The sequence below is a fragment of the Mytilus californianus genome, unplaced genomic scaffold, assembly GCF_021869535.1.
Source record: "Mytilus californianus isolate M0D057914Y unplaced genomic scaffold, xbMytCali1.0.p SCAF_3, whole genome shotgun sequence".
In the NCBI taxonomy this organism is placed as follows: Eukaryota; Metazoa; Mollusca; class Bivalvia; order Mytilida; family Mytilidae; genus Mytilus; species Mytilus californianus.
In genome coordinates, this window is record NW_026262679.1 from 118,842,128 (window position 1) to 118,914,216 (window position 72,089).

General features: G+C 31.9%; 2 protein-coding genes and 1 long non-coding RNA gene across 3 annotated transcripts; all 3 read left to right on the plus strand.

Annotated features, from left to right (window-relative positions):
* Positions 1-13,951: 13,951 nt before the first annotated feature.
* Positions 13,952-14,586, plus strand: LOC127733615 (uncharacterized). The gene is made up of 2 exons (XR_007997147.1): positions 13,952-14,010; positions 14,307-14,586. It is a non-coding gene; the product is annotated as an uncharacterized LOC127733615 (long non-coding RNA).
* A 17,218-nt stretch (positions 14,587-31,804) lies between these two features.
* LOC127733616 (heterogeneous nuclear ribonucleoprotein A3 homolog 2-like) lies at positions 31,805-33,144 on the plus strand. The gene is made up of 2 exons (XM_052242936.1): positions 31,805-32,544; positions 33,118-33,144. Exons 1-2 carry the CDS (start codon positions 31,806-31,808, stop codon positions 33,135-33,137), a joined length of 759 nt encoding a protein of 252 aa, XP_052098896.1. The 5' UTR covers position 31,805; the 3' UTR covers positions 33,138-33,144.
* A 6,872-nt stretch (positions 33,145-40,016) lies between these two features.
* On the plus strand, positions 40,017-45,883 carry LOC127733735 (shematrin-like protein 2). Its single transcript, XM_052243051.1, has 3 exons — positions 40,017-40,714; positions 44,559-44,876; positions 45,779-45,883. The coding sequence occupies exons 1-3, from the start codon at positions 40,018-40,020 to the stop codon at positions 45,796-45,798; spliced, it is 1,035 nt and encodes a 344-aa protein (XP_052099011.1). The 5' UTR covers position 40,017; the 3' UTR covers positions 45,799-45,883.
* The last annotated feature ends 26,206 nt before the right edge of the window (positions 45,884-72,089 follow it).

Sequence of the window (72,089 nt, forward strand, 5' to 3'; positions counted from 1 at the left end):
CAGTGAAAGAAAATATCATAATAAATTATATATTTGTACTGAAACAACAAAAAAGTTTTATCCACTATTACATTAGCGGTTTATGAAACATCAATTTCGCCTGATGTGTGATCTTCAAATATATGACATTTCTCTAGTATGATCCGAGATGTCAAATTATGCGATTTACCATTTATGTTATAAACGTAATTCTATACAGTTTTAGTTCAGAGATGGATTGTGAATATATATAAATTTGATAATAATATACTCAGCATGAAGAATATGAATGTCATTAAAACATTTTAACAAATAAGTAGCCAACAATTGGTTGAAATAAGACTTTATCTTGAATTGCCCGGTGCATATAACCAAACATGTAGCTTACTTGTTAGTGTAAGATAAGCAGAATGAAATTCAAAAACTAAATTAAAAAAAAATTATCATTTCAATCAGAGAGTTAGTTTCTCTGGTATAACCAAACAAGTAGCTTACTTGTTAGTGCAAGATTAGCAGAAAGAAATTCAAAAACTGAATTAATCAAAATTTATTTCAGATTTTGAATTTTCCATTTGCATTTAGTAATATTCTATCAGCGCCATTATATGGAGTTTATATCTTTCAACTTATACTATATAATAAAGTATAACAAAAATACCGAACTCCAAGGTAAATTGAAATAGGGTGGAAGTCCATAAAAACTTTTCAACCAACGGAACGAGTGAAAAACGAATGTCATGTTACTGGCTTAGTATAGACATTTTCCGAAGAAAGTGGTGGATTAAACCTGGTTTTATAGCTAGTTAAACCTCCGACTTGTATAACAGGTTTTTATTGTTAAGTTAAACTAGCAAAATGTGGCGAGCAGCCCAAACATACATAAGTTAATGTGACAATAGTTGGAATCCAGCATCCAAAACTGTGTAAACATGCATCACAGACATACAACACATCTGACTATAAAATTAAAAAGAAAACCATACAAATAAATCTAACAAAGTCGCCAACAAAAGGGTTGTTGTAGTTGAAAGTAAATTTGACAAAGACGCCAACAAAAAAAGTTTTGTAGTTGATAGTAAATTGAAAAGGACGGCGATAAAAAAGTTTTTGTAGTTTATAGTACATACCGTATATGGAATACACCTTCTCGATAAAGTACAAATTAATCAAAATACAAAATTAAGGGTAAACAAAATAGAAACAACACTGTGAAAAATCTCTTGCATCCGAATCGCACCTCAGTACACATTTGCACCAGGAACGCCGAAAGCCAAAACACATGATAGCGGGATACAAAAGTCATATGTCCAAAAAGAAGACTAATAAAGGGAAAAAACTGTACAGTGAATAATACGATACACAACTTCATCACCCATAATCTATAACTGAAGACCATCTTGTTTTATTTGTGAAGAGCTTACAGGGCTTGCGTTTCTTGTCACGATTTTCATTGATTGAAATTGCTGCTTACACGGAAGCTAAGTGTTTTATCAACAGCTTTTCGATATGACGTCATATTTTGTGGAATCATACATAAGTGCCCCCTTAGTGATGGTATTGTTTATAAAGATATGTGTATAAAACTAGATATCACTGAAATCAGAATTTTCTAAAGTTTAAAATGGAGTAAAAATAAAGTGTAATTTTAAGGTTTAAACTTCCTCAGGCAAAGCTGATCTTAGATGGATTTTTTGGTCATAAAGCTCCTCAACTGTTTCGGTTCTTATGCATCCTTGGCTTTCAAATATTCGGCTTTGAGCGTTTCTGATGATGGTTTAGTCAGAAATCGCTTCGGACGCATGAAATTTATCAATTGTTGTTTACATTTTTTAACATAATAAAATTTTCTTTTGTTGACCGTTAAGAAATATCTGTGTCATTAATACAATTGTAACCATAATCCTTTCCTCTTTTCCTCAATTGTTACATTACCTTATGCGACTTATCACCGAATTTGTTATAACCATGATCAACACAGCAGGTGACATACGTGGAGCAGAATATGCAAACTCCCCAAGAGCACATGAGATCACCCCTAAGTTGTTTGGGTTTGCGTTGCTCAGTCCTTTGTTTTTCTACACAGTGTTTTTTTTAGACTATTGTAGATCGTTGTTTTTTTCTCTCGTTTTTTTGACATAGTATTGTTAGTTTCTCTACGACTTACAAGTTTTGTTTATCCCTTTGGTATATTCCGCCTTCAATATATTTCTTGAAGAGTTTGATTTTGATTAGGAATAGATAAAAAATAAAGTATTGGAAGACATAAACGAAATGAACAAAACACTGCTACAACAGTATTTAATATTAAATAATTAGAGGTGTCATCAAAATTGAATACCAGTGAAGGTTTACACATACTTAAACAATAAACGGACATTCCATAATACTGAATAACATATGCAATATGAATATCACATTTTACTAAAAAGTTACAATCTTCCATAAAACACGATAACCGTTGGCAATACAATAGCCTAACTATTAAATTGCAAAAAAAATATTGATTGCAATATTTCCTTTCATTGTGGTTAACCTTTTTTAAAACAAATCCTCTATTACAAAGGTAAATTAATGTAAAATGTCTTTTTCATATAAACTATGACACAATGTTTGGTCAGTGAATATGGTATATAAAGACCAACAATCAAAAATTATCACAAGGAACACGCCACCGTCGACCGTAAGAGAGGTAAGCTGCTATCGATGTGCTTCAAATATTATATTTCATTCTCACCTGTCAATGGAACTTTTATATTTAATATAATTCGTATTTCAATCTTGGCTTATTTAACGTTCGGGTTTTCTTACTATAATTCATAAACATTCATACCATATTTGTTTTTCGTATTTTGTTATGAATTAGGCCGTTATTTGTCTCGTTTGTATAGTTTTAAATTTTGTCTCGAAGGAGCCTTTCATAGCTGAATACACTGTATGAATTTTACTTTATTGTTGGAAGGCCGTATGTTGACCTATTATTACTTACATCCACGTTATTTTGACTCTAGTGGATAGTTGTCTCATCGGAAATCATACCACATCTTTAAAAAAAAAAATTTCCGTACAAATAAAGGCAACAGTAGTATACCGCTGTTCAATAGTCATAATTCGATTAAGCAAAAACAAATCCGGGTAACTTTTAATTTCTACTCATTTGATATACCAAGATAAAAGTAAAATGGGGTTTCAACCTTTGTATGACCGTTTGCATCAATAGCTTTTCTCTTTCTTATTCACTTTTAATAACGAGCATCATTTTGTTACTTTATAGTGTGTTGATTTTTTAAGATATATTTTTAATACGCGTTTTTGCATCCTTCCACTTGAATGGTAATGCTTCAAAATTTTTCAAAGACATTGCAGTAAGAACATTGATAAATTTTTCTTACTTTAACGAATGGTTAAATATTGTTTCAGAAACCAGCAAATATGATACAAATAGTATTGATTTGTTTAGCCATTGTTGGACTGTGTCATCGGAGGCCTGTGAGAAAGGAACAGTCCCAAGTATAACCTGAAAACATATGGAAATCCATTCGGACCTGGTATTATTGGTAGTTATGGATATCAAGGAAATAGTGGCTTTGCATATCCGTCTTACGGTAGATCAGGATATGGATTAGAGGGATATGCAAACAACGCGTATGGTTACAGTTCACCATTGAACATTGACAATTATGCTGGTTACGACAGATTTAGTACACATAGTGGATACCCTGGATACGGGTATTTTCATGGCAGAGGATTGAACGGTTTAAGTGCTTATGGAAATTACGGTGTTCACGGAAACGGAATCGGACATTTGAAGGGTTATGGATTTGGTCGAGGACTTGGAGAATATAATAATTTAAATGGTTATGGAGCATATGGTATGAACGGTTTAAACGGTTATGGGGCAAACGGTGTAAATAGTATACACAATTATGGATCGTATGGTATTGGTGGTATTGGTGGTATAAATGGTTATGGATCATATGGTATTGGTGGTATAAATGGTTTTGGATCATATGGTATTGGCGGTGGAAATGGTTATAGAGCATTTGGTATGGGTGCGATTGGTGGGTTCACAAATGGAAGAAACGACTACAGTGGTTTTGGTAGCTTCGGTAAATTTGGAGGTAAATAATCTTACATCATCATATACCAATAATCAAGTTATTTAAATGCGACAATTTTATAGTTTGAAAACAATTACGATTGACACAATACTTAACTGTGGTGGAGTATTATTAAACAAGACATTCAGTCTATTGAGGTAAAAATGTTTCGATACGCTTATCATCATTGATATTGAGATAAGAGCAAAAGTCATTCGTGAACAATATCTTGCCACAAGAAGAAATAATCGAAAATTTAACTCCCTCAGACAAAGCTGACCTAAGATGGATTTGGCTATTTTTTAGGTCCTTTTTGGTCATATAGCTTTTCAACTGTTTCTATTTTTATACATGCATAGCTTTCAAATGTGCGGCATTGAGCGTTCCTGATTAAGGTAATTCCATAAAAGCGCTTCGGATGCATGTCATTTATAACGTCTTGTTTTCATTCTTTGATAAGATTAAGGAATTCTAAATTATCTTAGAACCGGCCGAATGAGGTTATTATGTATACCTCTTGCATTGTTTTCATTTTCGAGAGATTGAAAATAATTCATTAAGTAACAAAAGGAAAATTGAAAAATTTAAGCTTATTCTGGGAATCAAATATAAAAAAGCCAGACACAACATAATTAAATACTTAGAGGAATATTTTCGGAAGAATACGATGAAATATAAAACTATGAGATCACCTTATAATATCAACGTTGTATTTATTATTGTAGGTAAAAAAGGAACATATTAGATTGCAAGGAGTCCCTTGAAGAATTCCTACCTATTTTATACAAATTTGATATTTTATTTATAATGGTTTATGAATATTAAAATAAATATAAAATATTTCATTCAACTGGTGTTTTTTTCTTCATGCAATTACATTTAAAGCAAAAATAGAAATACCACGCAGCCATTCGTTAATGATTCGTTGAAGAAAAAAAGTCACAAAAAGAGTTGACAAACAAAAAAAAATTCACAGAAAAATGAAGATTGAACATAACAAATCTTTCCGGAACCTGGAGATGAAGCTTCGTGAAAACGAAAAAAGGAATGATTAAAGTTGAGAGGTCCTTGTATACTTTTATTTTGTGAACCACACTATTCTATCAGAAAATACATTGAAGATGATATTATCAAAATGCTGGACTTTTTAATCGACAATATATTTGTTGAGTTTAGAGGATTGATATTTCAACAAACAGTCGGTTTTCCAATGGGTACTAATTGTGCAACCCTTCTGGCCGACTTGTTTTTGTACTCGTATGAAGCAGAGTTCATTCAGAACCTTCTAAAAGACAAAAAGAAAAACCTCCTTGCAAAATTCTTAAATTTTACTTTCAGATATATTGATGATGTCCTATCACTGAATAACCCATATTTCAGTCAGTACTTGCATCTCATTTATCCCAGTGAACTTGAAATTAAGGATACTACTGATACAAGAAGGACTGCTTCATACCTTGATCTTTTCCTCAATATTGACACAGATGGACGACTTTACACTAAAATCTATGACAAACGGGATGATTTCAACTTCCCAATAATCAATTTCCCATTTCTCAGCAGTAACATACCCTCTGCTCCGTCGTATGCTGTTTACATATCTCAATTGATACGTTAGGCTCCTGCATGTTCACACTATACGGACTTCATATACAGTAGTGTGCTCCTTACGCAGAAACTGCTCCCACAAAGTTATGAGGAGGAAAGATTAAAAATGACACTCCGTAAATTTTATGGACACCATTACGAATTGGTTAATCTATACGATGTGTCTGTGTCTATACTAACTAATGATATTTTTACCACGTCTTAGATTGTGGTTTAACATCTATGTCGTCTGTCTGCTAAGTACCGAACGTGACCTATTCCCGAATATGACTGTTTAACCGAGTGTGAATTTGCATTGGTATACGACGTCACGTGTCTCGGTATTTTATACATCCAACATTCATGTATTTATTTATGGTGATTCTGTTGTGGTTTCGGTTGGATAATGTCTTTTCTCTAATTCTTCGTCAATTTATCCCTTTCTGCACCCATTGTATAAAAAAAATTTAACCAACGTGTGGTTTGTTTGATCTCAGTTCTTCATTGGTTAAAATCCGATTATGACGTCGAATTTTCTTGCTTTCCTCTGAATCTCCTATTGTGACGGCATGAAAAAAGGCGACCATGCCTGATGACGTCACATAGAAAGAACACATCTTTTTGCAGATCATTCGAAAAGAAGGAATAAATTTGCCTGCGTATTGTTTGAAAATCATTAGAGAAACAGATTCCACCACCAAATCTCGTGTAATACGATATTTATCCACTCTCGACAGTTAAATTTAAAATATTTAAAACGTTCGGCGAGCCTCGCGTTTTAAATTTGAAAATTTAACTGTCTCGAGTGGATAAATATCGTATCACACTCGATGCAGTGGTAGAATCTATATATGTCTTATCTATCGTTTGTAGTCCAAATAATTATAAAATATCCGTTCAATACCGTCATTATCATGATAATTGTTTGGACTAGTATTGTGAAAATAAATGTATGTATTTCAAGATTATATATTCGTTACAAAAATACGTCACTGTTTGTGATGTCATGTGCTGTCTGTCCTTATTGAAGAGGGACGAAAAATACCAGAGGGACAGTCAAACTCATAGATCGAAAACAAACTGACAACGCCATGGCCAAAAATAAAAAGACAAACAGACAAATAATAGTACAGATGACACAACATAGAAAACCAAAGACTAAGCAACACGAAGATGAAGATGTTCGTTGTTATTCTGCGATTTACATGTTGTATCGACTTTTATATCATATATTTGTGCGTTTCTCTGTGATGAGTGTTCTTGCGTGTGTTTGTGCTGTATTTCTGTCACGTAGTGTTGTCATTTTAGCGATATTTTTTTTAACTTTGCCATATAAACCGGAGGTTTTGCTAGCCATAAATCCAGGTTCAACCCACCATTTTTTCTTAAAATATCCTGTACCAAGTCAGGAATATGGCAGTTGTTATCAAATTGTTCATTTCTATGTATGTTGGCGTTTGTTTTTGTTGCACTTCAGTGTTTCTGTTGTTCCTTTGTTTTCCTCTTGTAGTTGATGTGTTTCCCTCGGTTTTAGTTTGTGACCCGAATTTGCTTTCTGTCAATCGATTTATGACTTTTGAACAGCGGTATACTACTGTTGCCTTTTCGTTTTATCTTCATTGTTTATATAATAGAAAAGAATCACAAAGGTGTTGTTAATATCAAATAAAACACAGTCATCTATTTCCTTTATGTCAGTATTAAAAATGCTGAAACAAAATCACATATATAAAATACTAAATACTAAATGATATCATATACACAAGGTGTTTAGAATTCTTTGATTAAATGCATACCTTCGAATCTCAGTTTATCATCTATGACCATTATGACTCAATTTGTCTTTATCTCTTTACCAAACTATCTAACAAAGCAAAAGTTGAATGATTTCCCAATAAATCTAGATGTGAATATATCCGTTGTATGTTGTTACAATTCTTCTCAAACACAAATTGAATATGCGAATAGACAGCAGTAAGGTGCCATAACGACCAATTCGAAATCCACACATCAATTTCAATTTTCACACCTCCTTAAATATTTTACCTTAAATTTAACTTCATGAAAACCATGAAAACCATATATATCCTGAAGAATATATGTATAAACTATCTACATGCCAATTTTCAACCAATTTTTAATGTTTTAAAGTGAAACATGGTTTCTGGTAGTCACATACTACTAAGACTAGAGGTTTTCTTAAACTGGTAAAACTAGATTTCTTATTCAGAAAATGTTTCATATAAGTAAATAATTTTTTAGTAAGCAATAATATTAAAAGCACTATTTTTTGTTTGAGTAGGGCTTCTGTTGAATCGATAATGTAAGTGGTTAATTAGAATACGAAACTCGAAAAGATTGATCAACACCAAAACTAAGAGATACAAACAAAACCAAAAACTACTCAGATTCTTTAAAAGATGTTCATGCTCACAAGTGGCAACCGTAGGATTATAACGACAATTAAAAACGTTTAAAAACGTCTCATTTGTTGATCAGATACAGTGAAGAGGATTGTGTCTCCGAAAAATGGAATATTTTCAGGTTCATCTTTAAAAGAGACTTTTCGATACGGTCAATCAAGTTCTAATGGCGATCGTAAAACATTTGAAAAGATTATATCAAATTATAAATAAAAACACCAATCGAAATCAACAATACAATTAAAACCCCTCCTTTGGTTTCTTCTTTGTAAGTAGTAATTTCATCAAAGAAATCTTATTAGTAAACGAAAGCTCTGGAATAATACAGAACTGAGAATGGAAAAGGTGTACATTACTAAAGTATTACAAATGTAGTGAGTTCATAGATGAAAATCGAGTAATCATCGATTTCCAATAGTCAGTCTATGTAAAGCAGACCTAACTGAATTTGATATGTTTTTCAACGGAGAAAATGAGACTAATATAACGGTCAAGCATTCAACTATTCAGTGAAAGGATATTACAAAATTGAGATTTTAGCAATAATACTAGATCCTTTCATTCTGATATAATCCTTGAGAAGGTCCTGATTGAACATTTTTCTATTAATAAAGGACCATGGCGGCCAAGAGTAAACTAAGGTGCTTCAGAAGGTTCAACAGTTCCTGCTTCACAAGTAGAACCCGCTGCTATTTAACTTCTAGTTTAATAAAACATTGGCCATGTAGATTCTCTAACATTAAAACGTAACCGATTGACAAAAGGGAGAAGATAAAGGGGACATTCAAAGCTTTCAGTCTTTAACTATCCTAGAAATAGATATAACGAGGAGTTAATAGCTTTATTTGTTTGGTACAGTTCCATAAAAACTGACAAAACTAAGGCCAAAAAGTACTATTTGATATAGCAGAACGGCAAACTAAAGGATAATGCTTACTTTTGTTATTCATTCTAAGTTGCTCCTATTTCAGGTCTACTTCATTCAAATGAAGGAAATGAAAGGAACTAAAAGAAATACAGTTGTTTCCATACGAATGACACCTGTTAATAAAAGCAAGTCTCTTAAACGTTACAAATATGCTCCCAATAAAACAGATCGAGCATCTTGATAATGTCGGTTTCAGAGAAGTTTTTGTTTGAATCAGAGAGTTTGTCAACAAAGTATTTGTCCTCTTTGTTATTTAAACACATACACGATAATAGATATCTGAAAGGACAACAACATATTTGTTATGGAGTATGGTAATAACACCTTATAAATTTGATGTGTCTAGCAAAATCTTGGTCTTTGATAATACCAATGTTATACGTGTATAAAGACCAATTAGTTTTTTTTATTTTAATTGGCTTTAACGATATCACTGCTTTCATCTAGTTGTAAAAGTTCTCTTCTTAAATGTGACCGTTAAAGAGACTGATCTTTAAAAAACAGAAATATTTTTTCTGTAGATTAATCAATGATGAAGAACATTGCCTTAGATAAAGATGACGTTTTATTGTTTAATAAAAAAGTGTATGAATAGAATGTGCGAATAAAAATCATCTGCTTTTATGCACAGATGTGATTCATCAGCCGTGTGTGTCATTTTTTTGGTTTCATTTGTTTAAGTGTTTCAACGTTTGTTTCACTTTTTTGATTTTCCAAATATATTGACCTAAATAGTTTTGTAAAATTGCTTATCTTTGTCATCAACATTGGTATCTCCTAATAAAAAGCTACGAAGAAATCTACCAATAAATCCTCCTTCAGAAGAGGCAAGATAAATTATGATCATGTTGGGTGCACGATATATAACATTTTACAATAACCTTACTTAAAAGTCTACCAAATATTATTCGTATTCGTATCATGGGTGTGATGGATATGTAAGCCAGCATTATCTTTTTGAATCAGGGATAATACATCTGTAAAGGCACTCACGACTGGATATATACACTTTATGTTTAACTTTTAAATCATTTGCAGTAGTAGCTTGTTATAGATTATATCCCATAAATTGAACGCGTGTTTTTCATGAAAGATGTTTGAAATAATTGTTTGGGAAATTGTTTGTCAATTCTAAATCTTTGATAATGCTATAAATTGCTGTCTTCATCAAAACTGAGACAATTTTGTCGGAATGCTTATCTTGTTATGAGTAAAATATAACTACAGTATTTACCACATTTCACGTTAATTTGGTCAATTTGCTTGACTTAATATACAATATTCATTATGGAAAATTGTTTGTGTTGTTCCATATAACTTTTTATAGGATTATCCGATAGAGTATATACGGCTGTAAACTCCTACATTTTTTTGAAAAAAAGTCTATCATTGATATAAATTGAAATTGGATTATGGTAAAATATGGTAAAAGCCTTGATATCATCACTGAAACAGAGGCGGAAGATGCCAAAGAGATATTTAAACTCATGAGTCGAAGACAATCTGATAACGGCATGGCAAAAAAACGAAAATTGACCAAAAGGCAACAGTATAGAAAACACAACATAGGAAAATAGCAACAAAAACAATGTGTTTGGAAGGGCAAGGAGATCCTACTCTTCATGTGGCGACCGTCGTGATGATCATGTTAGTACTATCTTGGTGATAAGTCTGATCCCGTGATGTTACATTCAAGGAAAATAGGACTTACATATAAAGGACGCTATTAATACGGAAAGGATACGTCCCAGTTGAGGTTACCACAGGCGCTGGATAAATGTTGCTACATAGAAATGAAAAGATCACAATTGGGAAACTGGTATCATCTATTTTGTCGTAAACTTTTGTTCTCAAACCGACTCTCATTGTCAATCTCTAGATGTGAGTCAAGATATGAGACTGACTGAACGTATCTGTTGTATCATTAATTTTAAGTTAAATGGAATGGATTATATCTACATAGTCTTCAAACGTTGAATTATTTAGAAATAGTACATCGTCTTTATAGCGTTTCGATGTTAAGGAATGATGATTAAATGCAAGAAAAGAACGTTCAATCTTTTCAAAATTGTTTGTTGAATTGATAAATAAATGGGATAATATCCCCTGAACATGCGGTAATAAATTTCAGTTATTATTACTAGAATGTCATTAACATGTAGGAATTTATATATTTAAAACAAATTGTCACGATATCTTTGACATAATTATATTCGAGCATTGACTTTCCCGATGTACAACACTAACGGTTTTGTTTAAGACATTGATTTATAAAAAGAATACGATTTTTTTGGTTAGTGATTAGGCTTAATTCTAAACTTTCTTAAAAATCCTAAAATGAGGATATTTTCGCAGCTTTAAAAAGCAAGAAATTAAATGCAAGAAATTCTAGAACAAATATGAGGGACAAAATTAAAAAAGATAAAAAAAATGTTTGTACATCTACATGATGTTATTTGGTAGATGTATAATAGCAATAAAAAGTGAAATAACAAAAATACCGAACTCCAAAAAAAATTCAAAACAGAAAGTCATTTATCAACTGGCAAAATTAAAATCTCAAACACATCAAACGAATAGAAATAAACTCATCATAGATACCAGGATTGACATTTTGTACGTTTCGTCTAAATAAGACTCATCAGGACACTCGAATCAAAAATGATATTTCAAAAAGGCCAAACAAAGTACGAAGTTGACGAGCATTGATGACCTAAAATTCCTAAACGTTTTGCCAAATACAGCTAAGGTAATCTATTCCTTAGGTAGAAACAACTGTCATATTCTTTACTTGGTACAGGCATTTCCTTATGTAGAAAATGGTGGATTAAACCTGGTTTTATAGCCAGCTAAACCTCTCACTTGTGTGACAGTCGCATAGAATTTCATTATATTGACAACAATGTGTGAGCAAAACAAAAAAAACATAATAAGCGAAAATGTCAAAAATTGGGGTACAGCAGTCAACATTGTGTTATAATCTTAATCACTATAAAAACAAACAACTATGAAAACACAAAAAAAAGGCATATAGACACACTATAGACAGAGCACATAAGCAAAAATGAAAGACAAGAATACAAAAAATGACCATAGCACAATTTTACAATGGCGAGAGGTATAAATACCAAGCAACGCAAAAGGATATTACAAAAAAAAAAAGAACTTTACAGAAAAGGTTAAAAATATACAAAGACAAATAAAAAGAATAATATATCACGTAATTAAGATGATAAACAACGTCAGTACCGTTCTACAATCTATACTTCAAGACCGTTATGTATTATTTGTGAAGTTGATACAGAATATTTATCAACAAGTTCTTGGGTATCTTCCGACGAACTTCTTTAGAAAAAGGACGAGACGTTCTTTTATCGGTACTTTGTACATTTTTCCTTTGATGTGTACTCGCTGATAATGTCAGTATCAGTGGACTAGTCGTGATAAAAAAATTATTAGGTCAGTTCGCAATTGATATGCGCGAGTGCACCGCGCAAGGATCTACTTTCCCTTTTATTTTCAAAATCGCGCGTGATTTTTTTCGCAGAAACGCACGAGTTTTTTTTGTGAATGAACCATTTAATTGTCATTGTTTAAGTAAAATTAGTTTAGCTTTTTTGAACGATTTAGTCTAAATTGTTTGAAAATATGAACAGAAAATGTGTACGAAAAAACCGATAAACTTTGCGTTTTCCGCAGTATCATTGATAGCCTTACTAACTATTCCGATCTGAATGTTAAATAATCTGCATGTGTTGTTTTTTTTCTGTTTCTTTAGAAAAATTTGTTCAACCTGTTCAGTCTCTATTAAGGGTTACAATTTATATTTGGACGCAACACATAAACAGTGACAAAAAAAGGTACCGCTATCGCATGAGAGAATCTGAAAAAAAAAAAACAAATAAAATATACACACTTTCGACTTTTTTTGTTGGCCCATCATATACAATTAAGGAGATGTGGTTTCATTGCCAATGTACAGACAGCTATTCATAGACCAAAGAATAAATATGCGAACACATTACAGGTTACCGCAGGGCCTTGAACGTTTCATATTTCTGGTCCGGGTTGAAAAATAAATGACATTTTGTGACGACGCGATAAAGTAGTTCGTTTGCTATTTTCTCTATTATTACAGTGATTTTTATTTTTTCATAATTACCGATAAAAAGAATAAAGGAATTTTTGTTTTTGATACCGACTTTATCACTGTAAAATATCAGGCTCGCCCTTCGGGCTTCGGGCTCACCTGATATTTTACCGTGATAAATTCAGTATCAAAAACAAAAAGTCCTTTATTCTATATTGACATAACCCTGGTTCATCATCTTTCTGTTCAGACACTGGTGACATTTTATAAAGTCTGAGTAGCAGCTACTAATTAATGGATTGATAAATGAAAGTCACCTGAAAGCTTTTCATCTTTAAGCTATTTCATTGCCCATACATTTTCTGGAAGAATAGAATCAACATTCAATTTTTTAACAAACAATAAAAAGGTGAACATTTAGCATATTGCGAAATACTAGAGTATATCAGTTAACGATGATTACAAGTGTTTTAAGTTTGAATCAATAAATAACAAATACAGTATTAAAAGACATTAATGAAATGTACAATAAACTAAACGACACAAATAATTAGAAACATACAACTTGGATACCTGTGAAAGTGCACGAATACTTAAATAAAATGAGGAATTTCCCTAATTCTGAATTAAACATGCGGTATGAATATCAAATATTACTTATAGATGAAATTCCACAAACCACGATGATAACAGTGCGTAAAACAATAGCAACAAATAATTGATGACAATATTTGTTATCATTGTGGTAAACCTTGTTTAAATAGACACACTATACAAAGGTTAATCATTGTAAAATGTCTATTCCATAACTGATTATAACAAAATGTTTGGTCAGTGATTATGTTATATAAAGGACAACTACTAAAAAGTTTCACAAGGAACACGCCATCATAGAAAGACACAGAGGTAAGCAGTTAATTTGCTAATATATGTCATGTTTGTCTCCCAATAGATCATGTTTATGATATTTGGTATATTTCGCATTATTTTCGTTTATTAAAGAGATTCCATGAACTTTCACCCAAAGATAAGTTTGACCTTCCTGAATTTTTTCAACTTCATTGACCCATTGCATTTCCTACTTACATCTTACATCTTTACTCTTTATTTACTTTAATATTTTCTGTCGTTCTGATTTGCTAATGTTTTGAAGTTCTCTTAAGATATTATCATTAGTCGATAATTATTGAATATCGTTTCAGAACCAACAAACATGGCGCCAATAGTATTGATTTGTTTAGCCCTTGTCGGACTCGTGGCATCGGAGGCCGGTAAAAAAGGATACAGTCCTAAATATAACATGAAAACATATGGAAATCCGTTCGGACCAGCTAATATTGGTAGTTATGAATATCAAGGAAATGGTTACTTTGGATATCCGTCTTATGGTAGATCAGAATATGGATACGGGGGATACAGCAACAACGCTTATGGTTACGGTTCACCATTAAGCATTGGCGGTTATGCTGGATACAATGGATATACGGGTTTTTTCATGGCAGAGGATTGAACGGATTTAGTGGTTATGGAAATTACGGTGTTTACGATAAAGGAATCGGACCTTTCAAGGGTTCTGGATTTGGTCGAGGACTTGGAGGAAACAACGATTTAAATGGTTATGGGGCATATGGTGTTCATAATTATGGATCATATGGTATAGGTGGTATTGGTGGTATAAATGGTTATGGATCATATGGTATTGTTGGTTTGATTGCTTATGGATCATATGGTATTGGTGGTTTGAATGCTTATGGATCATATGGTATTGGTGGTTTGAATGCTTATGGATCATATGGTATTGGTGGTTTGAATGCTTATGGATCATATGGTATTGGTGGTATAAATGGTAATGGTATGGGTGCCATTGGTGTGTTGATTAATAGAAGAAACCACCACAGTGGGTTTGGCAGATTCGGTAAATTTGGGGGTAAGTAATCTTACATCACCGAATACAAAAAAAATCATTTTATTCAAATGCGACAATTTTATAATTTTAATACAAATACAATTGCGATATTGTTACTTAAGGGGGAGTTTTATACAAAATGACATTCATCTGACATGTCGATTGATTTAGGTTAATGTTACGATACACGAGATATGAGCAAAAGTTAATCGTAAACAATATCTTGCCCATGATGAATGAATTGAATAATTATCTAAGGAAGAGTGTAAAATGGTAAATTTTTTGTTCAAACATAATAATAACTGCTTGTCCTTTACACCACGGTGACATTATCAATATTTCTACACTAAAACAATATCATCATAGTAATATATAAAAAAAATAACATTGTTTTGAAAGGATTAAAGAATTTAAGGATGTTCGCTACTCTTGCTTTTGACTTTTTGTCAGATATTCGGAATCCTCCAGTTTTATTCATGTAATGCCAATAAAAATTTTGCCCACTTACCCTACTTTTCTTTTCATAAATTTATTACATTTAGTTTAAACAGCCATTTTTCAAAATCTTATAACATCCTTGTTATTTTTTCACTCTTTTTGAAAGAAAAAAGGAGACGGTGTTAAATGTATGAAAAGTCTTGAGAGAATCATTTCCCGCAAATTTTTAATGACTTTTATCTCGAAAACAAGCTCGCGGACCCTTCTGCTTTTTTAGTTTCTTTATTTATAAACTATCAATTTATAAAAGTCTTTAATTACCTTATAATATCAATTTTGTGTTTATCTATGCAGGTAAAAAAGGAACATATTAGAATCCATGGAGTCAATGAAGAATTTGTGGCGATTTTATACAAATTTTTATTTTGTTTATAAAAATTTATGAATATTAAAATGAATATAAACTATCTCATTCTACTGGATTTTTTCATGCAAGTCCTGTTTTCTGTAACTACATTTAAAGGAAATAACAACATACAAAAAAAAGCAATCGTTAATGATTCGTGGAAGAAATACCGCCACCAAAAGTGGTGAAATGACAAAACAAAAGCCCACAAAACATTCCACACATAACCAACCTTACTTAAAACTTGGAGATGAAGTTACGTGGAATTAGACAAGAGATGTTTTAAAATTGAGCGACCTTGTATGAACTTTAACTCAATCTTGCTCTGAATGATATACGTTTTATCTTCATTGGTTATATGATAGTAAAGAACTACAAAGATGCTATTGAATTTAGATTAAAACAAAACTAACTTTTTGCTTTATGTATGTATTACAAATACTGAAAATGAATCAAATATACAAAATACTAGATGATTTATATTTGTGGACGGTAATGTTTTTAGACCATATAGATTGTATATTTGCCTGCTTGTTCGCTTTGCGTTGTAACTGATATATTTAAAGTCAGGGATTTCGTTACCACAAATTACTAAGCACCTTTACTAAATTCTTTCACATATACAACGATTTAATAAGGCAGCCTGGCTGGTCAGGAAGAACCTATATAACAAATAGGATTTCATATCTTAATTTTGCAGGGCATGTTATTCTTTTAAGTATGTAAATTTAGCTACGACCCATCAAAACTTAACTGTAAAAGGTCATGCATTTTTGCAAACTGATTGTGACGTCTTACGCTAAACCAGTTGGAATAAGGCTACTGATTGATATATAAGTCAAGGAAACATGGCTTATTTATAAGTTGAAATGAGATTTGAACTAGCTTTCAGTACCTGCGAAAACCTTTTGTTTCACATGGCAGGTATACATTTTGTGTTTTATTTTCTATCATTCGGTAATGTCATAATCGGTGAAAAGAGGATAGGAGAATGGCTACATTGAATAATTTTCAGACGAGAATAAAAAATGACAGATAACCACCCCCTCTCATAAAATAATTAAAAAAGTACAGACCATTTAATACGTAACAAGAAGAGATTGGTCAACACGAAAACCTAGAAAAATAAAAACAAAAACAAAACAAAAAAATCATGCTAGTGAGGTGAGGTACCAACACATTGTAATGGTCAACCAATTCTTGATGGTGACCGAAACTTTCGAAAGAATATTTGTAAATCATAATAAAAAATATTAACCAATACAATAAAGAAAACTTAATCTGTAGTGTTTTTTGTAAGTAGTAACTTTATCAAATACATCCTATTAGGAAAAAAATGCCTTGGAATAAATTATACATTGCAAAATTATAGCTCATGATCAGAGACTGTACCCGAGCATACATATTCTAATACCATGGTACAGAAATGGAGAAAGTTTATACATGAAAATTAAAGTATTCTTTTTTGTCGTTATGTTCAGTTCTCGATCGACCCGCACTGTCAATTTGCAATTGTAAGACGATATTTAGCAGACGTAACTGAATTTGATCTGTTTTTGATCGGAAAAATGGGCTTAATATAACGATCAAACATTAAAAATAGTTGGAAGGACATTATCAATCCATCGAAAAGTGAGGGTTAAACAATAATGCTAGCTACCTTTCATTTTGCTATTCTCCCCGAGAAGGTCCTGTATAAAAATTGTGTAATACTACAAGAACATGACGACAGGTTCAACTGTTCCCGAAATATTTATCATGTAAATTATCCAACGTCCGATTAAACCAATTTCGATGGTGTCCGTAAAACGTATGTATTGCTCTAATGGACTAAAAGCACGCGTTATAACATTACAATGGTAGTGTAAGGTTCGATATTATCAGACCAAGCTTATCTGTGGTAAATTTAATTTCATGTTTAGTGAGTTCGAGATAGACTCGATCAAAATGGTGAAGTTTGAGTTATTCTGTGAGAAAAATATGTTTTTTATGTAGCAGAACATCAAATGTAGGGCTCACCTCTATCGATCTGAAGTCTACTTCTTGTCAATGAAGAAACTAGAAGGAAATAAGAGAAGAGCAGTAGGTTTACATATGAATGATCACTGTTTTTTGAAAACACGTCTATCAAACATGACAAATAGGCTCTCAGATGATGTCATTCACATCCAATATTTTATGGTAATATTCTTTTTACAAAGCACAAAAATGTCGACATTCACCTCAAAAGCTAACCAAACCTTTAAACAGACTTATTCGGAAAGGATATAGTTACGATACTATTGTCAAGTCATTAAGGATTGCATATCTTGGTATTAATATTGATTCACTCATAGGTTCTTTGCATCGGAAATAAACACATTTATTCTAAAACCAGTTGTAGGCATGATACGGGTTATGTTCTTCACATATATTTTATGATGGTATGATACTAAACCCCTAACGGGAGGGATTGTACTTGATTTTCATATGATGAAGACATAATCTTTCAATCAGTTTAATTGAGGTCCGGAGCTGGCATGTCAGTAACTGCTAGTAGTCCTTTGTTCATTTATTTATCATTGTCATTTTGCTTAGTTTCTTTTGTTACCTATTCTGACATCGGACTCGGACTTCTTTTGAACTGAATTTTCACTATGCGTATTGCTATATGTTTCTCTATTCTACATTGGCTAGAGGTATAGGGGGAGGGTTTACATCTCACAAAACATGTTTAACCCCGCCGCATTTTTGCGCATGTCCCAAGTCAGGAGCATTTGGCCTTTATTAATCTAGTATGTTTTTTAATTTTAGTTCATTTAAATGTTTTCGATTTTATTGTGACGTCCATTTTCACTGAACTAGTGCACAATTTTGTTTAGGGGCCAGCTGAGGACCACCTCCGGGTGCGGGATTTTCTCGCTGCGTTGAAGACCCATTGGTGGCCTTCGACTGTTGTCTGCTTTTTGGTCGGGTTGTTGTCTCTTTGACATATTCCCCATTTCCATTCTCAATTTTATCAGTTATAGAGAACGTTTTGTTTAAATCAGAGATTTTTTCACAGAGTATTTGTCCTAATCGTAATTTATACCGAAAATAAATATTTGAAGAGATAAACACCATATTTGTTATGGAGTATGACAATAAGGCTTTACAAATTTGATGTGTTTGCCATTATTTTGGTCTTTGGTGATAGAAGTGGCATAAGTGTTTATAGACCCGTTCGGATTTTGAATTCTAATTGATTCAAAGATATCACAGCTTTATCTATTTATAAAGGATATCTGTTCATATGTTTTACATTTTCTCCGATGAACTGACTGATCTTCAAAAAAAGCCAGACAAATTTAAATAAGATTAACTAATGACGAAGATCATTGCAATGACAGATGACAATAAGACTTTTGATTTGGAAAAAAGGTATATGAATTGAATGCTCGAATAAAGACTCACCTGCTTTATGCATAGATCTGATTCAGGTTTTGACATTTTTATCCGTTTCAGTTGTTAGATCGTTTCAACGTTTGTTTCATTTATTGATATCCAAATATTTTTGACTAGAGAATTTTGTAAAATTGCATTCTGTGCCATCAAAATTGATATCGCTTGTTTATAATACAAAGTACGAAAAAATTTACCAACGAATACTCCTTCAGAAGAGGCAAGATACTTTATTATCATGTTGGGTGCCCGATATATAACATTTCACAATAACCTGACTAGAAATCTACCAGATATTATTTATTTACAAAAAAGTATAAATAAAAATACCGTACTACAATGTAAGTTCAAAAAGGGGGTAGTTAATAAAAACTGACAAAATCAATAGTACCAACGGAACGAATGGAAAACAGCTGTCATAGTTCTGACTCGGTACAGGTACTTCCGGAGAAAATGGTGGGTTAAACCTGGTTTTATAGCTCGCTTAACCTCTTACCTGTATAACAGTTGTTTATAGATCCGTTATATTGACAACAATGAGTTAGCAAACCAAACAAACATTTTTTAATTGGTTAATGTGACAATAACTGGGATTCAGCAGCCAAAACTGTGTAAACATACATCACAGACATACAACAAAAACTGACTAAAAATACATACAAACATACAAATAGTTCTGACAAAGACGCCAACAAAAAATTATTGTAGTTGATAGTAAATCTGACAAAAAAGTCAACAAAAAGTGTTTATAGTTAATAGTACATACAATATATCTAAAACACAATGCAGAATACACTTTCCCGACAAATATAAAATAAGAAGAAGTGGTATGATTGCCAATGAGACAACTCTCCACCAGCGACCAAATGACATAGACGATTACAACTATAAATCACCGTATGGCCTTCAACAATGAGCAAAACCCAAACCGCATAGTCAGCTATTAAAGGTCCCGAAATGACAAATGTTAAACACTTCAAACGAGAAAACTAACGGCCTGATTTATGTACAAAACAAAGAACAAAAACAAATTTGATATACAGCAACAAACGACAATTACCGAATTACAGGCTCCTGACATGGGACAGGCATATACAGCATGTGGCGGGGTTAAACTGATTTATCAGCGCCCAACCCTACCCTAACCTGGGAAAGTAGTGTAACAGTATAATATAAGAACAAACTATAAAAATCAGTTGAAAAAGCTTAACTCATCAGATCGACACAAAGAAGAAAAACGTCTAGCAAAAAATAGAGACCGGACGTGACAGGATATTTATACATCCCCACAACAAAAAAGACACTAAGTACAGAGCCGAGAGTCACCGACAGCTTGTTCAAAGCCAATAACAACTAATAAAAAAATCATTCATCTAAAATTTAAATATCAATCAGTACACATCCAACACCTAATGGATTTAGTGTAAAGACGCCTTTAACAGTCAGACAAAAACATGACCTTGTGCAATGCCATGATACAGGTATCGGCAGATTGTAGAGCCATGAATGTGCATATGTATATAAAAATAATATTTAGTTTGATTTTAATTAACTGATAACAAAATCAATATTTAAACCAATAAAAACAAGATTCAAAGATTCAATTACAGTGTTGAATTGGTAACCTTTAAAGCACATATTAAGTAAAATATAAATACAAGGGTAAATAAAATGAAAACAAAACCTCTTGTGTCCGAATTGTACCTCTACGTAGGTAAAAAAAAAGGCTGAAAATACCAAAGCGATAATTTGACTCAAGGTCGAAGACAAACTGACAACGCTATGTCAAAAAAACGAAAAACTTGGAACATATCTGTCTATTATTACGACAATTGGAACATATCCGTCGTCCCTATTTTTTTTTCGAAGGGATGATTTCAACTTCACCACTTGTAACCCTTGGCTTGATATTTCCATGTAAGCAGCAAACCTCTTTCAAGGAAATCATGTTAGGAAATGAAAGTTTTGGAATATCATATATCTGGGAAATATATACTCCATATGCAGTCGCTGCTAGAATGTTGATACATGTAAGTGGAAAACTCACAATTAGGAAGCTGAAATCATCTCTTTTGTCGTAACGTTTTGTTTCCAACTAACCCTTATTGTCAATTTCTAGATGTAAGTCAAGATATGAGGAAGACTTTATTATGTCTGTTGTATTCGTTATTTGAAGTTCGATGGGATAGATGCGTCTTAGATAGTCACCAAACTTTGAATTATTTAGGGAGAAGACATCATCTATATATAACGGAAGGTGAAGTTAAATGATAATGCTAAATTGCAATTTCAAAAATAATATTATTGGACTATCAACTAAAAAATATTTTTGTGTATTTTTAATGAATGGGATAATACTATGAACACAAACAGGCTATAATATAAGTTATTATCACTAGGCTATCATTAATATATCGAAATTTACATATTAAAAACAAATTGCCATTTCACACACACTTTAATGATTAAATAACTTAACTTACTCGATGTACCATATTACCATTTTTGTATCAGACATTTATTTATCTTTAAGAAGAATATATTTTTTTGTGAAAATATGGCTTAATTCTATACTCATTCAATTAATACAATAGTTTTTGAAATCCACTTGGAAGATCTGATGCTTTTAAGCCATTTTATTGCCCAAACATGTTCTAGCAATTAAAATCAAACATTATTTTTTTAACAAAACAATAAAAAGGTGAACTTTAAGCTTGTTGTAGAATATACCAGTTAACGATTGTTAAAGAATTTTAAGTTTGAATAGATTAATGAAAAAAAACAGCATAAAAAAGACATAGATAAAACATACAATATGTTGAACTCTGATCCACGTCCGGTCTCTAATCCCGGCCGTTCCTGAAATCGACGTCTTTTCTGACGTCATTATAAATTAAGATTCCGAATCGACGGCCGAATCTATGCTCCTCTAATCGAAGTCTTGGTCGGTTCTCAAATCGACGTCAACTTCTTGGCTAAAACCTCACGACTTTTATTTAAAAATCATTTCTAACTAATAAAATAAAATGATATTTAATAGAATTTATAATAAAATGTGCTATAATAATTTATTTTATCATGGAGGTAAACTGGTAATGATATCAGATTCAAAATGATGTATTTATTTTATTTGATTTTTTGCTAAGACAATAACTTTACATATTGTTGCTATAGTCTGGTGATTTTTAAGTTAAATTTTGCTAACAAAACTCTCATGTCCAATGTTAGCAACCTTTTTATCATTCATAAAATCAAAAAGTTATTTATTACTGACCATTTTTGTACAAGGCTTTTTTTTTAAAACAATATTGCAAATTTTACATGTTCTTTTAAAACAATGCATCGACGGACATCATTAACTAACATAAATTAATTTTTATCCGAAATACAATACATAGTTTTATTTCCGATAGATCTTGTTTATTTTTGAAACATAAATCATCAAAGTTTGACCTAATCTACCTAATTTGCAGTTTTAAGTAATTTGTAGACGTTTTTTATGTGGTTAAATGTTCAGAAATACGTAATTTTGTTCATGCATGCTTAAATGGTACATACATGAAGATTTGATAGTGTTAATTGTAAACTATAGACTTGAGGACTTTAAAAATGCCCTTGGTCTGAAATAATTTCGAGGAAACTTACCTTCTTTATTCACTTATTTCAATTCAGAGTTAGATATTGTGTTTTGTTATATACACAGACATATTATATAGACAGCTGTCCGTTGTTGCCGACTGTTTCATTACGGATGATGTCTTTTGGTTATCTTTGTTGTTGGTTTGCTGTTCCATAGTCGTATACCCACATCTCCTATTTCAAATGAATATGAAAGAAATGAGACAATATATATCGAGTGGATCAAATTTTTCTACGCTTACTATTAATGTGTATATAATCTGTTGGTGGTGTTGTCATATACCCATGTTTATTCTTTTATTATGTTTTCTAATATTATTTGGCATGGGATGCTATCCATTTTCATAACTCAACAAACTCATTATGATTTTTAATTTATAATAAATTGTCTGCTCTATGGTCGGGTTGTTGTCTCTTTGACACATTCCCCATTTCCATTCTCAATTTTATTTCTGCAGTATTATACAAACCAAAACGATCAATACAAAGAAAAAAAAATCAAATTTGGAATAAATAATTAAACCTTATTGGACATCGATTAAAGCAAAGTTCAATAAATAGGACATCGTTTTGGTAATACATGACGCCACACTGGACGTCGATTAGAAGGTAATAATATAAGGCTTTGACTTGAAAATATGGCATCAGATTGGACGTCGATTTGAGGAATGGACGTCGATTAGATACCAGACGTCGATCTGAGTCTAACAAATATACGACAAAAATAATTAGAAATATAAAACTTGGATACCAGTGAAAGTGAACGAATATTAAAATAGAAAAAGAAAATTTCCCAATACTGAATTACATTTGTAGTATTAATATCAAATATAACTAATAGATGACATTCATTCTCAAACCACTATGAAACAGAGGGAAAGCAATAGTCTAGTTACTGAATTGCAGAAATTTACTACTGCATTGCCTATAGTCATGATAGTTGTGGTTGACCACTACTACAAAGGTTAATCAGTATAAAATGTCTATAACTGATTATTGTAGAATATTTGGTCAATAATTATGATATATAAAGCCGAACGATTACAAAGTCTCACAAGGAACACGCCATCTTCGACAGATACGGAGGTAATCAGTTGATTTGCTTTAAAAAATATTTATGTTTGTCTCACAAAACAACGTGATTTTTATATTTGGTATATTTCGCATTATCTTAATTTAAAAAAAAATGATTTCATGATCATTCATGCCAGGATAGGTTTTGCCTTCTTGAATATTTTTTCAACTTATTTTGACCCATTGCATTTGCAATTTAAATCTTTCGTGTTAACCTTGAATATACTTTCTTTTTTTCCGTCGTCCGGATTTGCTAATGTTTTGAAGTTCTTAAAAGACAGGGCAGAAATATTATTAATTTTTATAATTTTAACGAATTATTGGATACCGTTTCAGGACAAACATGACACCAATAGTGTTGATTTGTTTAGACCTTGTCGGACTCGTGGCATCGACGGCCGGTGAAAAAGGATATAGTCCAAAATATAACCTAAAAACATATGGAAATCCGTTCGGACCAGGTCATCTTGGTAGTAATGGATATCAAGGACATGGTGGCTTTGGATATCCGTCTTATGATAGATCAGGATATGGATACGAGGGATATGGCAATAACGCTTATGAATACGGTTCACCATTAAACATTGGCAAATATGCTGCATACAATGGATTAAGTACACAAAGTGGATATCCTGGATATGGGTATTTTCATGGTAGAGGATTGAAAGGATTTAGTGGTTATGGAAATCACGGTGTTCACGGTATTGGAAAAGGACTTTTCAAGGGTTATGGATTTGGCCGAAGACTTGGAGGATATAACAGTTTAAATACCTATGGAGCATATGGTATGGGTAGTATAAATGGTTATGGAGCAAACGGTGTAAATGGTATACATAATTATGGATCATATGGTATTGATGGTATTGGTGGTATAAATGGTTATGGATCAAATGGCATTGGTGGTATAAATGGTTATGGATCATATGGTATTGATGGTTTGAATGGTTATGGATCATATGGTATTGGTGGTATAAATGGATATGGATTTTTTGGTATTGGTGGTGTAAATGGTAATTTGGCTTATGGTATGGGAGTCATTGATGGGTTCATAAATGGAAGAAACCACCACAATGGTGTTGGTAGTTTTGGTAAATTTGACGGTGAGTAATCTTACATCATCCAATACAAAAAAAATGTTATATAAATGCAAAAAAGATGTATACTTTTAATACAGTTACTATTGCGAAATTGTCACTTAAGGCGGAGTATTTTAACTTGTCGATTGAGTTAGATTAATACGCTAATTATTCTCCTTGATATTATGAAACGAGCAAAAGTCATTCCTAAACAATATCTTGCGGCATGATGAATGAATTGAATAATTATCTACGGAAGGGTGTCAAATGGTCCATTTTTTGTTCAAACATAACAATAACTGCTTGTCCTTTACACAACGCTGACATTAGCAATATTTCTACACTAAAACAATATCATCATAGTAATATATAAAACATAAACATTGTTTTGACAGGATTGAAGAAATTAAAATCAGTTTTGAAATTGTACGGGCCAAGTCGTTTCCATTAAACCTCGTACATTTTTTGGTTTTTTTAAAGTGATTTAAATAAGTTTAATACCAAATCTCTGAATCAAAAATGAAAACTAGAAACAACAGAATAAAAAAACCAAGAGTGAGATGTACGCAAGAATGAGATAAAATATGAACAACCGGAGAATACATAAAACTGAAGGTTTGAGCAATTTTAGCAAAATGTACTTTTAACTAAATCTTTGGAGAATATGAACTTAATTCACAACTCTTCCTTCAATAATGCAATGCAATCACCTTATAATATCAACATTGTTTTTATCATTGTAGGTAAAAAAGGAACATATTAGAATCCATGGAGTCAATGAAGAATTGATGGCGATTTTATACAAATTTGTTATTTTGTTTATAATGGTTTATGAATATTAAAATGAGTATAAACTATCTCATTCTACTGGATTTTTTCATGCATGTCCTGTTTTCTGTAATTACATTTAAAGGAAATAAAGACATGAAAAGAAAACCATCGTTAAAGATTAGCGGAAGAAATACTGCGACCAAAAGAGGTTAAATGACAAACAAAAGCCCCCAAAACACTCCACAGAACAATAAACATTGCAAATAGCATCCTTACTTAAAATCTGGAGATGAAGTTACGTGAAATCGAATAGGATATGCTTCTATAATTGAAAGGACCTTGTATGAATTTTGTCCCAATCTTGCTCTGAATAATATACGTTTTATCTTCATTGGTTATATAATAGTAAAGAAGTACAAAGGTTGTATTAAAATGAGATAAAATCAAAACAACCTATTTTCTTTATGTATTGATTACAAATACTAAATCAAATATATAAAATACTAAATGATTAGGCAGTGTGGCTGCCCATGTAGAAACATTATAACAAACAGGATATCACATCATAATTTTGCCTGTCATATTATTTCTAAAGCAGGTAAATTACAATACGACCCAATGAAACTTAACTGTAAAAGTTCATGCTTTTTGCAGACTGATTGTGACGTCATACACTAAACCAGTTGGAAGGTTACTGATTGATATATAAGTCTAGGAAACATGGTTTATTTAAAAGTTAAAATTAGATTTGAACTAGCTCTCATTATTTGCGAAAAACCTTTTGTGTTGGTCATGGAAGGTATACAGTTTGTGTTTTTTATTATTCGGTGATGTCATAATCGAAAAAAAAGATGACTAGACGGGAAAATGGCTACAATGAATGGTTTTCAAGAAGAAAACTAAAAATGATAAGTCGATGAAAGACAAATAATTACCCGCTCTGATAAAATGATTAAAACAGTACAGAATAATGTCGATCGTTAATTAAGGCGACTGTTCGAATCTCCTAGATCGATTAAAGACAGATGACAAACTGATAAAATCGCAAAAAATCCAAAATAGATGAAGACCAGGTGAGTCGTCAAAGATAATCGTCTATCGTATGGAGGTATCGTCCGCATGAAAATTTGCACTTAGTCAAAATGTCATTTGGAACAGTCAGAAATAAACCACAATCAGTTTAACTACAGATTATACAACTGTACTGGTATCTAAAGATATAAAATTGCTCAGACATGCAATTGGGTTGAGACACCAACACATCGTAACAGTCAACCAATTCATGACGGTGACCGAAACTTCGAAAAGATATTTTCAAATTATAATGTCGTTAAGTTCCGTTCTCACTCGATTTTCAATTGTCTTGAGATGTTCAGCAGACCTAAGTGAATTAAATATTTTTGTATGGAAAACATGCGCTTAATATAACGACAAAAGCTAAAACTATTCATGAAAGGATAGTATCAATACATAAAAAAGTTAGGGTTAACCAACGTCGCTAGCTTCCTTTCATTCTGCTTTTCTTTTTGAGACAGTTCCTGCTGGTGAGTCATATCCATTAATAAGGAACCAAACAATATATAATAGGTAAATTTCGCTTACTTAACTCTAACACCGCACCAAATTTATTAAACATTGGCCATTTAAATGCTCTAACATTAAAACATTAAAAAATATGAAGGACAAGTAACTAAAAGACAATTCAAAGCTAAGTTTTTAATTATCCTGGACATAAATAAACTCATCATAGATACCAGGATTAAAATTTTGTACGCCAGACGCGCGTTTCGTCTACAAAAGACTCATCAGTGACTCTCGAATCATAAAGATTAAAAAGGCCAAATAAAGTACGAAGTTGAATAGCATTGAGGACCCAAAATTCCGAAAGGTTTTGTCAAAAAAGGCTAAGGTAATCTATTCCTGGGGTAGAAAATCCTTAGTTTTTCTAAAAATTCTAAGTTTTATAAACAGTTAATTTATAAGTATGACCATATCAATGATTGTTTATGTCAACACAGAAATGCTGACTACTGGGCTGGTGATTCCCTCAGAGAGAAACCTCCAACAGCAGTGGCATCGACCCAGTGATTGTAAATAATCTCGTCATAGATACCAGGATTAAAAGTTTGTACGCCAGACACGCGTTTCGTCTACAAAAAGACTCATCAGTGACTCTCGAATCATAAAGATTAAAAAGGCCAAATAAATTACGAAGTTGAATAGCATTGAGGACCCAAAATTCCGAAAGGTTTTGTCAAAAAAGGCTAAGGTAATCTATTCCTGGGGTAGAAAATCCTTAGTTTTTCTAAAAATTCTAAGTTTTATAAACAGTTAATTTAAAAGTATGACCATATCAATGATTGTTTATGTCAACACAGAAATGCTGACTACTGGGCTGGTGATTCCCTCAGAGAGAAATCCCCAAACAGCAGTGGCATCGACCCAGTGATTGTAAATAAACTCGTCATAGATACCAGAATTAAAATTTTGTACGCCAGACACGCGTTTCGTCTACAAAAGACTCATCAGTCACGCTATAATCAAAAAGGTTAAAAAGGCCAAATAAAGTACGAAGTTGAATAGCATTGAGGCCCCAAAATTCCGAAAGGTTTTGCCAAATACAACTAAGGTAATCTATTCCTAGGGTAGAAAATCCTTAGTTTTTTCTAAAAATTCTAAATTTTATTAACAGTTAATTTATAATCATGACCGTATCAATGGTTATTCATGTCAACACAGAAGTGCTGACTACTGAATAACATACCTGAAGTACAATGAGCAGTTAATAGCTTATTTTTTTCCAGGTCATAGTCAACCAATCGTGATGGTGTCCGTATAACTTATGAAGTATCAATGTCAGCCGTTCTTTCTCATAGTTATGTTGAAATTAAAAAGCTTGATCCCAAAGATTATTTCAAACAAGACTATGTATATTACGTGCTATTGGACTAGTTGAAAGCGGTATGTTGTTCATCGCAAGAAACCATTCGTTGACAAGTCACATTCGATGAGAACAGGTTTGTGGTTACGAGATCAATGGTAGTGTAAATTGTGATATCATTAGACCTAGATTATCCGTGGTATCTTTTAATTCAAGTTATGTTGGATGGGTGCGATTTTTATAGGTAGTTGGTATAGGTTTGACTTATTGTTGTTGGCCGTACGGTGACATATAGGTGCTTACAGCAACTTCATGTGGTGTCTAGTGTAAAGTTGTCTCATTGCAAATAAGTCTACATCTTCTTGTTTTCATTTTTAATTATTCAGTGAGAAAATAATATTATGCAACATATCTTGAAATTTATGGATAATACTAACTTGTTTACATTCATCTTGAAAAGCTCATATCTCAGTTCTACCTCATTTCAATGAAGTAACTAGAAGAGAAGCACAGTTAGTTTCCATAGAAATGACCACTGTCTATTGAAAAACACGTCTACCCAAGGTTACAAATAGGCTCGGAATGAAAAAGATCAAGCATCTTGATGATGTCAGATTCTGAGAACCTTTTGTTTGAATCAGAGTCAAATGTTAAATTTAGGGATCATGCTCAAGTTTCGTTCATCTTGAGAAGCTCCTCTTTCAAGTCTATCTCATTTAAATAAAGGAAATAGAAGGAAATAAGAGAAACATAGTTAGTTTTCATGAGAATGACCACTGAAAAAATGTTTACCAATTGCTACAAATATGTTCTTAATGAAACAGATTAAACATCTCGATGATGTCAGTTTCAGAGATTCTCTTGTTTGAATCAGATGTTTTCATCACAGTATTTGTCCTCTTTGTTATTTACACATATGAACGATACAAGATATCTGAAAGGACAGAAACGTCGCATTAAATGATAATACGGAACTTTTGTTTTTTTGGAGAACAAAGGTTTTAGAAAGGAATGTGCAAATAAAGAATCATCTGAGTTATGCCTAGATTCAGTAATCGTATTTGACTTTTTTATCCGTTTCAGTTGTTTTAAATGTTTATTACAGTTTATGGATTTCCAAGTATATTCATCAACTCTGAAGACACACTTGACGAAATGCGAGTTCCGTACCGCTTAATGTCATGATAAAGATTAAAATTTATCGACCGATTAAATGTCACTCTTGGTCCAAATACGATATGCTTAACGTTGTGTGAGCAACATTCATGTACGGTATTAACTATACTTCACGTTAACTTGGTCATTTTCTATTTACTGAATACACATTGTTTAGAGGGATAAAGTGTTTGATTTGTTGCACATAATTTTATAGGGTATATAAGGCAAACACATAATTTAGAAAAAAAAATCCAAATAAGCTAAAAGAAAGAAGATTAAAACAACACGTTATAAATTTCATGTGTCCGAAGCGCCTATCATTTTGAAAGTAAGCTTTTAATTTTCAAATATATTGACCTCGATCATCACTGACGAGACATTTTTGTCGAAATGCGCGCCTAGTGCAGAAAAATTGATTCCGTTAATGTTGTCACTAAAAGCAGAGGTATGGCAAAAGCCTTGAACTCATCACTTAAAGAAGGACAGAAGATTCCGAAGGGATATTTAAATTCATAAGTCAAAGACAAACTGCAAACGTCATAAAAAAAAAGAAAAATGACCAAAGGCAAACAGCAGTATACATAACACATCATAGGAAATAATCGACAAGAACCTCACTAAAAACCAGGACTGATAACAGGAACTCCGGAAGGGTAAAGAGATCCTGCTCTACATATTTTAAACAAATTGCCATTTTACACACAATCTTTGATAAAATTAAATCCGAGCCATTTACCTACCCGATTTACCACAATAGCGCGTTTAAAAAAGACATTTATTTATGAGAAGAATATCTTTTTTTTTGTAGTGATGTGGCATAATTCTAAACTCTTTGACAACAATCCCAAAATGAAGATATTTTCTCAGTTTAAATAGAAAGAAGCGTTATAAATAAATGCAAAAAATACTAAAAAATATGAGAAAAAAAATGTTGCCTAATAAAATAAAGTTGGTACAATTGCATAATGTTATTTGATTGATCTATTATACTTTTAAGTTCTTAATTAAAAGAAATATAACACGTGGTTCTTTAAATCAGTGACCTTATCAAATGAAATTCACCTGACAGATTTTAGCCATTTTATTGCCAGACATTTTCTAAAAAAGAAATCAACATTCAAGTTTTTGTAACAAAACAATTAAAAAGTGAACATTTAGCTTGTTGCGAAATATATCAGTTAACGATGATTACAAGTGTTTTAAGTTTGAATCAATAAATAACAAATGCAGTATTAAAAGACATTAATGAAATGTATAATACACGATACAAATAATTAGAAATACACAACTTGGATACCAGTGAAATTGTACGAATATTTAAATAAAATGAGGAATTTCCCTCAAACTAAATTACACATCCAGTATGAATATCAAATATTAATAATAGGTGAAATTCCACAAACCACGATGATCACAGCGGATAAAACAATAACAAAAAATAATTGATGACAATAATTTCTATCATTGAGGTTAACCTTGTTTAAACAGACCCACTATTACAAATGTCAAATGTCTATTCTATAACAGATTATAAGATAATGTTTGGTCAGTGATTATGGTATATAAACCTTAACAATTACAAAGTATCACAAGGAACACGCAATCATAGAAAGACACAGAGGTAAGCAGTTGATTTGCTTAAAAGGTATGTTTCATGTTTATCTCTCAATAGATCATGTTTTTTCATATTTGGTATATTTCGCATTATTTTCTTTTTCAAAATATTTTTTATGAACTTTGACGCCAGGAAAAGTTTGACCCTCCTGAATATTTTTTTTCAACTCTTACTTTTTCTGCTCCAATGTATTTACAACTTTACTTTTCATTTACTTCAATATTTTCAATCATCCGGATTTGCTAATGTTTTGAAGTTATTCAAAGACATTATTATCAATTGATTACTATTGAATATCGTTGCAGAACCAAAAAAACATGACACCAATTGTATTGATTTGTTTAGCCCTTGTCGGACTCGCGGCATCGGAGGCCGGTGAAAAAGGATACAGTCCAAAATATAACCTAAAAACATATGGAAATCCTTTCGGACCAGGTAATAGTGGTAGTTATGGATATCAAGGAAATGGTGGCTTTGGATATCCGTCTTATGGTAGATCAGGGTATGGATACGGGGGATATTCCAATAACGCTGATGGTTACGGTTCACCATTAAGCATTGGTGGTTATGCTGGATACAATGGATATAGTGCACAGAGTGGATATCCTGGATACGGGTATTTGCACGGCAGAGGATTGAACGGATTTAGTGGTTATGGAAATTACGGTGTTTTCGGTAAAGGAATAGGACCTTTCAAGGGTTATGGATTAGGGCGAGGACTTGGAGGATATAACAATTTAAATGGTTATGGGACATATGGTATTAACGGTATAAATAATTATGGGGCATACGGTGTTCATAATAATGGACCATATGGTATTGGTGGTATTAGTGGTATGAATGGTTATGGATCATATGGTATTGGTGGTTTGAATGGTTATGGATCATATGGTATTGGTGGTTTGAATGGTTATGGATCATATGGTATTGGTGGTTTAAATGGTTATGGATCATATGGTATTGGCGGTATAAATGGTAATGGTATGGGTGTCATTGGTGGAATCATAAATGGAAGAAACCACCACAGTGGTTTTGGCAGTTTCGGTAAATTTGGGGGTAAGTAATCTTACATTATCCAGTACAAAACAATCATGTCATCTAAATGCGATAATATAAACAATTAATACAATTACTATTGACAAATTGTTACTTAAGACCGCATGATTATTGAAACGAATAATTATCTCAGTAAGAGTGTAAAATGAACCATGTTTTATTCAAACATAGTAATAACTGCTTGATCTTTTCACCATGATTGTTTTTTTTAGTTTTTTTTTTTTTTATAAAATTGAAGAATTTAAAGGCAGTGTTGAAATTGTACGGGCAAAGTCGTTTCTCTCATACCTCGTGCATTCCTTTTTTTTATAAAGATGATTTACATTAATTAAATACCAATGCTCTGAATCAAAAAGGAAAACTATAGACAGCAGAATACAGAAACCAAGAGGATGATGTACGGAAGAATAAGATAAAATACGTACAACCGGAGAATACATTAGACTGAAGGATTGAGCAAATTAGTAGAAGTTACATTTAACTAAAATAATTATGGAAAATATGCACTTAATTCTAACTTCAAAAACGCAATGCAATAACCATCTACTATCAACATTGTTTTTATCATTGCAGGTAAAAAGGGAACATATTAGAATCCACGGAGTCATTGAAGAATTGATGGCGTTTTTTTCAAATTTGTTATTTTGTTTATAATGGTTTATGAATATTAAAATGAATATAAACAATTTCATCCTGCTGGATTTTTCATGCAAGTCCTCTTTTCAGTAATAAGATTTAAAGGAGATATAGACATACCATTATTCGTTTTATCATTATTGGTTATATAAAAGACAAGAACTAAAAAAGTGCTGTTAGATTTGAATAAAAACAAAACTACCTGTTTGCTTTATGTCGGTATTACATGTACTGAAAGCAGATCTAATTCATAGAATACTAAATGATTTCCATTTTTGGCCATACGGTGTGTATATTTGACAGCTTGTTCGCTTTCCACTATCTTTATTGCCGTTTAAATGTTTAATGAACTAATCATATGTGCAGCTGATAGATTATAAAGTCAGGTATTTCGTTACCCCAAATTAGTAATTACTTTTACTAAATTATTTCACAGAAACAAAGATTTCGTTTGGAAGTCTTGCGGTTCCTGTAAAACCCTTATAACTAACAGGATATCATATTCTAATTTTGCTGGGCATGTTGTTTTTAAAACCCGTTAAATCAGATTCGACCCATGAAAACTTAACGGTAAAATGGTCATGCTTTTTGTAGACTAATTGTGACGTCATACACTAAACCCGTTGGAATGCTACTGATTGTCTGTAAAACATGGTTTATTTATAACTTGAATATATTTCACCTAGCTTTCAGTATCTCTGAGTTCCTGTCTTGTTGTTCATGGCAAGGACACATTCTGTATATATAAATAATAAGATGTGGTATGAGAGCCCATGAGACAACTCTCTATCCAAGTCAAAATGTGTAAAAAGTAAACAATTATAGGCTAAAGAACGGCCTTCAACACAGAGCCTTGGCTCACACCGAACAGCAAGCTATAAAGGACCCCAAAATGACTAGTGTAAAATAATTCAAACAGTAAAACCTACGGTCTTATCTATCTAAAAAAAGAGAAACGGGAAACACTTATGAACCACATCCACAAACAACAACCACTGAACAACAGGCTCTTGAATAGGATAGATGCATACAAATGCAGCGGGTTTTAAACGTTTTAACAGGCGCCAACCTTCACCGTCACCAAAAACAGTAGTGTAACATTACAACATAAAAAGACACTTTACAAAATATCAATTGAAATGGCTTAACTCGATCAAAAATACATGTGTGAATTTTCATTCGAAGAAAAGAAGATGGGAGAATGTCCTTAACGAATGGCGAGCAAGCAGAGAACTAAAAATGTCGAAGAACGACAGATAACTACTTCCTCAAATAAAAATACCAAAACAGAACAGAGGATCTTACACGAAACTAGAAAAGATTGATCAACATGAACACCAAGAACAATAAGTCAAAACCCAAACAACATTGTATTGCACTCAGAGCTGTGACAGAGATTTTCGTTTTGGTCAAACAAGTTCTAATGGCGATTGGTAATTTTGTCGACTCTACCCTAGCATTGTTTGAATATCCTAAGTAGATTAAAAAGGAGACAAACGAAGGCAAAAAACAAGCACCGAGGGAATGAATGACATTTAATCCAAATGGAGCGCGACCACGTGCGTCGATAGGGTAATCGTCTACCGTATGAATGCATTGACCGCATGCTTTTCGAATTTGGTCAAAATGTCACAATAAAGAATAGGTCACTATCAGTTAAGCTACAAATCAGACGATTGTATCCAGATATATAAGATTGCTAAAAAATGATTATGAGTTGAGACACCAACACATATAATGGTAAACAAATTTGTGATGAGGACCGAAATTTTAGAAAAGATATTTTCAAATTAAAATTAGATATAAAAAATAACACAATAAAAAAATTCTCTTGGTGTATTTTAGTAAGTAGTATCTTTTTCGAAACTTCTTATCATGAAAAGCTCTAGAATAAAGTATGCATTGCAAAATTATAGCTCATATTCAGATACTGTATCGGAGTTTACATTTTTCAGTACCACGCTACATAAATGTAGAAAGTACATACATACAATTTGAGGTGTATTTTTTAGTCGTTAAGTTCCGTTCTCAATCGAACCTCACTGTGAGATTACAATTGTCATTCAATGTTAAGCAGGCCTAACTGAATTGGACATTTTTCAATAAAAAAATGCGTTTGATATAACGACCAAACATTTAATATCCAATGAAATGACATTATCAATACATCAAAAAGTGAGGGTTAAACAATAATGATAGCTTCCTTTCATTCTGCTATTAAGGTCTTGTATGCAGATTGTGCAAAAGTAAAAAAAAACCAAATAACACAGCAGTGAGAATATAGCATCACGATTAAAACCATTTTGCACCTAAATTGATACGGAGATGAGTCATATCTAGTGTTTAAAATCAAACACTATATAATTTGTAAATGTCGCTTTTTTACATGAAACACATTACCAAATTCAAATCTTAACCGATTGAAAACAATTAGAGGGAGAAATTACTAAGAAGGTATTCAAAGCTGTACGTAGTTAACTTTCCTAGATTTGCGTTCATTAAAAACTAACAACAACATGGTCAAAAGTAATACAGATTTTTGGAATGAAAACATCTTTTTTGAGACAAGAAAAAGGCGGCTTGGTAACCAATAGATGCAACAGTGATATTAAGGAACAACAAAGCAAAATAACTAAAACAAAAGAAAAACTTTAAAGCTAGGCAACAGATGTTTACATATATTCAAATCTTGTAAATCAATTAAGAAGATACAAATCAAGGTAACAAACAAAAATAAACTAACTCGACAGACTAAGCTATGCAAATCCGTACTATTCAAAATATTACAATCAGGAATATATAAAAATCACAGAAATTGCATTTATAACTACTATTGTAGTATCTAAGACCACGAAAAACAAGTTTCTGGTGTGTTTAGACACATCTTCCGAATCAGCTTATTATGATAGTGTCCGCATAACTTATTCAGTGTTACTTTCAGTCGTTCTTCCTCGTATTGATTTCGACGAAATTTAAAAACTGGATTTATAAGACTCCGTAAAACATTGCTTAAGACAAACCAAATTGCTCCATACCATCTAAATATATCATAGACACCAGGCAGTAATTGCGTACGCCAAACTCGTGTTTTGTCTATAAAGGACTCATCAGTGACGCTTAAATCAAAAAAGTTAAAAGGCAAAATAAATTAAAAAGTTAAAAAGCATCGGAAGATTTTGCTAAATACATCCAAGGTGATCTATTCCTGTGGTAGAAAATCCTTAGTATTTCGAAAAACTCAAAGTTTGGTAAACAGTTAATTTATAATTATGACAATATAAATGACAATGCATGTGAACACAGGACTAGTGGCACGCGTTATATGCCTATCTCAAGAAACCATTCAGTGAAAAGTCCCTTTCGACGAGGACGACTTTGTGGCTACGATGATTTAATATCAATGGTAGTGTGAAGTACGATGTGACCAGACCAGGCGTATCTGTAGTACACTTTATCGTCAATATCGTCAACTATGAATTATCAGTGAGAAAACAAATATGTTTATGAAGCAGAATGTCAAATTTAAGGACCATGCTAACTTTTATCTTGAGAAGCTCCTCTTTCAAGTCTACCTCATTTCATTAAGCATGTTAAAGGAACTAGAAGAAATAAGATATGCATAGTTGGTTTTCATGGGAATGATTACTGTCTACCAAAGGTTACACATATGCTCTGAATGAAACAAGCATGATGATGATGTTAGTTTCAAAGATTCTTTTGTTTGAATGATAGAGTTTTAAACAGAGTATATGCCCTCTTTTTTATATACACAGATAAACGATACTAGATATCTGTAAAACATCAATATATGTGTTATGGAATATTACAATAACAATTTTACTTTATAAATTTGATGTGTCCAGCAACATTTTATTCTTTGATAATAGATAAAGATGTTACAAAACCCATAGGTTTTGGAATCCTATATAAAATAAGGAGATGTGATATGATTGCCAAAGAGACAACTAGTTCAAATGACATGCATATATGAAATTATGGGTCAGCGTACGGCAACAACTGACTGATAGGCTATTGACTCTGGACATGCAAATATAGACTGTGACTGGGTTGAACATATTTGTGAACAATCCCATAACTTTGTACGGTGGTGTAACAGCACAACATAAGAACACACTGGAAAAAACAGTAGCAAATCGCTCAATAGATCGAAACGAAGCGCAAAAAACCCAACTAACATAAAACCAATAGACATAAAGCGCCGATATGAGAGTACTCGTGCTTACTGCTAGTTGAAAATCAATTATATTAAGTCAATAAATCATGTTCTCCCAGACTAAATTATCAATCAGTATACAGCCAACGGATTTAAGATAAAGACGTGACCTTGCGTAATTAGTTGTTTACTATATAACAATTTTAATCAATTGTAAAGGATATCTTTTAATTTTTTTTTTTGCATTTCCTCTGTTAAACATACTGATCTTCAAAACACCACAGAGACGTTTTCATTGCATTAATTAACGAGGAGGAACTTCGCCTTAAGCAATAAAAAACAAACATGTCTGAGAAAGGAATGTGTGAATAAAGAATCATCTGCTTTATGCATATGCCTGATTCCATAGTCGTATTTGACTGTTTTATCCGTTTCAGTTGTTTAAGCTTTTAAACGTTCATGACATTTTTTATATTTCTTATATGTCCATCAAACCTGAAAACACATTTGACGAAATGCAATTCATGTTCCACTTATTGTTATTATAAAGATTAAAATATATCGACTAATGAATCGCATGTAAAAAGTAGTATGTCACCATAATTCCCAGTACGAAATATATATATATAACATTGTGTGTGTGTACAGTTTTTACCACATTTCACGTTAACTTGGTCTAATTTTCTGACTGAATAAACAATATTTAGAGGGAAAGTGTGTATGTTGTTCCATACAGTTATAATTGAATATATATGACCGAAAAAAAAAAGATCTGATACCTATTGTTTGGAAAAAATAATGTATTCATATAATCTAAAAGCTTATCATTTTTTAATAAGTTTTGGATTTTCAAATATATTAGCCTCGATCATCACAAAAGAGACATTTCTTGACGAAATGCGCATCTAGTGCAAAAAATAAATGGGGCCTTAAAAGTTGTTACTGAAAGCGGAGGTATGGTTAAAACCTTTATCTCATCACTAAAAGAGAGACAGAAGGTACCGAAGGGATATTTAAATTCATAGGTCGTCATGGAAAAAAATTTCGAAAAAGGATCGAAAGACAAAAAAAAAGTATACACACTACAACATAGGAAATAAGCAACATAAAACTTCATCAAAACCGCGGCTGATCTCAGGTACTCCAGAAGGAAAAGGAGATCCTGCTCCACATATTGTAAACACACAATTTTTAACAAAATTCAATACGAGTCATTAACCACAAAAACGCTCTTATGAAAGACATTCATCTATAAGAAGAAAGTCCCTTTTTTGGTAGTGATGTGGCATAATTATAAAAAACAGAATATATTTTAGCAGTTAAAAAAACCCGTTATATTATAAAAAAAATTTAATAAAAAATCCTAAAACAAATATGTACAACAAAATTAAAAAGAAAATAGAAATGATGAATGACGGAATAATGTTTGTAACATTTAATGATACGATTTGGTTGGTTTTTAATACTTTTCAGTTTTTTATCAAAAGGAATCTAACACGTAGCTCTTTCAATCAATGGACTAAATAATGAAATTCACCTGCTAGATTTAACCCATTTTATTACCCATATTCTTTCTATCGATATTTTCTTTAACAAAACAATAAAAAAAAAAGAATATTTAGCCTATTACAAGACAATAATGAAATGTACTATATACGACAAAAGTAATAAGAATATATTAGAAATATAGAACATTGATACCAGGGAAAGTGTACGGATAATAAAATGAAACGAAGAATTTCCCTAATACTGAATTACACATGCATTATGAATATCAGATACCACTAAAATGTGAAATTCGTCCACAAACCACGATGTTAACAGCGGGTAAAACAATAGCAACAAACAATTGATGACAATAAATATTTGCTGACAATAGATTCTATGATTGTGGTTAACCTTGTTTAAATAAACCCACTATAAAAAGGTTAATCAATGTAAAATGTCTATTCTATAACTGATTATTACAAAATGTTTGGTCAGTGATCATGGTATATAAGGTACAACAATTAGAAAATTATCACAAGGAACACACCAACATAGACAGACACAGAAGTAAGCAGTTGATTTGCTTATAAGGTATGTTTCATGTTTGTCTCGCAAAATATCGTGTATATTTCGCATTATTTTTGTTAACTAGATTTCATAAACGTTCACGTCAGATAAGTTTTACCTTATAGAATATGTTTTCAACTTTGTCTGACCCATTGTTTTTGACATTTTTTTTATGCTTACCTTTAAGGGGGTACCAAACAATTTGACAAAATTAGATGTGGCTCGTTTAATTTTCATAGAAATTTGACAAAATATTTATTTTGATCTTTTGACGAAAATATAGAAATTTCAAGAAATTTGAACCACACAATTTACAGGAATTATTTCATTGGGTGTATACCAGTTTGACAAACACAAGTTTTGATCATCGAGAAGGTTGATTTCTCTTTACCTATAGTATGTAATTAAAACGCTCAGCCGGTTTTTAAGTTTAATCTTTAAGTTTTAAGAGTTAAGTCCCTTAGGTGTTCTGTACTCCCTTTATTTACTTCAATATTTTCCGTCGTCCGGATTTGTTTATGTTTGGAAGTTATTCAGAGAAAGGGCAGTTATATCATAAAGTTCATTATTGTAACGAATTATTAAAAACCGTTTCAGAACCAACAAACATGACACCAATAGTATTAATTTGTTTAGCCCTTTTCGGACTTGTGGCATCTGAGGCCGGCGAAAAAGGATACAGTCCCAAACATAACCTCAAAACATACGGAAATCCGTTTGGACCAGGTAATATTGGTAGTTATGGATATCAAGGAAATGGTGGCTTTGGATATCCGTCTTATGGTAGATCAGGGTATGGATACGGGGGATATTTCAACAACGTTTATGGTTACGGTTCACCATTAAACATTGGCGGTTATGCTAGAAACAATGGGTTTGTTGCACAGAGTGGACTTTCTGGATACGGGTATTTCAATGGAAGAGGATTGAACGGATTAAGTGGTTATGGAAATTATGGTGTTTACGGTAAAGGAATCGGGCCTTTCATTGGTTATGGATTTGGTAGAGGACTTGGAGGATATAATAATATAAACGCTTATGGGGCATACGGTGTTAATAATTATGGATCATATGGTATTGGTGGTATAAATGGTTATGGATCATATGGTATTGGTGGTATAAATGGTTATGGATCATATGGTATTGGTGGTTTGAATGGTTATGGATCATATGGTATTGGTGGTTTGAATGGTTATGGATCATATGGTATTGGTGGTATAAATGGTAATGGCATGGGTGCCATTGGTGGAATCATAAGTGGAAGAAACCACCACAGTGGTTTTGGCAGTTTCGGAAAATTTGGCGGTGAGTAATCTTACATCATACAATACAAAAAAAAACCATCTTATTTAAATGCAACAATTTTATAACTTTAATACAATTACTTTTGCCAAATTATTACATAAGAGTGAGTTTAATACAACGTGACATTCATCTGACATGTCGATTGAGTTAGATTGATGTTTCGATACGTGAGATATGATGAAAAGTCATTCGTAAAAAAATTCTTGCCACATGATGAATGACTTTAATAACATTCTAAGGAAGGGTGTAAAATGGTCAATTTTTTGTTCACTTATAACAATACTTGCTTGTCTGCTATACCACGACGAGATTAACAATATCATCATAGCAAAGTATAAAAAAATGAACATTGTTTTGAAAGGATTGAAGAATTTAAAATCAGTTTTGAAATTGTACGGGCCAAGTCGTTTCTCTAAAACCTCGTGCATTTGTTCCTTTATTGAAAGTGATTTAAAATTAATTCAATACAAAGTCAGGAACATGTCAGTTGTTTTCCATTCGTTTGATGTGTTTGAACTTTTGATTTTGCCATTTTATAAAGGACTTTCCGTTTTGAATTATTCTTGGAGTTCGGAATGTTTGTTGTTTTACTTTTTCTCTGAATCCAAAATATAGAACAAGAGACAACAATATAAAAAACCAAGAGAGAGATGGACGGAAGAATATGATAAAATATAACCGGAAAATACATAGAACTGAAGGTTTGAGCAATTTTAACAGAATTTACATTTAACTAAATCTTTGGAGAATATGGACTTAATTCACAACTCTTCCTTCAATAATGCAATGCAATCACCTTATAATATCAACATTGTTTTTATCATTGCAGGTAAAAAAGGAACATATTAGAATCAATGAAGAATTGATGGCGATTTTATACAAATTTGTTATTTTATTTATATTGGTTTATGATTATTAAAAGAAATACAAACTATCTCATTCCTCTAGATTTTTCATGCAAGTCCTGTCTTCCATATTTACATTTGAAGGAAATATAGACACACAAAGAAAGCAATCGTAAATGATTCGTGGGAAGAAATACCGCGACCAAAAGAGGTTAAATGACAAAGAAAAGCCCACAAACCATTCTACAAAAAAAAAAACATTGAACATAACAAACCTTACTTATAACCTGAAGATGAAGTTACGTAAAATCAAATAGGGATGCTTGTATGATTTTGTCTTAATCTCACTCTGAAAAAGTAATGTTTCATCTTTATTTATCATGTAAAAGAACTACACATGTGCCAATGAAAATTAAATAAAAACAAAAATACGTTTGCTCTACGTATGTATTACCAATACTAAAAGTAAATCAAATAGAAAATGTACTGAATGATTTAAAAAATTTTGGACAGTAATGATCTTTGACCATACGGTGTGTATATCTGTTCGATTTGTGCGTTACATATCACCGTTCAAGATTTTAATGAACAAAATATATGTGTAAAAGTTAAATTCATATAATAAAGTCAGGGATTTCGCTACCACTAATAACTAAACACCTTTACTAGATTTTTTCACATATACAAAGATTTAGGATAGGCAGTATGGCTGTCATGCAGAGCCCTTAAAACAAACAGGAAATCACATCGCTTTTCGCAGACAGGTATGACGTCGTACAATCAACCAGTTGGAAGGCTGCTGGATGATATATAAGTCTTGGAAACATATTGTTTATTAATTGAAATAAGATTTGAACCAGCTTTCAGTATCTGCGAAAACCTTTTGTGTTGTTCATGTAGGTACACATTTTGTGTTTTTTGTTATTCGGTGATGTCATTATCGACGAAAAGAGGATGGGAGAATGGCTACAATGAATGGTTAGTAAGAAGAAAACTAAAAAAAAAAAATTAGTCGTAGAAAGACAAATAATTACCCTCTCTGATAAAATAATTAAAATCCACACCATTTTACACGTAACTTGAAAAGATTGGTAAACACGAACATGGTAATCTTCAATCCACCATTTTCTACATAAGAAAATGCCTGTACCAAGTCAGGAATATGACAGTTGTTGTCCATTCGTTTGATGTGTTCGTGCTTTTGATTTTGTCATTTGATTAGGGACTTTCCATTTTGAAGTTTCCTCGGAGATCAGTATTTTTGTGAGTTAATTTTTTTTTGTATGGAGGCATCACCCTTAGTCAAAATGTCATGATCGGGAATACGAAAAAAGTCGGGAATAGGCCACAATCAGTTAAATTACAGATTAGCCGACTGTACTGGTATCCCAAGATATCAAATTGCTAAACCATGCTAGTGAATTAAGACACCAAACCATCGTATCGGTCATCCAGTTCGTGATGGTGACCGAAAGTTTCGAAAAGACATTTTCAAATTATGATAAGAAATAAAAACTAATCAATAAAAATTTTTAGTTTGGTGTATTTTTGTAAGTTGTAACATGATCAAAGTCATCCTCTTGGGAAACAAACGGTCTGGAATAAAGTATACATTACAAAAATATAGCTCATACTCAGATACTGTATCTGAGTAAACATTTTCCAATATCAAGCTACAAAAATGTTGAAAGTTCATACGCTTGAGATTTTCATTTTTTGTCGTTAAGTTCCGTTCTCACTGTCGATTTCTAATTGTCGTTCGATGGTTTAGTTTGTAACCCGGATTTGTTTTTATCTCTATCGATTTATGAGTTTCGAACAGCGGTATACTACTGTTACCTTTATTTATCAGACCTAACTGAATCTGATCTTTTTTCAATCGAAAATATTCGATTAATATAACGATTAAACATTTAAAGTATTTGAAAGGACATTATCAATAAATAAAAAAAGTGAGGATTAAACAATAATGCTAGCTACCTTTCATTCTGCTATTTTCCACGAGAAGGTCCTGTATGAATATATTGTAATAATTAACGAACGTGGCGGCGATGAGCATTAAAATTGACACAAAAACCAACAGTGATCAAATGTGCTCCGGGAGGTTCAATAGTTCCTGAAATATTGAAAAAAGGGAGGGAAGTTACTTAGGGGGCATTCAAAGCTTCACTTCATTAACTACCCTAAACATAAACATACTTAAGGTATAATGAGTAGTTAATAGCTAAATTCTTTTGTAAAGACCAATAAAAGCTGACAATACCATGAGCATAGAGGAATTATGATACAAAACACAATGTCATATTCTAAAATGAATGTTTTTGACGACAAAGAACGGACGTGTTAGTAACTAATAGATTCTACAAAGATATTTCGGTATAACAAAGGAAAATAATTTACGCAAAGCCGTACAAACCACTACAAGTGTTGGCAACAGTAGATTACAGATGTTTCAATCTCATAAATCGATTTAAAAAATACAAATCAAGATAACATTAAAAACGTATGAATTCCAAGCCATATCCATACTCAGTCAAAATGTCACAATCTGCAATATGTAAAAAAATGAACAAAATTACATATCTAACAACTATTCTAGTATCTAAAGATCTGAGACAGTAAAAACATGTCTCTTGTGATATTAGAAATAGGCCTGTCGTTTGGGTCTACCAATTTTTATGATGTCCGTAAAACTTATGTAGTTCTCCATACCCTCTAATGGACTAACAGCACGCGTTATGTTGCTCATCTGCAGAAACCATTCGGTGAAAATTCATATTCGATGAGAAAGTGTGTGTGGCTACAACGAGAGAAACATGTCAATGATAGTGCAAGGTGCGACATTATCAGACCAAGCTTATCTGTTGTATACTTTATTTTAAGTTCAGTGGGATAGATGCGTCAAAATAGTCAATTTTGAATTATTCAGCGAGAAAAAAAGATTATGTAGAAGAACGTCAAATGTAACGATAATGTTAACTTCTTTTCATTCATCTTAGAAATCTACTTCATGTCAATGAAGGAACAAGAAGGAAATAAGAGAAGAAAAGTTGGGGCATACGGTGTTAATAATTATGGATCATATGGTATTGGTGGTATAAATGGTTATGGATCATATGGTATTGGTGGTATAAATGGTTATGGATCATATGGTATTGGTGGTTTGAATGGTTATGGATCATATGGTATTGGTGGTTTGAATGGTTATGGATCATATGGTATTGGTGGTATAAATGGTAATGGTATGGGTGCCATTGGTGGAATCATAAGTGGAAGAAACCACCACAGTGGTTTTGGCAGTTTCGGAAAATTTGGAGGTGAGTAATCTTACATCATACAGTACAAAAAAAACATCTTATTTAAATGCAACAATTTTATAACTTTAATACAATTATTTTTGCCAAACTGTTACATAAGGGGAGGTTTATACAACGTGACATTCATCTGACATGTCGACTGAGTGAGATTGATGTTTTGATACGTGAGATATGATCAAAAGTCATTCGTAAAAAATTTCTTGCCGCATGATGAATGATTTTATAACATTCTAAGGAAGGGTGTAAAATGGTCCATTTTTTGTTCAAACATAACAATACCTGCTTGTCCGCTACACAACGACGAGATTAACAATATTTATACACAAGACAATATCATCATAGCAATGTATAAAAAATGAACATTGTTTTGAAAGGATTGAAGAATTCAAAATCAGTTTTGAAATTGAAGTCGTTTCTCTAAGACCTCGTGCATTTGTTCCTTTTTTGAAAGTGATTTAAAATTAAATCAAAACAAGTTCTCTTAGGTTTTATCCACCATTTTCCTCATAAGGAAATGCCTATACAAAGTCAGAAATATGTCAGTTGTTTTCCATTCGTTTGATGTGTTTGAACTTTTAATTTTGCCATTTTATAAAGGACTTTCCGTTTTGAATTATCCTTGGAGTTCGGAATTTTTGTTGTTTTACTTTTTTCTCTAAATCAAAAATGAAGACAAGAACAAGTGACAACAATATAAAAAAAAACCATGAGAGAGATGTACGGAAGAATAAGATAAAATATGAACAACCGGAACATACTGAATAGAACTGAAGGTTTGAGCAATTTTATCAGAATTTACATTTAACTAAATCTTTAGAGAACATGAACTTAACTCACAACTCTTCTTCCAAATAATGCAATGCAATCACCTTATAATATCAACATTGTTTTTATCATTGCAGGTAAAAAAGGAACATATTAGAATCAATGAAGAATTGATGGCGATTTTATACAAATGTGTAATTTTATTTATAATGGTTTATGAATATTAAAAGGAATACAAACTATTTCATTCTACTAGATTTTTCATGCAAGTCCTGTCTTCTATATTTACCTTGAAGGAAATATAAACATACAAAGAAAGCAATCGTAAATGATTCGTGGAAGAAAACCCGCGACCAAAAGAGGTGAAATGACAAACAAAAGCCCACAACCATTCTACAGAAAAATTTACGTTGAACATAACAAACCTTACTTTTAACCTGAACGTGAAGTTACGTAAAATCAAAAAGGGATGCTTGTATGAATTTTGTCTCAGTCTCACTCTGAAAAAGTAATGTTTCATCTTTGTTGATTATGTAAAAGACAAGAACTACACAGGTGCCAATGAATTTAGATAAAAACAAAACTACGTTTGCATATCGTATGTATTACCAATACTAAAAGTAAATCAAATATAAAAAACACTGAATGATTTTTTAATTTTTGGACAGTAATGATCTTTGACCATACGGTTTGTATATCTGTCAGCTTGTTCGCTTTGTGCGTTACATATCATCGTTCAAGATTTTGATGAACAAAACATATGTGCAACAGTTAAATTATAAAGTCAGGGATTTCGCTACTACTTATTACTAAACACCTTTACTAAATTTTTCCACATATACAAAGATTTAGGATAGGCAGTATGGCTGTCATACAGAGCCTTTAAAACAAGCAGGAAGTCACATTGCTTTTCGCGGACTGGTTTGACTCGTGCAATCAACCAGTTGGAAGGCTGCTGAATGATATATAAGTTTGAAACATGTTGTTTATTAATTGAAATATGATTTGAACCAGCTTTCAGTATCTGCGAAAAACCTTTTGTGTTGTTCATGTGGGCACACATTTTGTGTTTTTTGTTATTCGGTGATGTCATTATCGAAGAAAAGAGGATGGGAGAATGGCTACAATGAATGGTTAGTAAGAAAAAAACTAAAAAATAAAATTAGTCGTAGAAAGACAAATAATTACCCTTTCTGATAAAATATTTAAAATCTATACCATTTTACACGTAACTTGAAATGATTGGTAAACACGAACATGGTAATCTTCAATCCACCATTTTCTACATAAGAAAATGCCTGTACCAAGTCAGGAATATGACAGTTGTTGTCCAATCATTTGATGTGTTCGTGCTTTTGATTTTGCCATTTGATTAGGGACTTTCCATTTTGAATTTTCCTCGGAGTTCAGCATTTTTGTGATTTAATTTTTTTTTGTATGGAGGCATCACCCTTAGTCAAAATGTCATGATCGGGAATACGGAAAAAGTCGGGAATAGGCCACAATCAGTTTAATTACAGATTAGCCGACTGTACTGGTATCCCAGGATATCAAATTGCTAAAACATGCTAGTGAATTAAGACACCAAACCATCGTATCGGTCATCCAGTTCGTGATGGTGACCGAAACTTTCGAAAAGACATTTTCAAATTATGATAAGAAATAAAAACTAATCAATAAATTCTTTTCCTTTGGTGTCTTTTTGTAAGTTGTAACATGATCAAAGTCATCCTATTCGGAAACGAACGCTCTGGAATAAAGTATACATTACAAAAATATAGCTCATATTCAGATACTGTATCTGAGTAAACATTTTCCAATATCACGCTACAAAAATGTTGAAAAAATTGAAAACAACACGTTAAATAATTTCATGCGTCCGAAGCGCTTTTCTGGATTTACCTTCATCAGGAACGCTCAAAGCCAAACATTTGAAATCATTCTTATCATAATTTGAAAGTTCATACACTTGAGATTTTCATTTTTTGTCGTTAAGTTCAGTTCTCACTGTCGATTTCTAATTGTCATTCGATGTTTATCAGACCTAACTGAATTTGATCTTTTTCAATCGAAAATATTCGCTTAATATAACGATCAAACATTTAAAGTATTTCAAAGCACATTATCAATAAATAAAAAAGTGAGGATCAAGCAATAATGCTAGCTACCTTTCATTCTGCTATTTTCCACGAGAAGGTCCTGTATGAAAATATTGTAATAATTAACGAACATGGCGGCGATGAGCATTACAATTGACACAAAAACCAACAGTGATCAAATGTGCTCCGGGAGGTTCAACAGTTCCTGAAATATTGGTCATGTAAATTCTCTAATATTCGAATTTACACAATTGAAAAATAGGGAGGGAAATTTCTTAGGGGACAATACCATGAGCATAGAGGGATAATGATACAAAACACAATGTCATATTTTAAAATGAATGTTTTTGACGATAAGGAACGGACGTGTTAGTAACCAATAGATTCAACAAAGATATTTCGGTATAACAAAGGAAAATATTTTAAGCAAAGCCGTACAAACCACTACAAGTGTTGGCAACAGTAGATTACAGATGTTTCAATCTCATAAATCGATTTAAAAAATACGAATCAAGATAACACAAAAACGTATGAATTCCAAGTCTGGTGCGTCGACATGGTAAGCGTTCCTGATATCCATGAATCGCCCGCCATATCCATACTCAGTCAATATGTCACAATATTCAATATGTAAAAATCACCAAAATTACATATCTAGCAACTATTCTAGTATCTAAAGATCTGAGACAGTAAAAACATGTCATTTGTGATTTTAGACATAGGACTGTCGCTTGGGTCAACCAATTTTTATGATGTCCGTAAAACTTATGTAGTTCTCCATACCTTCTAATGGACTAACAGCACGCGTTATGTTGCTCATCTGCAGAAACCATTCGGTGAAAATTCTTATTCGATGAGTGTGTGGCTACGACGAGAGAAACATGTCAATGATAGTGCAATGTGCGACATTATCAGACCAAGCTTATCTGTTGTATACTTTATTTTAAGTTCAGTGGGATAGATGCGTCAAAATGGTCAATTTTGAATTATTCAGCGAGAAAAAAAAATTTATGTAGAAGAACGTCAAATGTAACGATAATGTTAACTTCTTTTCATTCACCTTAGAAATCTACTTCATGTCAAAGAAGGAACAAGAAGGAAAGAAGAAAAAAACAGTTGGTTTCAATAGGAATAATTACTGTTTTTGGAAAACACGTCTATCAAACGCGACAAATATGCTCTCAATAAAACAGATCAAGCTTGCACTTTGTAAATATAGATGTTTCACAAACCACACCTGTTTTGGGGAGATATATTATTCATAGATATTTTGTTTTGCTTATCTACTGGTTCCCAGATACAGATACATCAAATGTAAATTTGTATTGTGATGCTCCATAACAAATACGGTATTTCCCTTCAAATAACTTATTTCGGTTATGTGTATAGTCTACAATGAGAACTCTTATAAGTTCGAGGCATATAAATGTTAAAAATATGCCACACAGCCCTATTTTTAGACCTTTGAAAAAAATAGATATGCATATGAACTTTCTATTCTAGGATACAATTTTTTACGAAACAAACGTTTAAATAGGAGAGTTTTTTCAGAAAGTATTTGTTCTCATTTTTTCTCTAATTTTTGTGCTATTTTCACATTTCTTGATCGGTGTGAGATAAATATTTTCTCCTCAATAGTGAAATATCTGTTCTCGGCAAATGATTGGTCGAAATTTAATTATGACGTCAAATTTTCTTGGTTGCTTCTGAATTTCCTATTGTGACGTCATGGAAAAAAAGACGACCATTCCTGATGACGTCACATATAAAGAACACAACTTTCTGCAAATCTTTTAAAAGGAAGGATAAAAATCATTAGAGAAACAGATACCGCCACTATAACTCGTGTATTACGATATTTTTCCACTCTCAATAGTTAAATTTTAAATATTTAAAAAGCTCGGCAAGCCTCGCTCTTTGAATATTAAAACTGAACTTTCTCGAGTGGAGAAATATCGTAACACACTTGTTGCAATGGTGGAATCTATATATACACATAACCGAAATTAGTCATTTGAAGGGAAATACCATATTTCTTATGGAGTATCACAAAACAAATTTACAAATTTGATGTGTCTGCCATTATTTTTGGTCTTTTTATAGTGTTTATAGACCAGTTCGGTTTTTAAATTCTAAATGATTTCAATTGATATCACACCTTATCTACTTGTAAAGGATTTCTTCAGATTATTTTTTACATTTTCTCCGTTAAACAGACTGATCTTAAAAAATATATATATATATATTTGAATAAGATTGATTAGTGACGAGGAACATTGCCATAAATAATGACAAATCTGATGCAGAAAAATTGGTACCGTTTATGTTATGACGATAAGACTTTCATTTTTGAAAATAAGTATATGAATAGAATGCGCGAACAAATCTTATTTTATTCTTATGCATAAATCTGATTCTTCAGCCTTTTTGACATTTTTATCCGATTCAGTCGTGTAAGCGTTTCAATGTTAGCTTCAGTTTTTTTTATATACAAATATTTTTGTCTAAAGTTTTTTTGAAGAATTGCATATCTGTGCCACTAAAATTAATATCGCTTATCTATTATACAAAGCGACAAAGAAACATAAGACTATATCAACCAATGGAATGAATGGAAAACACTTGTCATATTCCTGACTTAATACAGACATTAACCGAAGAAAATGGTGGTTTAAATCTGGTTATATCTAATCCTATTACTTGAATGACATCTGTGTATAGTTTCGTTATATTGACAACATTGAGTTAGCAACCATAACAAACTCTCCAAGTAGTTTAGTGTAACGTTTGTTGGGATTCAGCAGCCAAAACTGTGTAAATATACATCACAGACATACACCAAAACTGACTAAAAATTATTAAAACAAACATGCAAATAAATCTGACAAAGACGCCAACAAAAGCAAATAAATCTGACAAAGACGCCAACAAAAAGCTATTGTAGTTGATAGTAAATCTGACAAAGAAGTAAATAAATAAGAATGTTTGTAGTTTATAGTACACACAGTATATCAAAACATAACAGCGTACTACTATACAGTTTCCCGATAAAGTACATGTTTAGCTAACTATAAGTATAAAGGTAAAAAAAAATTAAAGCAACATTGTAAAAACCTCTCGCGTACACATTGCACTTCCGAACCCACCTGCACCAGTAACGCCCAATAGATATCAGGAGTGTGGTGGATATGTAGGCCAATAATATGCTATCTTGTTGATTCGGAGACCGTGCTTTTGAAAGTATTTATGACTTAGGTGCACTGTTATACTGTCCCGGTAATTATAATGAATACATCTGTAAGACTTAAGTGGATATTCATGTTACATATACTTCTTATTTCGAACTTTTAATTCATTTTCAGTAGTATCAACTATAGATACGTATACCCCATGAGTTGAACGCGTTGTTTCAAGAAAGATGTTAAGAAAAATTGTGTTTGTCAATTGAATAACTTGAATAATGCCACATAGTGCTGTCTTAATCAACGCTGAAGACACATTTATCGAAATGCGTACCTGTTCCGCTTGTCATTATGATAAAGATTGAAATATATCTACTAACAAATTCCTTGTAAGAAATGGTCGGTTACTATTGTTCCCGATTCTATATGTATAACGCAGCGTAAGCAAAATACATCTACCACATTTTTTACCACATTTCATAACTTGGTCAAGTTGGTTTGACCGAAAATATATTGTTTACAGGGAAAGTTTTTGTGTTGTTGCCTATAATGTATTTAGAGTACAGTATAATGGATGGGGAAAAAAAATCTGATATATTTAAAAAAAAAACGATTAATCATATGAGCCAAATTCGTAGGTATCGTAATGGACTTTGTCTTATCACAAAATGAGAAAATGAAGATACCAAAAGGCTATTTTAACTCAAGGTCGAAGACAAACTGACAATGCCATGACAAAAATGAACGACCAAACGACAAACAATAGTATACTTTTTCTAAAAAAGTTCATCGGAAGATACCAAGACCTTGTTGATAAATAGTCCGTATCAACTTCACAAATAATACATGATGGTCTTGAAGTATAGATTCTAGGTACTGACGTTGTTTTTCATCTTAATAACGTGTTATAGTGTTCTTTTATTTGTCTTTGTAAATTATATACTTTACTGTTTAGTCCATTTTTGGTAATATCCTTTTGGCGTGGCTCGGTACTTATACATCCCGCCATCGTGTTATTGTGCTATGGTCATATTTTGTATTATTGTCTTTCATTTTTGCATCTGTGCTTTGTCTATATGCCATTTGGTTTTCATTGTTGACATATTTGTTTGTTTTTATATTGATTAAGATTATAACACAATTTTGACTTCTGTACCCCTATTTTTGACATGGTTTTCTATTATGACTGTTTGTTTTGTTCACAGATTGTTGTCAACATAATAGAATTATATGCGACTGTCATACAAGTGAGAGGTTTAGCTAGCTATAAAACCAGGTTTAATGCAACATTTTCTTCATAAGGTAATGTCTGTACCAAGTCAGGAATATGCCAGTTGTTTTCTATTCGTTTGATGTGTTTGAGCTTTTGATTTTGCCATTTGATAAGGGACTTTCCGTTTTGAATTTTCTTTGGAGTTCGGTATTTTTGTTATTTTACTTAATACAAACCACAACATTTAAAACTTGAGACTGAGAACACGAACTCCACCAAAAATTGGGTGTGATCTCCGGTGCTTCGGAAGGGTAAGCAGATCCTTACCTTCGTGTGGCATCCCTCATGTTGCTCATGTCGATACAAACTCGTTGAGATTGGAAAATGTCTGTTTATGGTTACGACAATTGGAACACATCAGTCGTTTGGAGTTAAATGATAATGCTAAATTTTAATTTAAAAAAAATTACTATTGGACTATCAACTTAAATATTTTGGTGCATTGGTACGTGAATGGGATAAAACTATCTGGACAAAAAGTGGTATTATTATCAGTTATTATCACTAAGATTTCATAAAATCTCGGAATTTACATATTTAAAACAAATTGTCATTTTACACAAATATTTTGACAAAATTAAATATGAGCCATTAACTTTCTCGATGTACCGCATTAGCTCTTTTGTATAAGACTTTTGTCTTTAAATGGAACATATTGTTCATAAATGTTAGAGATTATAGCTTTATTCTAAATTTTTTGACAAAAAACCAAACTGAGGATGTTTTTGCAATTTTAAGAACCGGTATATTAAATGCAAAAAATCTTAAAACAAATATGTAGGACAATGTTAAAAAGAAAAAGAAATAATACATTTTTTTATCAAAATGAATCAAATACTTTCCTCCTTTAATTAATAATCTAATATATGAAATCCACCCGAAAGATCTGATGCTTTGAAACCATTTTATTGGTCATACATGTTCATACATGTAGCAAATAGAATCAACATTAAATTGTGTAACAAAACAATAAAATGCTGTAAAACATATCCGTGAACGATTGTTTAAAGAGTTTGAGGTATTGAAAGACATTAATGAAATGTACAATATGTTTGACTCAGATCCATGTCCGGTCTTAAATCGACATCAGTTCTTGAAATCAACGATCAATCTGACGTCATAATAAAGGAAGATTCCGAATCAACGGCCAAATCTATGCTCCTCAGATTGAAGTATTTTTCGGTTCATGAATCGACGTCAACTCTTGGATAAACATCATGACTTGTATTAAAAAACCATTAATAACTAATTAAATAAAATTATATTTAATGTTATTCATTTCATGAAGTGCTATCAGTTTTTTTTAGTATCATGGAGGTAAACTGGTAATGCTATCAACTTCAAACTGACATATTGTATCTGATTCTTTGCTAAGACAATAAATCCATACATTGTGGCTATAATCCTGTGATTTTTCAGGTTTTTTTTGCCAACAAAACTATTATAATGTCCCAAGTTGGGACCTTTTTTTTCACTCATAAATTCAAAAAGTTATTTATTACTGACATTTTTGTAGAAGGCATTTTTAAACAATACTGCAAATTTTACATGTTCTTATAAAATAATGCATCGAAGAACATCATTAACTAATTTTTATCAGAAAAAGAATACATAGTTTTGTTGGTCCTTCTTGTTTATTTTTGTAAACAAAAATCCTCAAAGGTTATCCTAATCTACCTAATTTGCAGTTTCAAATAGTTTGTGTAGACATATTTTGTGGCTAAATGTTCAGAAATACGCAATTATGTTCATGCAAAATTAAAAGGTACATGAAGCTTTGATACTGTTAATTGTAACTTAAAGATTTAAGAAATGTCCTAATTATTTGGCAAGGAATGCTGTCAATTTCCATAAATCAACAAACACATTATGATTTGTAATTTATGACAAATAGTGTATTTCTGCAGTATTATACAAAATCAAAAATATCACTAAAAAAAATCAAACTTGGAAGAAATGATTAAACCTTATTGGACCTCGAATAGAGGAGAATTCAATAAATGGGACATCGTTTTGGTAATACATGAACCACTGGACGTCGGTTAGAGGGTAAAAATATAAGACCTTGATTTGAAAATGTGACTTCAGATTGGACCTCAATTTTAGAACGGACGTCGATTAGAGACCGGACGTCGATCTGAGTCTATAAAATATACGACAAAAAATAATTGAGCATATAAAACTGGGATCAAAGTAAAAGTGAACGAATCTAAAATAAAATGATACATTTCCTTAATACTGAATTACATTCGTAGTATTGATATCAAACATAACTGTATCAAGTCAGGAATATAACAGTTGTTTCCCATTCGTTTGATGTGTTTTAGTTTTTGATTTTGCCATTTGATAAGGGACTTTCCGTTTCTAGTTTTCCTTGGATTTCTGTATTTTTGTTATTTTACTTTTTATTGATGAAATTCAGCCACAAACCACAATGAAACAGAGAGAAAAACAAGAGTCTAATTATTGAACTGCAGAAAATGGACTACAATATTGTTTATAATTGTGGTTAACCTTGTTTAAACTGATATACTATAACAAAGGTTAATCAGTGTATGTCTATTTTATAACAGATTATTACAAAATATTTGGTCAGTAATTATGTTATATAAAGCTCAACAATTATAAAGTCTCACAAAGAACACACCATCATAAAAATACACATAGGTAAGCATAGGTATTCATCTTTTTCGCATAAAAAAATCGTGATTTTCATATTTGGTATATTTTGCATTATTTACATTTTTTAAAAAGATTTCATGAACATTCATGCCAGGATAGGTTTTGCCTTCTATATTTTTAAAATTTGTTCTGACTCATTGCATTTGCAACTTAAATCTTTTATGTTGACCTTTAATTTACTTCATTATTTTCCGTCCAGATTGTTAACGTTTTGAAGTTCTTTAAAGAGAGGGCAGACATATTATTAATTTTTATTATTTTAACGAATTACTGGTTACCATTTCAGAACCAACAAAAATGACACCAATAGTATTGATTTGTTTATCCCTTGTCGGACTCGTTGCATCAGAGGCCGGTGAAAAAGGATACAGTCCCAAATATAACCTGAAAACATACGGAAATCCGTTCGGACCAGGTTATCTTCGTAGTAATGGATATCAAGGAAATGGTGGCTTTGGATATCCGTCTTATGGTAGATCAGGCTATGGATACGGGGGATATAGCAACAACGCTTATGGTTACGGTTCTCCATTAAACATTGGCGGTTATTCTGTAAACAATGGATATAGTGCACAGAGTGGATATCCTGGATACGGGTATTTTCATGGCACAGGATTAAACGGATTTAGTGGTTATGGAAATTACGGTGTTCACGGTAAAGGAATAGAACTTTTTAAGGATTACGGATTTGTTCGAGGACTTGTAGGATATAACAATTTAAATGGTTATGGAGCATATGGTATGAGTGGTATCAATAGCTATGGAGCAAACGGTGTAAATGGTATACATAATTATGGATCATATGGTATGGGTGGTATTGGTGGTATTGGTGGTATGAATGGTTACGGATCATATGGCATTGGTGGTATGAATGGTTACGGATCATATGGTATTGGTGGTATGAATGGTTACGGATCATATGGTATTGGTAGTATGAATGGTTATGGATCATATGGTATTGGTGGTATGAATGGTTACGGATCATATGGTATTGGTGGTATAAATGGATATGGATCATTTGGTATTGGTGGTGTGATTGGTAATGGAGCTTATGGTATGGGTGCCATTGATGGTTCGATTAATGGAAGAAACCACCACAGTGTTTTTGGCAGTTTTGGTAAATTTGGAGGTGAGTAATCTTACATCATACAATGCAAAAAAAAAAAAGTTATGTAAATGCGACAGTTTATTACAAAATCTACTGTCAAATTGTTACCTGCGATGGAGTATTATAAAACATGACCTTAATCTGACATGTCGATTGGGTTACAGTCTTAGATCAAAAGTGTTTCACCTATCGGAATTTCCACTATTATTTCATATACTAAAGTATTTTTTAAACATTGTCAAAATCTGATTTGAGGTCCGATTTTGATGAAATCTTTAATCTTAAATTCGTAAATAAATGTGTACAGTATTTTATGGTTATTATGAAATACTTTTATAACATGTCATTACTGAGAAATCAATTATTGTATACAAATATTGTAATTAAGTGTCATTTTTGTTTCATTATAGGCCATATCATTATTTTGTGCAAAAGTTCATATTTGTCTTTAAACAGTAATTTTCCATAAATATAAATCATAAATCTGTTTTAAAAAAATTGCAAGAAACTGCAGACATTTTTGCATTTAATAAAAAAAAACCATTTAATTTGGAAAAGAAATATCTTCAGTAGAATTTTAATTGAAAAGGTGTATTTGTATGATGTAATAGGGGAATTTCTAAAAGGTGATACAAAATTCATTCGTAAACGGTATTTTGTTACAAAATGAATGTATTTTTGTTGAATATTTCAAGGATGCAGTATACAATGGTCCTTTTATTGGTCAAACAAAACAATAAGCACCTTCTCCATTAAGCAACAGTGACATTACATAAAATATGTTAACCTAAGTAATAGCATCAAAGAAATATAAAAAAAAATTAACATTTTGTTTGGATTACTTAATTTAAAACTATTATTGCAATTTAGGATTAAATAGTGATTATGAACCTCCTGCATTGGTTCCTTTTTCAAAATGATTAGAATTCATCAAATTCCGAAAAGCAAGTTGTTAATAGAAAAACATAGCGACACCAAAAAAAAAACAACAAAAAAAAAAAAAAAAAACCAACAAAAAAACAACAACAAAACCAAGCGGCAGATACTTGGAAGAACATGAAAAAATATAAACGAACGGATGAGCCATTAAAGTAAGTAAGCTTTGGGCAACATTAGCACATAGTACATTTAACTAAAGCTTTGGACCATGTGAACTCAATTCACTACTTTTTCTTCAAGAATGCTATCACATACTAATGTCAACATTGTTTTTATAATTGCAGGTAAAAAAGGAACATATTAGATTACAAGGAGTCCCTGAAGAATTATTGGTGATTTTATACAAATTTGTTATTTTATTTATAATGGTTTATGAATATTAAAATATAACATTTTTCTTCTTATGTTTTTTTCAAGCAAGTTCTGTTATTGGAAAGATTAAACATAAAACACATTACTTACAACCTGGAGATGAAATTATGTAAAAACGAAAGGTGAATGCTTAATTTCAAACGTTTGATGTTCTTGTTTGAATTTTATCTCAAACTCAATCTAATTATTGCTGGTTTTATCGTCATTGGTTATATTATAGACACGAATTAGAAAAGTGTTTACATATTCAAATAAAATAAGCCATGCAGTTCCTTTGTGCCAGTATTACAAATATTAAAACAAAATCAAATATATATAATATCAAATGATAACATACATATTAGTGCTCGATAGTCTTAGTTAAGATTTAGTCCTTTGAATCCCAGTTTCACTGCGCTGACATTTATGACGTCATTACTCTTTATTAAATCATACCAAAAAAAAAAAAAAAAAAAAAAAAAGTATATTCACAAAAATACTGAACTCCGAGGAAAGTTCTAAAAGGATCATACCAAACTAACTTACAAACCACAAATGTTCCTATTCAATTGAAAGGTCTCTCAAAAAATCTAATTTGACTATATATATTGTGGCTGTTACAATTGTTTTTAACACAACTTTATATGCAAAAAGAAGGCATTAAAAGAACACTTTTTTTACTTATGTTGCCAAGTAGGTTGCTAATGTAATTAATGTCCCTATTACTACTTTGATAGTAAAACCTCTAAATATTATATCTATATAAAATATTTATGACAAACTAGATGTTTTTGGCTTTTCTTCTGTTACTTTTTTTTTTATCAAAATAAGTGCTTTCGAAGATAAGCTGATTCATCTATGCTTACAAATCGCCTCGATTGAGAAAACTGCAAAGTAAACATTTTAATTGTTGCGAACGTGTAACAAGAAGTGATGACACTAATGAACCCGATATCGAATATTCAACAGATTAACTATCATCAAAAGTGTTATTTATCCATAAAAATGTCGCTTAAAGAAGACGGTTACATAAAAAATGCTACAATTTTAGAATTAATTCTGATGACATAAAAAAGCAAATTTGGTAAAATCCAGTCTGAAGTTGTATAATTACTTCATAGCGCGTTTACTGATATTCGATGTATTCTCTAGATTATATGCCTGCATCCATGTAGTCAAACACTACAAAAATCAAAAACCAAGACTGAACTAAGGTGCCCCGTACTGTTTATCCGTTCCTGTTTTACTAGTAGCACCAGCCGGTTATCTCCTAGTTGAATACGATGATGAGTCATATCCAGTGATTGCACACCAAAAAATATTGAATTAGTAAACATGACTTATTGTTGGCGTTTGTTTTTGTAGCAGTTCAGTGTTTCTGTTGTTCCGTTTTGTTTCCTCTTATAGTTGATGTGTTTCCCTCAGTTTTGGTTTGTGGCCCGGATTTGTTTCAGTTAAATCGATTTATTACTATTGAACAGCGGTATACTACTATTGCCTTTTGTTATTGATCTATCTATAAAGATATTTATTGTAGGCCAGTAGTATACCACCTCTTTATTCGAAGACCATATATTTGTAGGTATAATTGATTGACTGGGGTAATTACATGGATTATTTGGATAAACACAACAGTTATAAGACTTTTTAGTGGATCTCCTGGATATATTCACTTTTTATGTTGAACCCAGATTACATAGCTAGATAATATCCCCATATTTTGAAAGCGTTGTATTTAAAAAGTGGTTTAAACTTATTGTGTGAGAAACTGTTCTTCGATTTTAAAACTTTGACAATGCCATATAGAAATACAAATAGAAAGTTGAAGTCTTTTCTTTTACCAATTATGGACCGTTGTGGGTTTCAAATTTCATACAATGATTTTAAAGATGTTTTTGTACGAAATGAAATAACAAAATACATCATTATAGAACAGTGAATAGTCAGTGCAAGTACATGAGACAAAAATGTCAAGAAGGGCGATAATCAATAAATATTTTGAGGATTGCTTCACTTTGAATAGTATTCAATAAACTTTCAAGATATTATGTTATTAAGAGTTAAAAAAATGCCCCCACTTATTGAATATTAGAGTACTTTCCTCCCAAGAACATGCAGCAACCAATTAGAAATATTCATGTGTACAACATACAGTTTTGACTTGCAATATAACACATACATCAAGCATTAACATATAATTTTTAAATGCATAAAAATACAGGAGCCTGTTGTTCAGTAGTTGTCGTTTGTTGGTGTGGTTCATAGGTGTTACTCGTTTTTCGTTTTTTATATAGATTAGACCGTTGGTTTTCCTGTTTGAATTATTTTACACTAGTCATTTTGGGGCCCGTTATAGCTTGCTGTTCGGTGTGAGCCAAGGCTCCGTGTTGAAGGCCGTACTTTGACCTAAAACTGTTAACTTTTTATAGATTATGACTTGGATGGAGAGTTGTCTCATTGGCACTCATATCACATCTTCTTATTTATAAATAGATATAAATCTAATTTTTAATTTCTTTAAGTTTATAATATACATATATAAAGACTTAGCCAGACCCCTTGTTTTTGGTGGGGTTCGTGTTGTTCAATCTTTAGTTTTCTATATTGTGTTTTGTATGCTATTGTTTGTCTTTTGATTCGTTTTGAAATAATTTTTTCGAAGAAAAAAAAACAGTTATTAAATTGTGAAATACGGCGGGCGGCTGCCAACAGTTTTCGTGCAATAACTTTTGCACCGTTCAACAAATTCTTTTTCAATTTTGATATATTGGTACTTATGACAAAATATGGGTCAAGTTCGATATTGACGATTTTCACTTTTACCGTTCAGGAGTTATCTCCTTGATGTATTGAAAAAGAGGGGCGAAAGATACCAGAGGGACATTCAAACTCTTAAATTGAAAATAAACTGACAACGCCTAAGAAAAAGACAAACAGACAATAGTACAAAAAGAACAACATAAAAAACTTAAGACTAAGCAACACGAACCCCACTAAAAACTTTGTGATCTCAGGTGCTCCGGAAGGGTAAGCAGATCCCGCTCCACATGTGGCACCCGTCGTATTGCTCATTTTAGTACAAACCCGGTAAATAGTCTAATTCGGTAGGTCACATTCGTGAAAAGGGAACGGGATTGTAGTTACGACATTAAGAACATATCCGCTATCATCTGTGAAACGGATATTCCATAACGGTCAACCAACTCGTGATGGCGTCCGTAAAATTTACGAAGGGATGATTTCAACTTCACCATTTGGAACTCTTGGTTCAACAGTTGAAAACAGTTTTAGGTCAAAGTGCGGCCTTCAACACGGAGCCTTGGCTCACACCGAACAGCAAGCTATAACGGGCCCAAAAATGACTAGTTTAAAACAATTCAAACAGGAAAACCAACGGTCTAATCTATATAAAAAACGAAAAACGAGAAACACCTATTACCTTAGCTGTATTTGGCAAAACTTTTAGGAATTTTGGTCCTCAATGCTCTTCAACTTCGTACTTTATTTGGCCTTTTTAACTTTTTTGGATTCGAGCGTCACTGATGAGTCTTTTGTAGACGAAACGCGCGTCTGGCGTAAATACAAAATTTAATCCTGGTATCTATGATGAGTTTATGTAATAGCTTTTTTGTGAGCAGCAACCCTCTATTAAAGAAATCATGATAGGAAATACAAGCCCGGGAATATCGTATCAATTGGGAAATATATACTCCGTATGCAGGCGCTGCTGGATTATTGCTACATAGAAAGGGAAATTTCACAATTGGGAAGCTGAAATCATCTCTTTTGTCGTAAAGTTTTGTTTTGGACCGACCCTCATTGTCAATTTCTAGATGTAAGTCAAGATATGAGGCAGACTTAACTGTATCTGTTGTATCCTTTATCTCTAGTTAGATGGGATAGATTAGTGTAACATAGTCACCAAATTTTGAATTATTTAGTGAGAGAAAATCATCTATATAGCAGAAAGTAAAGTTAAAGGATACTGCTAACTTCTTTTCGTCTTCCTAAGTAGTTCCTGTATGAAGTCAGCCGCATAAGAATAAAGGAACAAGTCGTCGGCAAGAACAGGTACACAGTTGGTTCCCATGGGAATACCGATAGTTTGTTGAAAAACACGTCCTCCAGACGTAACAATTATGTTGTCAATCAAGAAATCAAGCATCTTGATAATGTCAGTTTCAGAGAATTTTTTGTTTGAATCAGAGTGATTTTTTACAAAGAAGGATTTATCCCTCCCCAAGACAAGATACTTGTATCTACGTTGGCCATTCTTTTTTTATGAAACAAAGCAATACCAACTCTTTCAATTTGTCTTTTAGTTTGGAATGGGGAATACTTGTGTAAAGTGTAGAAAAGTCAAATGTTTTAATACTATTGCAAGATGAAAGAGTCTTAGATTGTATGTACTCTAAAAGATCTTTGGAATTTGTTTGTATCCACATCGGATTCACGCCACCTCTGGAATAGGCAGTTTCACAATAACTTTGAAGCCTAGTTTAGAAAGAGATTTCGTGGAGCACTTGGAAGACCCAGCAATATACCGTTGTTTGTAAGGACACTTGTGTAGTTTAGGTATCCAATACAGTGATGGAAGATCCAGTTCTTGATCTTTGGAAAATGACACTTTAAATCGTTTCCGTTCAATAACTTATGAACCCTTCTACCAATGGTCTTCAAATTATAATATGTTGTTACTGATGGCAAAATGGAGGTCAAGTTTAAGATGCATGGTTTTCACTTTTACAGTTCAGGAGGTATGGTCCTTGATCTATTGAGCTTTTATGTCGTTTTCGTGCATTTAATAATTAATCACCTGAACAATGCTTTTATAATTGTGTTATGTTGTTACTGATAAAACAATTAAGTTCAAGTTTGATACTGATCATTTTCACTAAGGCCGTCCAGGAGTTATGGTTCTTGATACATTGAATATGTCGTTTCCGTGCAATTGGGTCAATTCATTTCATGTAGGCAGTAATGGTTACCTTTTCCCCCCATTCCTCTGCCCATATCGTAAACATGGATATGAATGATGCTCGTTTCGAAGCTGAGACATTTTTACATATTTGGTTTAATTTTCGGATTCATTTTCCCGTATTTTGTAAATCCCGAAAAGTCCTTTGTGATGCGGCCTTTTTTTCACACAATAAGTTCTATGAAAACTTAGTTCTTTGCATACATTTAATAATTACCTAGGTTTTACATATATGGTCACAATATCGACAAAACCTCTGATGATAACCTTCAATTACAGTATACAAACCCTATTGTTAAAGCATTTAACCAAATTTTCTGATATCTAAAAGTGCATTTTAACTGAGAAGTTATGCAAATGTGTAGATTTTTTCGAAAACCCTAAGAATTACTTAATAATTGGTACCACTGAAAATCTGATATATTCAATATAAAAATAAGAAGATATGGTATGATTGCCAAAGAGACAACTCTCCACAAGGGACCAAATGACACAGAAACTAACATTTGTAGTTCATTGTACGGCCTTCAAGAATGAGCAAAGCCCCATGCCGCATAGTCAGCGATATCAACCTTAGATACCACTCTTAACTGCTGTGAAGGTCATTGTTATCATAAAACTGAGAGCATAATGAGCAACTTTTTAAAATTTGTATTTTCACATTATTCTACATAGAAATATCTTTTTTAAATGAAAAAATGTAAAAATGTGAAAACCCTTTATCAGTTAGAAAAGTACATTTGGTTTTTAAGTAAATTTGATGACATCACTCATATTATGATTTCATTAAGTAACAATCACAGTTTGTGGTGTTACATAACGAACAGTTGTCTAAGGGTTCAACTCAACATGTCGCATCGAAAAGATCAGTAACTAAGCATTTTTATATAATATCAAGATTATAGCAACAGTTTTAATATTGGCATATTTCCAACATTTTGACTGTAATTTCATTTGGGGAAATACCAGAAATATAAAACTAAGATTTTGTGTAATAAAATAATATGCTTACCAGTAATTCTATTTTTTTTAAAACCTCTTAGTTGCCGTTTCAGGTTAAGCTGGAATGATACGTCTGAAAATTAAATAAGATAAAACATTTATTTAGGTTGTGTTATCATTTTATTTTAAATACAAACTGTATAATTCAGAGAAAAATATTCAAATTCGAAAAAGATTATCACAAAAAGAAAAAAAATAGAGAGAGGCTACACCCTTTGGGCTCCACAACATTCATTTGAACCTTTGTTATGAGGCGCAACCAGTAGTAGCTTCATAGCTGAATAGTGGAAGCACTTTGACCATCTTGTGATTTGTTACTGTGCATTAAAATACAACAAATTGATGCATTTCGTCAAATATTTATGTCTGTTTATTTGATTGTTTAAGTGACAAGCTGATAAAAATAGTCAAATTATTGTTGTAAAACATATACCAAATACTCGTCCGCAGCGTGTTATTTCCCTTGCACTATCAGCTATTCATGGATTTTAATGATAATGGTATTTATTTGTTTTCTATGTGCCATGCTGACTTACAATTAATCAATATTAAATGTTTCAATAAGTTTTAAGGTAAGTTATTCTCTTACTTAGTCAATACCATGTGTCTTTTCATCATCTAAGATAAACAAAGATGTTTTCATTGTGTTCAAGTCCCGTGCAAGTTATACATTTCAATATCTAAAAATCTTGCTGATCTATATAAATAATGCTAATCAAGAACCAATTGTGATAACTATGAATTTATAAAAGACAACTAACCTTCATTTTCCTAATACCAGAGTACTCTGGTGTACAAGATGCCATCATTCAAAAATCAGTCTTACATCTTCTCAAAAAAGTCGCAAATTGGGTGAAGATGCTCAATTCCTTTCAGGTAATGGTATCCATTTCCTCAATTGCACTGCCCATATCGTAAACTTGAATATGTATGATAGCTCGTTTCGAAGCTGAAAAATTTTCACATATGTGGTTGAATTTTAGGGCTACGAAATGTGATTCTTTTTATCGTTATTTATCACACCCCTAAATGCCCTTTGTGATGCGGCTTCTCGGGGTCAAAAATCCATTTTATCTTTGCATACATTTGATGCGTGATTTTCTTGCTGCGTTGAAGACCAATTGGTGACCTTGGATTGTTTTCTGCTTTTTGGTCGTTTTTTTGTCTTTTTTGCACATTCCCCGTTTCCTTTCTTAATTCTATTTCATAATTCCAGAGTTTAAACACCTTTATTCTATGATCCTCTGCTCTTCAATTCAGCACAAATGGTAAGCTCAGTCACTTGTTTAAAATCAAAACATGTCCAATATCACTACGTAGAGATTGTTGTTTACGCAATATGTTTGAGTGCCTTAATTATAGGCGCATTAGAGATATTTACCAAATCTGTTCAACCAATGCTCTTAAAATCTTAATATATTATAACTGATGAAATATAATTGTCGAGTGTGGTATTGACGCTTTTCATTTTTGCCGTTCATGGGTAATGGTCCTTTATTGGTTGAAAAATAGGCATAGAATGTGGCATGTCAAAAAAGCCTGAAAGCGCTTTTCGAAATACAGAAAACCCAGTTTGCTGTCAATTTGACAGCTATTCCTATTTACCTTTTTTACGTGGCATTAACCATTTTCAAATTCGAGTTTGAATATCACTATGGTATATTTGCCTCCCTTTGAGCCATTAAGAGACTTTTTGGATCTCAATTAAAAATTCTGCTCAAGAAAGAGACATAAAAATGTTCTTTTGTGGTCATTAACCATGAAATGCAGTCTAAGTTATCAAAATTTTGACAGTGCTAATCAATGTGAGCATACAATAATTCACGCCAGTTATTGTATAATGGAAATTTTTATTAAAAATGAAACTCATCATCAATATCAATTTGAAATCGAGACATCGCTCGACATTATTATAAGCATTGAAATATAACTACAAATGAATCCCATGTAAGAAATGGAAAGTAATGTTTTTTTCGGTACCATATGTTTTATATTGGGATTGCATTTGCAAAATATATGTATGGTATCTCAAATTTCCTTTTTTAACATAAATTGATCAAGTTATTTGACTCAAAAGCCAGGGAATATCATAATACAATGTTTCAAAGAGAAAGCGTTTTGTTGTTAAAGTGTACGTAGAGAATTTAGGGGAGAATTGGTTAAATTTATATTTTTGAATTAAATATAATTCAAGTAATATTTAAGATAAGATAAAAACCATTACACATCTGATATTGCAAGAATTGCATCTTCAATCCTTTAAAATTATGTTAATTTTATTGATAAATGAATTGACGAATTGGGGCATAAATGCGCTCTATTATAACTAGAATTTCATAATCATGTCGGAGTTGGCATATGTGACCGAAATTGCCATTTTACATACAATCTTTGGTAAAATTAATTTGAAGCCATTAACTTACCAACAGTACCATAGTACCATTTTCGTATAAGACATTTATCTATTAGTAAACTATCTTTTATTGTAAAAATGTGCCTTAATGTTAAAAATTATTGACAAATTCTCATAATGAGGATGTGTCCGAAGTTTAAACAGTATAATAAATGCAAGAAGTCCAAAACAAATATATAGGACAAAACTAAGAATAAATATTATAATGCCTGACTGAAAATGTTGGTACATCTGTATGATGTTATTTGATTAAAATTTTGACAAAATCTACAAATATCTTATTATATAGATCTATAATACTTTTTGATATTTTAGTTTAATGAGACCAAAAACTTAGCCCTTTCAAACGTTGAGCTAAATTAATGAAATTCATCTGAATGATTGACTGCTTTTCGGCCATTTTATTGCTCATGCATTTTCTAAAATAAATGAAATCTACGTTAAAACATTTAATAAGATAATAAAAGGGAAATATGTTATCTTGTTGCAAATATACAGAGTGTCAAAAGTTTAAATAGATAAAAAAGAAGACATTAATGTAAAATACACAACTAAAATAGTCAACTTCCGTATTGGATAATTAGAAGAATCAAACTTGGATACCAGCGTAGACAAATTAAAATAAAATGAGGAAATTCCCTAATACTGATTAACACATGCAGTATGAATATCAAATAATAATAAAATGAGAAATTCTCCTTTAAACCACGATGATAACAGTGGAAAAGCAATAATTTCATTACTAAATTGCAAATATAATTAATGATAATAGTTTCTATCAATGTGGTTAACTTTGTTTAACATTTTATAAATAAAGCACAACAAATCAAACGTATCACAAGGAACAAGCCATCATAGAACGTCACAAAAGTAAGTGGATGATTTGGTCTAAATGGTTTATTTCATGTTCGTATCTCAAAAAAACATGTACGTTATATTTGGTATATTTTGCATATTTTTTTGTTTTTACTGGATTCCATAAACATTCATGCTAGGAAAATATTTACGTTCCTGAATCTTTTATCAATTTTCTTTGACCTATTGCAGTTAATTTAATATCTACAGCATTTGGTCTCTGGCGGATAGTTGTCACACAGGCATTCACACCAAATCTCCTTATTCTATATTCATTTTGAAATGATTTTTCTGACCCAGTACATTTGCACGTTAAATCTTTCATGTTAACCTTTAACTTACTTCATTATTTTGCGTCATCCAGATTTGCTATGTTTTGAAGTTCTTAAAAGACAGGCAGTAATATTATTAGTTTTTATTATTAAAACGAGTTATTGAATACCGTTTCAGAACCAACAAACGTGACACCAATAGTATTGATTTGTGTAGCCCTTGTTGGACTCGTGGCGTAGGAAGCTGGAGAAAAAGTATATAGTCTCAAATATATAGTCTCAAATATAATCTGAAATCATATTGCAATCCGTTCGGACCAGGTCATTTTGGTAGTAATGGATATCAAGGAAATAGTGGCTTTGGATATCCGTCTTACAGTAGATCAGAATATGGATACGGGGGATATGCCAACATCGTTTATGGTTACGGTTCACCATTTAACATTGGCGGTTATGTTGGATACAATGGATTTAGTACTCAAAATGGATATCCTGGATACGGGTATTTTCATGGCAGAGGATTAAACGGATTTAGTGGTTATGGAAATTACGGTGTTTTCGGTAAAGGAATCGGACCTTTCAAGGGTTATGGATTTGGGCGAGACCTTGAAGGATATATCAATTTAAATAGCTATGAAGCATATGGTACGGATGGTATACATAGTTATGGGGCAAACGGTGTAAATGGTATACATAATTATGGATCATATGATATTGGTGGTTTTGGTGGTATAAATGGTTATGGATAATTTGATATAGGTGGTTCGAATGGTTATGAATCCTATGGTATTGGTGGTTTAAATGGTAATGGAGCTTATGGTATGGGTGCCATTGGTAGATTCATAAATGGAAGAAACGGCCACAGTGGGTTTGGAAGTTTTGGTAAATTTGGAGGTGAGTAATCTTACATCATCCAATACGAAAAATCATGTTATTTATATGCGACAATTTGTAATTTCAGAACAATAACTACTGTCAAAATGTAACCTGCGATGGAGTACTATAACACATGACATTAATCTGACATGTCAATTGTAGATTGATATTTCGATACGCTAAGTATTCTTATTTCATTCGTGAACGGTATCTTGTCACACAATAAGTGAATTTGTTTTGAATTTTTAAGGAATGAAGTATACAATGGTCCTTTAATGCTTGAAAGAATAAAAAAAATATATAAAGAGCGAAGGATCTATTAAGCTAAGTTTTAGGCAACATGCACACAGAGTACATTTAACCGAAGCTATGGACTATGTAAACACAATCCACTACTCGTCCTTCAAGATCAAATAACCTTATAATATTAACATTGTTTTTATCATTGCAGGTAAAAAAGGGAACATATTTAATTCCAAGGAGTCCCTGAAGAATTGATGGCGATTTTATACAAATTTGTTATTTTATTTATAATGGTTCATGAATATTAAAATATAACATATCTCATTTCACTGTTTTTTTTCATGCAAGTTCTGTCATTGGAAGTATGTAAATACATATAAAGGAAATATACCATGGAGTTCATATTTAATGGTTCGTCAAAGAAAAATCATGACAAAACAAAAGATTAAATGACAAATAAAAGCCCACAAAACATTCCATAGCAAAACCGTTAGTTCAGTTGAAAAAAATTAACGGGTTAAGTATACTGTGGATTCATTTATTTTTGTTGATTCAGGAAAATTTATATCTTCGTGGAAATTTGATTTCGTGGTTTAGGCAAATTCTCAATACAAGAGTATATAATTTGAATTTCAAATTGGTATTCGACGAATATTAATGAATTCATAGTACTGCAGGTTATTCCCGAATATTGTTACAAAAATATAAATAATACATATGTAGGTGTAGGTCAAAAGTATATAGTGGGAAATTTAGTGACAAAATATTACCTTCCCTACAAACACTGAAAACTTGGTCTTTTCAATATTTCATGAGAAAACGTTCTGATAAATAGTAAAAAAACAAAAAACCAAACAAACGAAATAAAATGAGTTTCAATTCAATGTTATCATTTTCCTCCTAAAATAGCAAACGAAGAGTACAGCAGGCTATATGCTTGGTTTAAAATGTTTAAAATGTTGTTTTGCGAATAAATTATTTTTCTATTGGCTGCATATCTCTTTGGAACAAATATGCAGCAAAGATTAACACTTTTGAAATTAATGTACTAAAGAAATATAAACACACCTTGTTCCGATGTAAAAATTGTATGTAAAATGATCGAGAAGACCGGAAATACATGTACAAAAATCGAGACGACCTTTTCATAAAAAGGTTTGAAAAAAAGTAAAAATCTTTTTATTGAATAACCTACCTAATGAAAATATTTTATCTTTAATTTTTGAACCTGCACAGACAGAATTTTATATTCACGAAAAGACAATATTTCTTTATTGAATGTTCACGTGATAAGAGCAGACCGGTGTACTCGAAAACTTAGATGTAAAAAATAGGTATATTTTGGAAATTGTAACATGCGAAGGACTATATGGAACCCTCCGTAAATTGTTGACCTGAAAGATCTTTAAATTTTGTACATGCTGTTTTTCAGTTATGTGTTATCAATATGCATCAAAAATTAACATTTTTTAGATTTCAGTTTCACAAGCTTCTAATGTAATTATCTCGACAAATACTGAATGTAAAACATCGTTCGTTTGCATGCATATTTCTAATGACACAGTTTAAAAAAAATGTTTTAAAATGTTCGATAGTTATTTAGAAAAAACTTTGCCATGTTTTATTATCGATTTTCTCTATTTTTGCATACAAAGAGTGAATTTATTACTGTTCTCGGTTATAAGATTTTCCACTGTGTATAGCAGACCTAAATGCAGGGAGTTTTTGAATTATTGAGTGTTTTTATTGTACTAAGGATGTGTGATTGACCCCTTGGTATCGTCTGTTTATTTCACTTAGATCATTTAAGTTGATTTTATTTTTCATAAAAGACAGAATATAAAAGAAAAACAAGAACAAGATTAGTGTGAAATACTATTTATGCTGTTTTATTGCTGTAGGTAGAATGATAATATAATGAGAATATAAGTTCCGTTATAGATAATGCGTAAAAACTGACCGTAGGGAGGTCTTTCGTTGGGCACCCGAAGGTGAGTTATTCGACACGAAAAATCTCAACATATGCATTATCTCACCGATATACCGTAAAAAATTACTCAGTAAAAAAAAGTAATCAGTTTTACTGTGCGTATTGCTTTCTGATGGTTTATTCAACATTGGCTAAAGGTATTGGGGATAGTTGAGATCTCGAAAACATGTTTATCCCCGCCGCATTTTTGCACCTTTTCCAAGTCAGGAACCTTTGGCCTTTTTAGTCTATTGTGCCTTTTTAAAAATTTTGGTTCATTTGTATATTTTGGAGTTAAGTTTGGCGTCCATTTCGTTGAACTAGTATACAGTATTGGTTAGGGGCTACCTGAAGCCCGCCTCCGGTTGCTGGTTTCTCGCTGCATTTAAGACCCATTGGTGGCCTTGGGCTGTTTTCTGCTCTTTAGTCGGGTTGTAATCTCTTTGACACATTTCCCGTTTCTATTTTCTATTCTATTAACATACCCTCTGTTTTAAGACTAGGTAAAAGAGAGGCGAAAGATACCAAAGGGACAATCAAACTCGTAAGTCGAACTGGCAACGCCATAGCAAAAAAAAAAATAAAGAAGAAAAAGACCATAATACGAACAACAGTATACAAAACACAACATAGAAAACTTAAGAATGAGCAACACGAACCCCACCAAAAACCGGGGGTGATCTCAAGTGCTTCGGAGGGTTAAGGAAATCCTGCTCCACATGTGAAGTAGCTCCTGTATGAATCATCCGCTTAGTAATAGGTAAGTTACATCTTTATTGAATACAAATACATTGCTTAAAAAATATGAAGTAATATATTTGAACCTGATTAATGAAAATAAGAAGATATGGTATGATTGCGACACATCTATCCACCAAAAGACGAGAATTTAAACATTTTTAAAGCTTTTTAAACTACAATTCTAACAAATATTGTGATAACCATGTTCTCAATGTGAATTTATGCGTAGGATGGTACAACGACCTTAAATTAAAAAACTTAAACATTCAAATGCAAATGGATTATTGTATACAACACGAAAAATGTATCAAATGTTGTTTTCTAACTATTTAAAATAAGATAAAGGATGGCGTATGGTGAGAGCCATGATTTGACTCTGAAATGGCAAAAAAATTGATTGTTTGCTATATTAATACTTGCTTTATGTCAATTGGCAAATATTTTATGCATGTTCAGGACGAGAATAGATAGATGAGAAGCAAAGGTGGTTTATCGATGTTCAAATCTTGTAAATCGATTTAAAATATACAAATTCAAATAAGATAAACTAGAAAATAAATTCTACACAAAGCGATATTGGTCTGGTCGATAGTGGAGGCGTCTCCTGTGTACATACGTTACTTGCAATACCATCGAGTCAAATGACATAATAGACACACTAAGGTCAATTTACAGATCAAACCACTTTATATAAAGTTCTTAGACCGCAAAACTGTTTCATTTGGTAATTCAGACAATGACGCATCATATCGGCCAACCAATTCGTAATGATGACCATAAATCTGTAGCGTCTATTGCAGTCGATCTTTCTTTTATCTTAGTTGGACAGGTTTTTATGTCAGTAGTATACTCCTGTTACTGAAGTCAGTACAATATGAACACGCACGTTCGTTCCATATCGATTCAAGTGTAGACGCAGTTCAATATGACTGCTGAGGAACTGAAAGATGACAGAACGAATGCTGAAATCGTTATAATGCAAGAACAGATTTGAAAAGTATAGGTACTGATATCTGACATATAATTTTGATTCACATGTCAAGGATGATAATTTATAGATTTTGTTTTATACCTTATGGAAATGTGAAAAAGGTAAAAACCCTTACCCTAATAATGCATGCAGTGTCAGAATTTGAAAAATAATGTACACACACGAACCTAAACGAACTTTTATGTCTGAAATAAAAATAGATAACTTTCTTCTTGAATACACATTTGTTTACCATGTACTTAATGTTTTTTCAAAGAACATAATGAGTAAAAGCAAACTTCTGCAATCGCAACATTCGCAACGGTATCAAAAGAAGTTTGAGTTTTAAATTATACAGTACTGAAAGTCATACATGTTATTTATAATACGAAACAACTTAATAATAAACCTAAGGAATAGACAATTGAAAAGGGCAATTAAACTTCATCTCGAGAGAAAATATGTTCAAACAAATACAACACAATGCAAAACATA

What these genes read in the sequence shown, in the direction of transcription:
- LOC127733735 (XM_052243051.1), top strand. Translation starts at nt 40,018, where the DNA reads ATGACACCAATAGTATTAATTTGTTTAGCCCTTTTCGGACTTGTGGCA. An exon ending in CAGTTTCGGAAAATTTGGCG is followed by an intron (nt 40,715 to 44,558) that starts GTGAGTAATCTT and finishes CATTCATCTTAG; the next exon opens with AAATCTACTTCATGTCAATG. An exon ending in CAGTTTCGGAAAATTTGGAG is followed by an intron (nt 44,877 to 45,778) that starts GTGAGTAATCTT and finishes TTATCATTGCAG; the next exon opens with GTAAAAAAGGAACATATTAG.
- LOC127733616 (XM_052242936.1), top strand. Translation starts at nt 31,806, where the DNA reads ATGACACCAATTGTATTGATTTGTTTAGCCCTTGTCGGACTCGCGGCA. An exon ending in CAGTTTCGGTAAATTTGGGG is followed by an intron (nt 32,545 to 33,117) that starts GTAAGTAATCTT and finishes TTATCATTGCAG; the next exon opens with GTAAAAAGGGAACATATTAG.